Raw genomic sequence first — 71,739 nt, 5'->3', positions numbered from 1 at the left:
AACCTTAATTAAACTAGCAAATTTAAAAGTGGTTGAATTCAAATATGCAAAGCCAAATTAAAGATGACAAATTTAATTGCAGATTTTATATTTTCAAATATTCCAATTTTTTTAGATTTAAATAATATTTTGATTCATATTTCAAAATTATTATTCATTATGAATTTCAAATGGATGGAGATAAATACTTAAATATCTATTCTTTATATTCATGTTGCTTATTCAGATTATAAATGCAGATTCCAATTTAGATATTTGAATCCACTAATTATAGAATGATTATAATTATGTTATCTATATATTAATTAAAAGAAATAACTTTAACTGATTCAAATTCGATATTTTTTTATGAATTTAGATATTCAAAAAGTATTAAAAAATTTGTAATTAATTTTTTTAAGAATTGATATATTTAATGGACAATAATATTTATTTCGGATTTAGATAATGATATTCGGATTTAGATAATGATAATAAAATTTGAAGACATGCATAAAATTCACTAATGTTATGAAATAAATAAATAAACAGAGAGCAAAACAAAAACGTATTTTTATTGATCAACAAAAATGATTTATAATACTTCTCCGAAGTTTATATTTATAGACATAAGAAATATACATGATATAAAACTTTATTTTTAATAATTATTAGAGTTCTAAAGTATATCAAACTTATCTTGATTTTTATGGACATTCACTTAATAGAGTAAACTACTAAAATAGTCACTTTTATTCACATCAGGTTACATTTTAGTCACTTATGTTTGAAATGTTATGTTTTAGTCACTTACGTTATCGCGTTGTAACATTTTAGTCCTAAGCCGTTAATTGCCGTTAACGGTGTAACGATAAGCTGATGTGGCATGTTAAATCATCATTTCAAACAATTTTAGGTTAATTTATACAATCAGTCCCCATATTTTTTTTCGTTTTGAGCAATTTAATATTTTTCTTTTATGTTCTTTTAACTCTTTTTTTTCTTTATTTTCCATTATCTTCTGCTTCTCCCTCTGTTTTCCTCCTTTCTCCATTTCTTTTAACATAGTTTTCTATGTTTTTTATTTGTTAAAACTAGTCCCTATACTTTTACTTTTTTGAACAATTTAATTTTTTTGAGTGAGGTGAGCTTGTGAACTAGTTTTAACAAATGGAAAGCATAGAAAAACTACGTTAAAAGAAATGAAGAAAAGAGGAAAACAGAGGAAGAAGCAAAGAGAATGAATAAAAAAAAGAAAATTAAAAGAACATAAAAGAAAATTTTTAAATTGCTCAAAATGAGAAAAATATAGGGACAAATTATAGAATTTAACCTAAAATTTTCAATTGAAATGATGATTTAACATGTCACGTCAGCTTACCATTACATTGTTAACTGCAATTAACGGCTCAATGACTAAAACGTAACATTTCAAACATAAGTGACTAGAACGTAACTTGAGGCAAACAAAAGTTACTATTTTGATAGTTTATCTCACTTAATAATAACAAGTAATAATTTGTTTAAGTTGCACGTGTAGGATAGCTAAATAATTTTATTAATTTAATAATAATAAATGAGAGATGGAAAATAAAGTGTAAGGTCCATTTTTTTATCTTAATTTATTTAATTAATTTGACTGACTTGTTAGGCAAGCAGTGATGCCAACAGATTCATGGTACATGGTCGGAATTATAGAATTTCCAACATTTAACTTTGTAATAATTGTCAGCCAATTGAGGACCCACTTTTCAGTTTTCCCCAATACATCCAATGTCTAATTTCAAGCCGCCACACAGGTCGTCCGATCACTGTTTGGCCATACAAAAGGAAAATCACCGCATTAAATTCCCCAGAACTTTTGAGTTTTTAATTTTATTTTATATAAATAATTATATGTTTTTTTGTTTAAATTTTGTTTGAATTTAAATATTATCATATATAAGTGTTTATTTTAATTTAGATTTAGATATATTTTGATTTTTAATTTATATATGTATTATTTGTGATTATATTTATAATTTTTTTAAAAATAAGTTTTTTTTTAGTGTTAACTTTTTGGGGATTTTATTTCATGTTAAAGCTACAATATCAAATTTATTTAAAAAAATATTGAGTCTTTTTTCAAAGATATAGATATCCATTTTTTAATGATTTAAATAAAATTATTTTTCTCAACTGAATGTTAGTTTAGGTGATACTTAAAAATATGCAATTAGTAGAAAGGTGTGCCAAGAGATGTGGGTAAATTAATACAAACCTAGAATAAATGAAATTCTGAACATAGGAAGTTGTTAATGCAAGTCGGGCTTAACCTACGCCTACAAGGCTTCACTCGGAGAAGTATTATACTATTGAATTGCATTGTACAAGTAATGATTTAAACTGAATCTAACCTAAAATTTGAATAATTACATCCTTAGCCTTGTATACTTAGTATGTATTCTCCCGCAATAAAAAAGAATAGTTCATATTAAAGGTAGAAAAATAAATCACTCAAATATCAAATAAATGCATATAAAAATATTCTTATAAATGAATCAAATTGTGCACTCTAAGTCCCATGACTATATTTCCCATTTATAGGTTTACAAAACTTCAACTCTCAGTGAGAGCTAAGTGGGATGATAATATGATATAGGTACAAGGGAAAAGGACAGGGACGATCAAGGTGGTGTTGTGGAGGTCGATTCACCTAAAGAGACCGAGAGTCGGAACAAGGACAAGAGGATAAGTAGATTGAGAGAAAAATTGCTTAGATTAACTTTAGGGTGTTGGAAAATCGACCCCTTCTTCATTGATGGTCAAGGTATTTATAGGAGAGGTCCTCTTGTCCTTTAGTGTGACATGACAAATTGCCAAAGAAGATTATCTTCATTCAATGTGTAAAAGACGTGTATAGTGGTGCCCATTTTGTTATTCATTCAATCAGTATGAGGTTGTTACGTTCAATTGGGCCCCTCATAGCCTTGAAGGCATGTTCACACATGAAAAGCATTCATACCTAAAAAGCAGTTGGTTGGCTTTTTGGCGTAGGGAGCAAATGGTCACTAGTATGGCTCCTACGCTTTGCATTGGGTTGATTATTTATTTGTGTACCCTCCCCAACCCGGCTTAGACATTAAACCCGAATTTGAGAGATTACATTGACCACCGAAATGGCCTAGCAGAATTCTTGGAGTTTTAAAAACAATTAATTAAAACATTTGTTTATTGTAGAAGAAAATTTAGTCTCTTTTCAGAAAAAACATAGGAGTTTGAAAAAAATGATTAAGTTTAACATTTTCATCATTACGATGTTTACTGTTGAAAACTTTAGTTGAAAATCTGAATTACTTTCTTAACAAAACACATTTACAATTTAATAGCAGAAAAGTGATATTAACGTAATTTTAATAAAATCCATGTTTCATGTATAGTTAAATAAAAATTCATATTCTAATAGGCTAAATGATTTAAATGTCATGCATGCCTAAGTAAAAACCGTAAACTAAGTACCAATGCCACAACAATAATAATATAGTTTCAAATCACCAGAATTATAAAATATTTAGTCTAAAATACTTTTATATAGAAACCAATATTTCGAGTCGAGCCTTCCGTATGTCGAGCCCGAGTCCTAACCTTGCAGGTTAACTAAAAAGATGAAATTTAAAAGGGGTGAGCTGTGAAGCTCTGTGTGAGTTCAATTACAATAAAACCAACACAAACAGTTGTTAGGAAACATTAAATAATATTGCACATAGTTTTCAAATCAGTTCAAATACGATTTTTTGATGCTACAAATTATTTAAGCATTAGAAATCACAATCACAAATTTCAAGATAATCAAATATTCAAAATTGCCCATATTAATCATACAAGAAATATACACATTTATAAGTATGAAATTGTTCATAAGAACAAAAATTTTATAACATAACTTTTAGACGTGTATGCACATGATGTCGAAGATGCCATACAATTTCGATTTTAACTGAATTTATCCCACCCCCATTTCTACGCTCCATATTTGTGAGTTCCTCTAACTCCCACCACCATCACTCTAATTTGTGGATTAACCACTAACATCTTACAGTTTAATTGCAAGTGAAATCTGTCGATGTCCTTGGAAACAGAAACTACTCACAGATGAAAGCTGTCAGAGGGTTGTGAACACACAGTAAAACGTTGCAGTTGGAATCTGCTACAGTTGTGAGTACACAATGAACATTTAAATGTAAAAATTTTGCTGGTTCTTCCTTCGTGCATATCAACCCACCCCATACAATGTAATCTAATTGATTTAATTTAATCATATATAGAAATATTTAATGTTCTAACACATGACAATCAAGTAGCAAAGTCATGCTTTCCATACATTCGATTTAATAATATTTTAGGCATATCATTCATATGGTCACAACAAATAGATAGATATATATACGATAATTTATATATACTTTTCGAAATTCATGCACACAGTCAAAATCACAAATAAATATCATATTAATTCGATCAGTAATGGTTTCAGCATGCCTCAAATCATCAGGGACCTAATTCATAACTTAATTCACTAAAAATAGTTTGAAACCTATCTAGGGACTAAACTGATCAAAACATAAAATTCTGGGTAAAATTGTAAGATTTAAAAAACATGGCTCATGGTCGTGTGGCCAGACCGTGTGGGTCACATGGTTGTGCGGTCTAGGTTGGGTTTGATTTTGCCTTGATTTTCTCATAAAAGAACACAAACCTAATTTCTGAGATCTCGTATGACAATCCTCACATCCAAATTTGATTCGGGTCACCTACAATGGGTCTTTCGATCGACAAAAACGCAATAATTACTTATTGGTTTTCAAGATTTACCAAATTTTAGCAAGATTTTCGGGAAAACTCGAAAAAGATTCGAAATTGGTTTGAAAGATTGTCAAGAGCAATGCTATTCTAGAATCCTAGGGTTCTATGGAATTAGAAACAAGATTGCTTACTCATCTTGGCTTGTTTAGACACGGATTTGACGATGTTTCTCTAAACCGACACGAAAAACGAATTGAACGGGGTTGAGTTCGAGTTCGGGATTTAAATATAAATTTTAAAGCAAAAGAAGATGAAGTATTATGAAAAATAAAAGAAAAATATGTATTTAAATAAGAGAGAAAAGAAATTATAAATGGGGTTGTAAAAGATAATCAAAATCCTATTATGATTAGGAAAGGGACCAAATGACAATATTAAATAAATTTTAGAGGGTTGTTTTGGCAAATAAAATTTCCTGCCGAAAGTTAAAACAAACGGAAGGGAATTAACGCGAATAGAACTTCAAAATCAAGAGAGAATGAAGTGATGCTTAGCCATTGGGTTATTACCCATTTCTTAACCATTTTTTACCACATTTATTTCTTATACTAACTTGGTTTTCATCCTTAATTGCTGAAAACTAAAGAGGAAAAATGCAAAAAATGATGTTTTAACCTTGGCTCTCTAGGGATTTTATTAAGCACTTAACAAATAATATTAAGACTCAATTCATGATTATTTTATAAATTCTAACCCCCTAATTTTTAGGGTGTTACAATTTGTGTCAAATTATAGGTAAAAATTTGAAGGTTAAATACGTTTTAGTTACCTATATACTTCCTACATTTGGAATTGAGTCACACTACTTTCATTTTGAAGAGTTTAATTATTCTACTTTTTTAATTTAAAAATTTGGTCCACCTGTTACTATAGTTAAAATTCTTTTATTAAATTCATTTGTGTGACTTTTGAAAATTTTTAAAAAAATCACTTCATAGTCATGTAACAATAAAAATAACGTTGAAAATACTGATGTGATTCTTTTCTTACAGATATCCATTCAAACTCGTCATGATAAAAAAAATTGGCATCAACATTTTGATTAAAAAAGTTAACAACATTAACTATTTAGACTAACTGATAACATTATAAAAGTAGAGGAATCAAATTATGTCAAGGTATATATACTAAATCTCAAGTTTTAGCATAGTTTATGGGAGAAAATCGAATTTTGACCATTGTCTTATAATGTTTTTAAAAAAAAAGAGCAAGAGAAGCCCAAAATTAAAGAGAAGCCATGTGTCTTGTTTCTAAAACTCTTAGGGCATTTAAATTATATTTAATCACTTAATATTTTTATCGAAATTTAACGATATTAACTCTTTGACTAATTAATAACATTATAAAAATATAGAGACTAAATTATGTTAGAAACTAAAGTATAAGGATAAAATATCTTTAGATTAACTAATCTCATTGGAAAAGTAAATGATTAAATTACAAATATGATCATAATAAAGGAAGCATAATTGTAATTTGACCATAAAAATGACAAAATATCACACACGTGTCAAGAAATATAATAGATATCAAAACAAAAATATGGTTAAATTAATTTCCACTTATAATCTATGCTACATTTTTAATATATATATATATACACCATATATTATAATAATGTCAATAGTGGAGATCCTAAAACTTCTGAAAATTTCAAACCTAATCATTGGGTGTTAATTTCTTCTAATTCTTAACCGTTTATCTAAGGAAAAATGATTGGCAACTAGATTTTTGCATTATATATATGTGAATGAAAATGATGAACACGTTGCAAAAGTTCATTTGCACTAAAAAGAATTTATAAAAAAAGAGTTCAATTTGTCTTTTTTCTATTACAATGGAGGCTACATAGTTTGGTAATGTGAAAAGGTTGTTGTTATTCGAATCCTATACCACATTCTCACAACAAATTAACTCATTCTATTAATGAGTGGCTTAAACAATTTATTATAACAAGGATTAATTATGTCGAAATACTTTTACCTCGTGAGTTTGTTTAGAGATTTTTTTGTTCTCACGAGATGCATCTTGAGATAAAATAAATAACAAAAAACTAGATCTTATCAACGAGCACCCTAGGACCTCAACCTCGCAAAATCACTACAATGCAAGCATGTACCATAGTGTCACTGTCTTGACAGGGACTACGCACCTATCATCTGTACGTTGCATTTACTTTTTATCTTAATAGGATAATTTATACTTAGGAGAAAAAAAATGACAATAGGTCGATTGAACTCTAGAAAGTACAACACATGACACCTTAGAAAGGAACAACACTATTCTATTATAAAACCTTCAAGTCCAAAGGTTTAGAGTACTTCTCTCTTTCTGTGTACTCCATCTCGTACTTGTTATCCTAGCTACGACTCTCAACCTATCAATTGAACTTTCATCAACCACCATCATTTCAGCTTTATATCAACAATTCTCAACTCATTTTAAAGTCACTTTGGCAAGCTAAAATAGTAAAGAACTTATTGATCTATTAAATTAGTTCATATAATCAACAATAAAAGCAATACTAAATTTTGACTTGTATAAAACAATGATTAATACTTTTATTAGAAACCTGTTTAATATAGATTCAAACCGTGTAATTTTCATCTCTCCCTAATAATCTATAGAAAAAGTAAAAGCAACATTGAATTCAAAAGTTTTCAGTATTACAAATCAATGGGAATTGAATTGTAATATTTATGATGCAATCCCCTTGATAGTAAAAACAAATTAAAAGAGCAACGAACAAATTCAAAGGTATGGTAGTGATTGAAAATATAAATATTTAAAAAGGAATCAAATTACTTTTCCCTATTCCGAAGATGTAATTGGTACATGAATCTACTTCAAAATAAATAACAAAAACATTTTCAATTTATCTCATCATAATCAAGATATGAAAGAATAATAATTCAATGTCACACATCTTTGATTTTATCAAGTTGTCATGATCACTTCATGGGACTCTCAAGCTTTAATTTTCGTTGAATCCTGTTGAGTTCACATTTTAAACATGGTACTAGCAAGGGTTTTGTTTTGCTTTTAATTATTTGTTCTTTCCCTTTAGGCCTAAAACAACGTTATTTTATGTCTTGAACAGAAGAAGCATTTTTGTTCTTGTGGTTAGTCCCAATAATGTAGGCTTTAGATTGATGGATTTGTAACTTCATTGTCATTATTTTTTGCTTTATTCTCAACCATTTACGAAAGATTATGACGATTTCACAGTATTATATAATTTATATAAGTTTGGATTCGAGTTTTGTTGACCAAAAAATCAAAATTTAAAAAGTACTGTGTTTGGATAAAGAATATTAAAATTTTAGAATTCATTAATACTAAGATTTATAATTATTTTCTTTAGATAATTAGCAAGTGATTTAGGAACAAATTATAAAATAATAATAAGATGAGAACAATTATATTTAAAATAAATAATATAAATATTCAATATGGATATTATTATATTTGCAATAATTTATAAATAGTTTTATAAAATAAAACTTAAAGGATTATAGTACACTAATACAATCAAAGGCAGTACTAATTTTGTCACTTTCAAGAACTACTAGAATATCAGTAAGAGCAGATGCCATAACATTAACTCCCTCCATCACTCTAGGCACCATCTTGGCAATCCGATCAGCTGTTGAGTTGGCTTCTCTTAGGATATGTCTGATCTCCCAATGCTTGACACTTCATAGCTTCATTTGGATCAGTCTAACCATTGCTGAGCTTGAACTAGTTGTAAAACTCTTTTTTTTTTGTACGTATATATTTCTATTTTGTTTCTTTAAGTTTCTCCCTTTTTCTTTTTCTTCTTCTTTTTCTTATTTTGGAGTGTTGAGAGGTGTTGTTAAATATTGGTTTTGTAATGTTGTGGGGATGGATGTTCTACAAATGGTATCAAATCTTGGCTGGAGGAGTGAAATTTTAATAATATGCTTTGCGGCTGTACCATTGTTTGATCTTTCACGTCAGAAAAGAAGTTTACATAACTACTTAAATATTATTCTTGGTTGCTTAATTATTGAAATGAAATGGGGCAGTGTGATATTGAAATTATCAATATCAATAATGAAGTACACTTAAGCTGCCACAGGACTACCACATTAATATCATTAAATTTTTAACAGTTCAAACACCTTTTTCATTTAAAACAAAAAAAATTATTAAAATTTAAAAATCAATAACCAAAGTAATTAAAAAAACAACATCAAATTAATAAAAATGTAGAAACATCAAAACTAAATTTCTCTTTACTATAGAATTAAACAATACTCACTATAGCACACCAATAGGAATCAAAATAGCAACGGACAAATTGGTGGATTGGAAATATAGAGATTAAAAAAATGAATCAAATTACTTTCCATCGGTACATGAATCTACTTTAAAACAACAAATTAAAGAAACATTTTCAATTAATCTCATCATGATCAACTTATGTTAATAATAATTTAATGTCACGATCTCATTGGACACCCAAGCTTTAATTTTCGTTAAACCCTATTGAGTTCACAGTGTAAACATGGCACCAGTAAGGGTTTTGTTTTGCTTGTCCTTTCCCATTTTAGCCAAGTACAATGTTATTTCTGTGTCTTGAAAAGAAGCAGCATTTTTGTTATTGTGGTTAGGATCAATGTACCTCTAATGTAGGCTTAGATTGATTGATTTGTACCTTTCTTTCTTTTTTGCTTTATTCTCATCCATTTCCAATATTTGGTTTGAAGACAATGACAACTTCATAATTTTAGGGTTTGATTTTTGGTAATGGTTAAAATAATATGGAAGAGGTTGTTTGAGTCTTAACCGATTAATATTGGTATTGTTGTTAGCATAGGAGGATGTTGGTTCGAGTGCGCTCAAGCGCATTATCCTCCTATTTAAAGGTTGGGGAAGAGCTACGGGTAGTTTTAGGCATTGTATCGAAAAGCATATATGATAAAAACATATAATGAGATTAATGCTAAAAAAAATAATATGGAAGAATTTTGGTTTTTATTTAATGTAGGACATGATTTGATTGTAAATTTAATTGTTACTTATCACACATTAGGAAAAACACGATAAAAATAATATAAATAATATACAAATATTTCAAATTTTATATAACAAAAAAAAGGAATATACAAACAAATTATCATTTATAATTAAATAATAACTATTTAAAACTTTTTTTTTGGGTTAGAAAGTACTTCCAACATTTAACTCAACATTTAATATCAGTATTGGACTATAAAATAATCATATTTTTTTAGTCACTCACATGATTTATTTTTATGAAAAGGAGCACAAAAATTTTTGTTTATATTGAATAAAGTTATTTTTATAAGAATTTTTATTCATCCTTTTAATTGTACATTTAAATATATATTAATTACTTTTTATTTTATTTCTAACTATTTTAAAACATATACCAAATGATATGTACAATTTTTAAGCATCTCGCTAGTGGGATCTCCCCTGGCTTTTGGCCTAACAATTGACAAAAAGAGAAAACGGATTGGAATAAAAGAATATTTATTTATAGTAGATTAACTTTTTAGGGTTTGCGGTGGTTTTTAATATTTGAATCCGAATTTTTTTTAAGAATACAATAAAACATTCAATAAAAATTAATGGTGTTATTAAAATGGTGACCGTTATAATGAGAATTCTTAAAATGAGAATTAAATTATTTTTAATCCTCGGATCAAAATAAATAAATCTAAGTATTTAATCTACCCCACTAAAATAAATAACACTGCATCTAATTTTTTTTTAATGAAAAACCCAACAAGTTAGATAAACAGGCCGGTGCATGAACTTAAAGCCCAATATATATCCTTTTTTTTCTTTTCCCAGGTCTTTTAGGATATCTCAGCCCAAAATTATTTCTAAATTTAACTTTTTTTTATATAAAATATTAGGGGTGGGAGATACTATAGTTCTGTTTAAGTCAAGATATTTTTAGATTTAAATTGCAACTTTTAATTCTAGCATTTGATTTTGAAAACAATTATATTTGTTTCATATATTAATAAAATTAAAATTATATTTTTATTTATATGAATTTAATTCTTAAATATCAAATAAAATAATATGTATCATCTATAGATTTAATTAATCTGAATTTGACATGCATGATTTATGTGAATGGATCATGAAATATTAATTGTGTAAAAATATACGGAAGAGTAGTTTAGTTTTACATCGATATAAGTAAATCCCTCTATATTCATAAATATTTTTCATGAAATAAATAAATTAAACATATTTTATTTAAATTCAATTCGAGTAATAACACAAAATTGATATCTTATTCGTAATAATATATTTAACTTTGATAGACGAAAATAAACAGAAGTATTCACCAACAAGATTATCATGGAGCAATTTACAAATCTTTAGTTGACAATGATTATTAACAGTTAATCATGCATGTTTTTTTTTTCCCTCTAATAAAAACAAAACAAATTGCCTAACACAATATTTGAGATGGGCTTTACAAATCTATAGTTGACAATGATTATTAACAGTTAATCATGCATTTTTTTAAATTTTATTTCCCTCTAATAAAAACAAAAACAAATTGCCTAACACAAAATTTGAGATGGGGCTATCAAAGTTTTTTTTTTTTTTGCTTCATTCGAACTATTCTATTGTAAAAAAAATAAGTAGAACAGCGTTTAAAAGTTTAACATTACAACATTCTAAAAAAAACGCATTCAATCACTAGCAGACCTACGTTTACATCAAAGCAATAGCTCACCACCAAGCTTTAAACATTTCCTCACGATTTATACCTGCAATCGCCAAGGAATATGCCATTTCGTTTCCATTCTTTTCTGCCATCGAAAAAACAACATTTCCTACCTTATCAATGTCTTTTTCAATATCTACGAAAGTTGCTTGAAGAGACCATGGTCTCATCGACTTATTTGCACACCAATAAAACACCACTATTGAACCAAGTTCTATAAATAGAGAATCCTTTAGCTTCCATTTCATAGCTAAAAATACTCCCAATGCTACCATCACCTAGAGGTGATCATGGGCCGGGCCAAGTTCGGGCTGCGCCCAGATGAAATTTTAGGCCCGTTTTATAGGTCCGAGCCCGGCCTGACTCGAAATATGGGCCTAAAAATTTGTCCAACCCGGCTCGAAAGAAAATTGCTAAGCCCGAGCCCGACCCGGCCCATATTTGATTAAAAATAAAAAAAATTTATATTTAATATATAATTCAGATTAAAAGTCCAAAAAATATATATTTAATAAAAAGTATATTTGATTAAAAATAAAATTATATATTTAATATATAATTCGGGCCGGCACGACCCGGCTCAGGCCAAAAAAGTCTTACCCGAGGCCCAGCCTGTTTTCTAAACGGGCCTATTTTTTTCCCAAACCCATATTTCGGGACTATATTTTTACCCGAACCCTTCCATTTTTTGGGCGGGCCGTCGGGCCGAGCCGGGTAGCCCAACCCATAATCACCTCTACCATCATCGCGGCAATCTATGCCAAATCAGTATCATTTGCGTCTACTAGACCTGAAAATAAAGCTCTTGCGACTCCCTCCTTATCTCTCAAGACACCTCCACAGTCTGCTCTATCATCGTCTGCAATTCTACAAACATTGAACTTTAAGCATCCATGCAGAGGAGGGTGCTATATCAATGCAGTTGGTTTGGAATTTAATTAAATCAATCCTACACCTATTCAAACATATCCACCAAAAGTTCTCCTGCAACATTAATTCATCATAAACAAATATAATCCAGATGAAATTTTAGACCCGTTTTATAGGTCCGAGCCCGGCTTGACCCGAAATATGGGCCTAAAAATTTGTCCAAACCCGGCCCGAAAGAAAATTACTAAGCCAGAGCCCGACCCGGCCCATATTTGATTAAAAATAAAAATATATATTTAATATATAATTCAGATTGAAAGTCCAAAAATATATATTTAATAAAAAGTATATTTGATTAAAAATAAATATATATTTAATATATAATTCAAGCCGGCACGGCCCGGCTCAGGCCAAAAAAGTCTTACCCGAGGCCCAGCTTGTTTTTTAAACAGGCCTCGTTTTTTTCCCAAACCCATATTTCGGGCCTATATTTTTACTCGAACCCTCCCATTTTTTGGGCGGGCCGTCGGCCGGGCCAGGTAGCCTAACCCATGATCACCTCTACCATCACCGCGCCACTCTCTGCCAAATCAATATCATTTGCTGCTACTGGACCTGAAAATAAAGCTCTTGCGACTCCCTCCTTATCTTTCAAGACACCTCCACAGCCTGCTCTATCCTCATTTGCAATCCCACAAACATTGAACTTTAAGCATCCATGCGGAGGAGGGTGTCATACCAATGCAGCTAGTTTGGAATTTAATTAAATCAATCCTACACCTATTCAGACATATCCACCAAAATTTCTCCTACAACATTAATTCATCATAAACAAATATAATCCAGATGAAATTTTAGGCCCATTTTATAGGTCTGAGTCCGGCCTGACCTGAAATATGGGCCTAAAAATTTATCCAAGCCCGGCCCAAAAGAAAATTGCTAAGCTCGAGCCAGACCCGGCCCGGCCCGGCCCATATTTGATTAAAAATAAAAAATATATATTTAATATATAATTCAGATTAAAAGTCTAAAAAATATATATTTAATAAAAAGTATATTTGATTAAAAATAAAAATATATATTTAATATATAATTCGGGCCGGCACGGCCCAGCTCAGGCCAAAAAAGTCTTACCCGAGGCCCAGCTTGTTTTCTAAACGGGCCTCATTTTTTCCCAAACCCATATTTCGAGCCTATATTTTTACTTGAACCCTCTCATTTTTTGGGCGGGCCGGGTAGCCCAACTCATGATCACCTCTAACATCACCGCGCCAATCTCTGCCAAATCAATATCATTTGCTGCTACTGGACCTAAAAATAAAGCTCTTGCGACTCCCTCATTATCTCTCAAGACACCTCCACAGCCTGCTCTATCCTCGATTGCAATCCCACAAACATTGAACTTTAAGCATCCATGCGGAGGAGGGTGCCATATCAATGCAGCTGGTTTGGAATTTAATTAAATCAATCCTACACCTATTCAGACATATCCACCAAAAGTTCTCTTGCAACATTAATTCATCATAAACAAATATAATCCACAACAGTGTCCTCATCTTTGATTGAAAAATCAAATTTTCCATAGTCATCATCCTTCTTTCAAAGACCATACCATTTCTTGCTAACCATATTGTCCAGCAAGCTGCCGAAATTGAAATCAACCAAAAACTTTTCCTAATTTCAGTCATTTTCATGTATTACACAATGAGTAGAAATCCTCAAAACCATCTACCTCTTTCCAGCAAACCTCCCATTAATTGAATATTTTAACCCAAAAACCTTCAATAAATTTTCATTTGAAGAATAGATGGTTTGCACTCTCCGGAACTGTTTTGCACCATGGATAACTAATCGAGATGTTTTGAAGATTCACCCCTCTTTTAACAAGAAATTCCTTTGTAGCAATTCTGTCAATAGCGAGCATCCATAGAAAACTTCGCACTCTTGGTGGTACCTTAAGTTTCCATATTTTATCAAAAGCGAAATTTATATCCTCCCCTGCATCCATTATCAATAATTCAGAACATTTTTTTACCCAAAATTCCCCGTTTATATCATGTGCCCAACAAAAGTTATCCTCCACATCCGGAACTAACACTGTGCTCCTCACCCTCTCTAACAATTTGCTAAGCATCACCTCCTCTCTTTCTAATAACAATCTTGTAAAGAGTCTCATAAAATCAGCTACCGTTCTTTCCTTTTGTCCTGCAAGGCGAAATAGCCTTGGAAATTCCTATTTTAATGGATGATTACCACACCATATATCCATCCAAAACATCGCCGTCCTACCCATTGCAGCAGTATCTCGAATTCCTCTTCCCTCTGCCTTTGATAACTATCTATTGCTGCCCTTCAAACCTCATTATCTCTTCGATAACTATCTCCTCATCGCCTTGCACACTAAACCCCAATCTTTTCCCCACCACCCACGTCTTCTTCGCTTCTTTTAGAATGACTTTTCTTCTGTTACTGATGTTCGAGTCCGATAACAAAAGGTTTGCTACATTTTTGTCGTTCCTGGAATCCCCCTTTCCCTTCAATTTTCTCGTTCCCCTATCCCTCTTCAGCTTCTCTTTCATTGTGAGCACTATGTCCTGTACCTCTCGCATAGATCTGATTCTCTTATTCAACACTTTCTTATTTCTTTTGTTTTGTCTTATTTGGAAAAATTCCTCTTCAATTTCTAATGCTGCAACCGATCCCTTGGTCTCTCTATTTCTGATAAAAATGTTAAATTTTGATTTGACTTTGGGCTCCCTTCATTGACTGAAATCTACATTTCTTTCTCATTTAAGTCCATTTCATTGCCCTCAATTATTTGTGTTTCAAGCCCTTTATTTTGATCCAATACCAATACCAACCCCATATTATTTAAATCATCTTGACCCCGATTTGTTAAGACTTCAATAGCCTCCCCTTCTTCAGGTAAACTCATTTCATGACTTAAAGAATTATTCTCCACATTAAATGCTTCAGTCGACAGTCTCTACTCCCCTTTTTCATTTCCTTCATTCTCGAGGCATGGTACAATAACTCCTTCATCCCCACCGTTTCGTCTTCCCTCCGGTGACAGCTCCATCTCTAATTTGTTTACCAATCCCACTTCCGATGATGCGCCTTCTTCTCTCACCATTTGCTCCCTACTTTTTTTTATTTTTCATTTGTTTCTTCCACCAAACCTCTTTCTTTTATTCTGATTGGAAATATATCATTGCCAACCTTCAGCATTATTACTTCTTCGAGTTTATATGCTTGCTTTATTAATATCAAAATATCCATCTTCTCAAAGTTGTTTACCATTGTCAGATTGTCTCCCATTACTATTATCTCTCCCCATAATCCTGCCACTCTCTTAAACGTTTGGTACTTCCAGTAATGAAGTGGAACCCCTGAAACTTCTATCCAAGCTGCCCTTTCCGTTACTTTAAATTTCTCTGACCAGGGCTCTATATTAATGAAAAATTCTTTCAGATATGCCCAGTCTTTTTACTTTAATATCTCCAATAGCTCATCATCAGGAACTTCAATTAGAAAGTATCTATCCTGAATTTTCTTGACTGTTAATTCTCCAAGGCCTATTCTAGCTATTCTTTCAGACAAGCTAGTTGTGTTACAAAAAGACGTAGTTTCCCCCACAAAGCAACGTTGTAGGTTCCAGAGTTGTTCATTCTCTATATGGTCTTCAACAACTTTAATTTTGTTCATCCATGTTCTTTCCACTTCCACTGACTTTAACCTCCCATTTAGTACATTGACATTTGATTTTTCCCTTTCCTCTTCCTGATACTCCATCCCTCTCGACTGCATCTCCTCCTTTTGGCTTAAATCTTTCTTTGCCTGAACTTTTTTCCATATTTTCCTTTTACCACTGAATCTGGCCATTTTCACCCAAATTGTTTTTCCCCAAATCACAAACCCATCAAGCCTTAAAATTTCCCTTTAAGCATCCACCAGTTTTGCAAACCTTACAAATCCAAACCTCTTACCCTTCATACTTCTCTTGGCTAGAATAAAAGCATCTAATACATTCCATGAAATCGAAATAACGTCCATAATCCTTTCCAATGCATGCCATCGGAGATATTGTACACGAATACCGTTCTCGGATTATCTTTCACTTTTCGGTCACCCATTCTCAAGTTGTGCTCATTGAGGGTAAAAAATATTTTGAGGTTAGATTCATGGTACAAATCTATCTTCATAACTCTTAAATATAAACTCAATCAAAGATTCATGGTACAAATCTATCTTCATATAAACTCTTAAATATCAAATATTATTTCAAATTCGAACTCCAAATCTCATTATAATCATTCAGACGATATTGCTTCAAATTAATTGGCTTTTTTCTTTTTACACATTTTGGTGAAGCCATTACCATCAATGGTGATAAGATTACAAAGTAGTGGTTTCATATAATCATTAAGAGATTTAAATTATTTCGGTTAATCAAATAAAAAGAGAACTTAAACAAAAATTCAACAAAAACAAGCTTAAGTTTTAAATCCCCAAACTTTCAATTAAACACCATTGTAATGCTTCAGTACTGGATGCTGCATGTAATACTTATGGCATATGTAATATCCTATGCCTGACCTAAACATTATGGCCGAATCTTGAGTAAAATAACTATTTGAAAATCTAAAATTTGAAATCGAGTTTGAGTAGTAATATAGTGCTATCCTTGATAATTCTTTTTCCAGTTTTAAGGTAAATTTTTGTTAAAACCATTTACTTTAATACGGAAAAAAACATTAAAGTGAACACCTCATTTTGCAGTGAAATTTTTTAAGTTATAGAGTTGTGAAAAACCGTGATTTATCTTGTAAAAAACTGGATAGTTTTGCAGTTTTAAAATAAATGGTTACTGAATCCATCCAAAAACATATCAAAGAGAAAATAAAGTCTGAAAAAAATTATAGTCCCCAAAAAGTCTGTTTAAACACAAAGTCTTTTAGTAACCGTCATACTAATGAGAAACTAGTCGAGTTCTTGCACGTTGTCTGGTCCAAGGTTTGTTGATTACTGAAAGGATAAATACAGAAGGGTGAGCTAGCGAGCTCAATGTGTAACTTAGCCCAACCAACAGATAACAAACAAATACAAAGCCAAATTTAGTTACAGATACATGCAGATTCAGAAATAGATATAAATCCTACTCCCATCCGCTACACACTATCTTTATCCATCCCTACACACCAATTAGGGTAACAAATACTCATCCAACCTCACACACCTATAAGTGAGTGTATATCACTTTTCAAATATATGCAGACAAGCTGCCATATGTAATGCAGTAAACATCAAATTCAAATATATGTGATCAAGCTACCAGAACAGATATATTTTATTTTTACCACCAGATAAGGCAGATTATTAAACTGCCAACACTTCCTCCATCAATCATATTCCCACCCCAATGCTCATGCACATATTAATAGATATCGAATGCACTTATGTCATACATGCTTTTCACATTAGAACATGCTAACAGAATTATTAGATTACTGATCAAATACGAATGTCACATTTTGACATGCTAGCAATTAATACTTATATACATTACCCATATCACACACAATAGCAAAATATCAGATTTCATGTTTCAAAGTCTTATTCATACAATATGGACCCTACAGATAGGCTAAATATGAATTGTACAACAATACGACCTTAGGTAAAATTTTCAGAAAATGCGCCCACACACATGTGTGGCCCGCATGACCTAGCTGATCCAGTTTGTGTGGTGTCAACAATCTACTTTTTGACCTTAAGCCACTCGCTTTTTTCGGGTTTTTCGTTACACACTTGGTCAATTTTTTATGCAAATCCAACAGTGAGAATTCCAATACCCTAGAAAAGGCAGTGGCTTAGAACAACACCTAAATCACCGAAGAACCGTTGCACGCCTCACGTTCTTCTCCTGCCGAAAACCAAAACGCTCAATTCTCACTTTAGCAACTAACCTAAAAAGTTTATTTCTCCATACGAACTGAGGAAATAATTACACTAATTAAACAATAACAACAACCACTTACCAACATGAGCACAACAATCGACTGTGCTGAAAAGATGGAAATCAAAATTGAGACAAAAACAAAGAAAGAAATGGCAACAATGAGCAAGCGCGAATAAAGAAAACACGGAGAATGAATGAGAAATTTTTGAGCAAAAAAGAAGTCAAAGAATTTTCTTTGGCAGTAACAATGAGCAAAACCGAAAAGAAGGTAGATGAAGGGAATGCGAGCGTGAAACGGCAGAATGAGGGAAGTGGGAGAGAGAAAAACTGTCAGAGAGTTTTGGAGAGAAAAATTAGGGAAGTATCTCTCCACTCCCACTAAATCCTACCTTGTTATCATCAAATTTGATTGTTTAGAATTCAAATTTTACCCAAACACTACCATATGGCTGGGATAGACAGGGGAATTTTTAATTGAACACCGAATCAACAGACTCATTCTGTTATTAATTGAACAAAAATAATTTTTAAGCTTAATATTCATAAATAGGGGTTAGAGCAAAAAAATATCAAAGCTTCAAAGAAAAGGATTCAAACCTAGAACCTCACACAGACAAGCACAATGCTTAACCATGAAACCAGATTAACCCACTTTTTTTTATTCTAACAATTCAAAAACACGAATTTTAAGACGTTACAGCATAAGTTTTCAGATAATCCATATTTTTTAATTCATTTCTTCTGAAAGTTATAACAATTATAGCAAAAGGAATTAAACAATGATAGTCCATATGTTATCTGGATTTGCAAGTGAATGTAGACAATGACATGACATTAAATTTTAGAGTCTAATTAAAATTTTAATTAAAAATTAAAAGTTTAAAAAAATTTAATTAAAAAATTAAAAGAAAATTTGAAGTTTAACGAGAATTTCAAAATAAAACTACAATCTTAAATACGGCTACACCCGTAATGAATGAGCCAAATGTTAGTCTTCATTAATATATATATGCTCATAATATAAAACAAAACTAATGTTAAATTATTCAGAAGGGGGGAGTTGGATAAAGGGAAGACAACATATAATTTCAAGTTAAAGAAATGACATGAGGTGTAATAATCCACATTATAGCTATTGTCTTCTACATTAGTATGTGCGCATATATATAAATTTTTTTAAAAGAACAAAGGGGAAAAAAGGAAACGAGCTTCATGATTAATGGAGTTGACGTAAAGCTATTATCGTTGCTGAAAATGAGTGCTTTAATCAGTTGTGGAGAAGCAAAAATTCAAGATAGTTGACAAGTCAAACCAAGAAGCCAAACAACACTCTTCTTCCTCTTGCCCCATCAACTCACTTTTTTTCCTTGTTTTTCTCTTCATTTTCAAGAAGCTCTTCAAGCAACTTATCATCCAAATACTCAATTTCAAACACTTGTTTCCCTCTTTGATCCATCGACGACGACGAAGAAGAAGAAGAAGAAGCGGCGGAAGACGAGCCACGGTAAGCGGTAGCTCCGCCGCTACCCATTGGATACTCCTGCGGGAAATTAAGAATAGCCAAGTGACCTCTCATTGAATAAGCTGCTCTATCGTAAGCTCGAGCTGCTTCCTCCGCGGTGTTAAAAGTCCCCAGCCAAACACGAGCACCGTGCCTATTCGAATCGCGTATCTCAGCCGCGAACTTCCCCCACGGCCGCCTTCGTACGCCTCGGTATCGAATCGTCTCGCCCCCTTCTTCCTTTCCCTTAGAACTACTACCCTCCATAACATATATAATAAAAATGTGTGTTTGTATTATCTGCATGGCTTATATTTGTTTGGGAAACAGCATTTTATATGGATAAATTAATTGATTTATGGAATTAAAAGCAGTACTGTAGGGTCCTACAAAATTAAGACAAACATGAAGGAATTTTAATGGCTGAGAAATGTTTCCGCGTGGTTATCAGAAAGTTTGTTTTGTCCAATGTATCTGGATGGTCAATGTGATGGCTATGGAGTTTTCAGAATCCCTTTTTCTTTTCCTCTCTTTTATGGTGTCACTTCTTAGTAGGTTCGATTCTAAAATTTCGATCAAAAAAGGAAGAGAATGAAAGTGTTCACATTTAAAATAGGATTATTAATCCATTATTACAGACCATAATCGATTGAAAAGAAAAGAGCTTATACGTGGCTACATTTTGTCACATTTACGATATTGATAAACGATTTATAAAAATATTTTAATTATTTTATTTAAAATTTATATAAAAATATAAAAATACCCTTACAATAATACTAATTACTCTTTAAAGCAAGTGTATTTTAGTAATTTCGTAACTGAGTTAATATCGAATTGGCTTGTGATACTAACTCAATTAAACATTTTACTTGAATCAAAATAAAACTTGGATTAAGAATTCACGTATAATTTACATAAAGTCATGATATTGGAATCTGAATCTCAAAATTCACAAAACCTTAACATTGTGATTAAATTAAGGCTTCATTAGCAAAAAAAAAAAGAGCTTGGTTTGGATTGTATATGACAGGATTGAAAACTCTATTTTGTTATTAATATTTAGAATAATTATTCTATACTATAGTTTAGCATGTTGCTATTTTATTCTTAAAAAATAATTATTATATTTTATAGTTTTTTTTATAAGATTATATATTATAGTTAAATTCAAGTTGAATAATTTGAATGGAAATTACAAAACATGTTCAAATTTGGGTTTCCTTCAAAACAGTAAAGAATTGGGTGAAGCTGCTAGTGGACAAAGGGGTGAATTTGTTGGCTTAATAGACGACACCAAAATTTGTCAACTTCATGGCACGTGAGCTATATTTTCAATGAGGTGAAGCACGTTACGTTTCTATTTTTTAATCTACTTCGAAGTTTGCTTTTATTAGCTTTTGTGATGAAGAGACTAGTTTGACAGAATCTTGTTCAAAAACTTTTTAATTTCTTTTTCAACAAAAATAGTAGGATTAACCAAATCTATACTTTATTTATAATTCCTAAACTCAAACTATCAATTAAATTAAATCTATAATTGCTCTAACTTTGATTATTTCTCCGTATATATTTGGTATGAATTTGTACAGGTTGTAAAAATAAGTAATAAAGCAAATACGAAAAGGAAATTTAATATAAGTTTACGTTTTCAAGGTCTTATTTAAATATGAATCCATTATTAAAATACAATAATCAATCACTTAAATGTTGTAGCTTCGTTATCACACTTCTAATGTGAATCCATTCTTTCAGATAATTGCTTCAACTGTAAAACACTCATCCAGATTATAAGTAATTCAACTATTTTTGCACTAACAAAATGTTCATAAAAATAACAATATTATGCTAACTTAAAACTAGAATAAGAAATTTAGCTTCGCTTAGTTGATTACTCCAGCTTCCATGAAATGGGGATAAGATTGTTGATTTATCTTTAATCGAAGCATTCAATCTTTGTAGCTTTAATCATCTCTTGATTTAGAAGTCGTTTGCATAGCTTGGACTCTTATTTTTCTTGTTTCCTACTTTCAACTATTTATCTCATATTTTGTTGCAATATTATTTTTCATAATTACATATCAAAATTTGCCAAGTCGTGAAAAATCAATTTGATCTTGTTGTTGAACTTCTTGTGTCATCACGTTGCAACAAACGATGCAATAACTATTTGCATTAACATTTTCTCCCTTTGTTATTTTCTGCTAAAACCCTGTAGCAAAATAAATTCTTCCATAGTAAGCAACACAATCATAAGAAACAAGATATATCGAAGTAGCATAAAAACATATTTCTTTAACCAATTCAACCAAAAATTAAGTAATAAATATCCAACCAAATACCATGCAGCATGAAGTCACTACACGCCAACAGTGAAAGGAAAAAATAAAGTCATCAGTTATAAAGAAACAACAGTGCCAACAAATAAGAACTCTACAAGCTCCAGCAAAATACAACTTTAATTGGTCAGTGATCTCCTACTGACTCAAACTATCCCATTGTCTCAATCAATCCCAGCTTCAGCTCTCACTCCCAATTTGCTTTCCTTACCTGATCTCCCTTTTTCTTTTTACAAAAAGAATCAAAGGAAGAAAAACGAAACTGATGTTCTTTTCATATTTGCAGTGTATTGAAAGACCATATTCCTCCTTTTGTTGATAAAATTGATTTGTGATTTGAAAAAAATGAGCTTAGCCTCTAGATGTTCAAGTGTGTGAGCCCTTTAAGCAACATCCAATGTTTAGTGATTGGAAATTTGCCTTTGTTTTTACTACATCCACTAGTAGGCCCAAACTACAGTGAACTTGAATTTTAAAAATTTTCTTAAAAACTATTCTAAATGGTAAAATCAAGGGATAATAGCTTGACAAAATGAAGTTATAGTGATTAGACCCCGATTGCTTACCTCCACTACTGTAATTTTTCACCACTAAGGATTTCTCAATTCACTACTAGAATTGATGGCTTTTAGGAGAAGTCATAACCTTTACAACATTATCTTTTCCTTAAGGCTTAGATAAAACCTTTCCTCCTAACTTTTATGGCTAAACTAGAATATTTTTTAGTTTTTATGGCTCAACTAAAACCCTCCCAAGTTACAATTGGTGAAATAAAAAATGAACAATTCAACTACAAAGATATATGAATGATAAAAGATTTGACACTAAGATTTTAGAGAATATTTATAAGAGAAATGAAATAAAGAAGATTTGTAGACTTTTCTCTTAATCTTTAAGCTTTATTGTTGCTCTATTATGTCTTGAAGTGTTCATGAAGATTATTTATACAAAAGAACAAGTTTGCAAATGCTTATGGCAATTGGGGGTGAAATAGAGTCGTTGGAAGCATTTATTTCGAGCAAAACAAAAAAGTGTCCCTGCAATTTATGTATCAAAACTTGCCAATATATCATGAGACTTGGCTGAAAAATAGTCATTAAGGCTATGTCTTGAGACATGCATGCCATGTTCCAAGACATACAGTAAATCCCATGCAGTTTACTATTACGTCTCTAGACATGTAGTCTATGTCTCAAAACTTTGCACCCCCCTAGAGCAAAGTTTGGCTACTAACTTACTTGTCTTGAGACTTAGAGTCCTATGTCTCGAGATTTAACTACTAAAGTTCTTTAAAACATTTTAAACACCTTAAAACATTTTGATAATGACTCAAAAATATTTGAATAAATTAAAACATGTTTAAAAGATGCTTTTAAGCATATCGCAAGTCTTTGAAAATGTTAATAAAGTTTTCAACCATATTTTCCCCAAATGAGTTAGAAAATAAATAATTAAAATTTATCATAAATATTTTTTTACCAAAAGCTTAAGACAGCAAAGCTAACACCCACCAGCATTACTTTTGGTCTTCTTGAAAAACTTTTTAAATGATCTATTGAATTTTTCTTGCTGGGGTTTTTGACCTGCTCGTTCCATGTTCTGCTAGAATGAGAATGAATTTTCTACTTGGGTCGTGGGTCGTTTTGGCCCCATGGGTGTTGGAATTTTTTTTGGCCTATTAAAGAGTGTCATGTTTGACAAAACAACAGTTGGTTTTCACTTAGGACTCTTCAGCTCTTTAACTAGTCATATTGAGAAAGTTTAAAGTGAAGACAATATTTATCCTTATCTTTATCTCTTGAGAGAGTTTTGGAGCAGTTGGAAAATTGATTTATGAATACTTTTATTTGATAAATACTCGGGATAATTAATGGGGCAATTTCAGCTTTTCAATAGGAGTTTAAAGCTTATCAAAACTCTATTGGATGGACTCATGTATAAGCTTATAAATAGGTTGCTTGTGGTGTCACATAGAGAGTAGTTTTTTAGTGTCTTTGTCGACAGCTTTGTTGTGGTTATTTTGTGACACTCTTTTAGGCATTCTTTGGAGAGCTTATTGATTTAATTGTGAAGTATTTGGGTGAGTGATTTGTGACAATTGAGGTCGGTATTAAGGTTGCAATTACTTCTTTGTGTAAAGATAGATTGGGCTTAAGCCAATAGGTGATCTGGACGATTATTGAATAAAATCATTCACTAGGCGAGGCTCCACAGACGTAGGGCCGTTGTGTTTGAACTACGTTAACAAATATATTTATTATCTCTCCTCAGTTTTCTCCTTGTGTTACTTTGCATTTAACATTTTTCAACGTTAACAAATATTGTATGTTATCTCTCCTTGTGGTTATTTTGCTTTGTTCCTACACACTCAAGTAGCCTATTAACCCTAGGCCCGAATTGGCCTAATGGGTCATTGAAACACCTAAAAATGCTTATTTTACCAAAATTAAACATTGAAGACTAAAATGTAAAACTAATCAAAATAACACTAATTTATGCCAAAAATAAGCTCATTAAGTGCTAGAAAGAACTTAATTTGCTATCACGAATTGTGGTAGAACAACAATTAAAGTCATGGCAATAGAGGAGGCCAATGATATTATCGCTCTCAAGTTGGACGAGTGAATAGGCTTATTGGCAATCATCCGTATTTATGGAAAGTCAAATATATGGTTATCAAATAATGGAAAATCAAATATATAGGTATCAAATATTGGAAAATCAAATATATAGGTATCGAGATATTGGCATAAGAAATCTGAGATATTTGCAATATTTGGTCCCTAATTGCAAAGTGACTTTGCAAGTTGATCCCTGAACCTCAACTATAAATAGGCATAACCATCTCTCATTCTGTATCTCATATTTGTCATTCTCTACTTAAGGCATTGTTCTCTCTCTCTCTCTTTGTAAATTCTCACTTGTATTTTGGAGTGAAATATATTTGGTAGTGCCCGAGGACGTAGGCAAAATTTACTGAACCTCGTTAAATTCTTGTGTTCTTTATTGTATTATTCTGCATAAATTGTGATTGTGATTGTAGTGATTTATTATGCTATTAAATTACGATTGAGGGATATTCTGGCTAAGAAAGACCTAGTACTTAAGCGATCTTTGTGATCCACCTCTCTTTCTTGAGAATTGAACTTAGTGTGATTTTTTAGTACAATAATTTTACTCTTTTACACGCTTCCGCACAATAATTGGTATCAGAGCTAGATTCGTACTTGGGGAATACGATCGTTCACGGTACTGTTCACTTACAGTAGTTGGGATTGAGGAGAAAAATGGAAAAGATATCGTCATCAGCAAAGACTACTGTGACCAATGCAAAATTTGAAGTAGAGAAATTTGATGGTACCAATAATTTTAGTATGTGGCAATGTGAGATCTTGGATGTCTTATGTCAGCAAGAGCTGGATATAGCCCTTGAAGAAAAACCTGACAAGATGGATGACAAGGAGTGGGCTAAGATCAATAGACAGGCATGTGGAACAATTCGCCTATGTTTGGCCAAAGAGCAGAAGTATTCTGTCATGAGGGAGACATCAGCGAAGAAGTTGTGGGATACATTGGAAGAAAAGTTTCTAACAAAAAGTCTTGAAAATAGGCTTTATATGAAAAAGAAACTTTATCGATTCACGTATGCACCCGGTATGTCGATGAATGACCATGTGAACTCATTCAATAAAATTTTAGCAGACTTGCTAAATTTGGATGAGAAATTTGAAGATGAAGACAAGGCATTACTGTTGTTAAATTCTCTTCCTGATGAATATGATCATCTTACCACCACATTGCTTCATGAGAAGGATACGATCACATTTGATGCAGTCTGTAGTGCGTTGTATAGATCTAAGACTCGAAAGAAAGATAAAAAAGATCACAGAGATACAACTACAGAAATCTTAACAGTAAGAGGTCGTTCGCATAGTAACAATTCTAGTAGGAGTAAGTCCAAAGGGAGACCTACCAAAGATAAATGTGCTTTTTTTCGTGAGAAAGAGCATTGGAAAAAGAATTGTCCTAAGTTACAAAAGGGTAAGGCTATTTCTGATGCATGTGTAGTGAAGCATGATGAGGAGTCAAACTTTAGCTTGGTTGGCATGGCAATGGCATGTCATACAGATGAGTGGATTTTGGATTCGGGATGTACTTACCATATGTGTCCTAATAAAGACTGGTTTTCTAGTCTTAAAGAACTAGAAGGTGGAGTTGTTTTTATGGGCAATGACAGCGCTTGTAAGACAATGGGAGTAGGTACAATCCAATTGAAGAATCACGACGGCTCAATTCAAGTCTTGACAGATGTTCGCTACATACCTAGCTTGAAGAAAAATATCATCTCATTAGAGGTTCTAGAATCTAAAGGGCTCACAATCACTTTAAGAGATAGATTACTAAAGGTAGTAGCTGGGATATTGACGGTGATGAAAGGTACAAAAAGGAATAATCTATACTATTTAAATGAAAGTACAGTTATTGGATCAACATCAACAACTTCTGCGAAAGATGCAGATTCAGAGGCTACCAGGTTATGGCATATGCGATTGGGACATGCTGGTGAAAAAGCTTTGCAGAGTTTGGTGAAGCAAAGCTTGTTGAAAGGTGCAAATTCTTGCAAATTAGAATTCTGTGAACATTGTGTTCTGGGCAAGCAGACGAGGATAAAATTTGGTTCAGCAATTCACAATACAAAAGGAATTCTAGACTACGTTCACAGTGATGTATGGGGACCTATTAAAGTGGCTTCTTTGGGAGGTATGCACTATTTTGTTACTTTTGTTGAAAATTATTAAAGAAAAGTATGGGTGTATCTAATAAAAAGAAAAAATAAAGTTTTGGATGCATTTCTGAAATAGAAGAAGATGGTGGAGACCCAGGCTGGTTGAAAGGTCAAACGACTTCGATCAGACAATGGTACTGAGTATAAGAATGATCCATTTCTACAAGTATGTCAAGATGAAGGCATTGTGCGACACTTCACTGTTCGAGATACACTACAACAGAATGGGGTGGTAGAACGTATGAATCAGACTATACTAGAAAAAGTTCGATGTATGTTGTCCAATGCTGGATTGGGCAAGGAATTTTGGGCTGAGGTAATTACATATGTGTGCCATCTAATTAACCGGTTGCCATCAACTGCAATAAATGGAAAAACTTCTATGGAGAGGTGGGCTGGCAAACCTACTACTGATTATGATTCTTTACATGTTGTTGGTTCCACTGCATATTATCATGTAAAAGAATCTAAGTTAGACCCAAGAGCAAAGAAAGCATTATTCATGGGTATAATTGGTGGAGTAAAAGGATATTGTCTCTATTGTCCAGATACAAGGAAGATTATTTTCAGTAGAAATGTGACTTTTGATGAATCAACCATGATGAAGTGTCATGGGCCAAAGTGCAAAGCCCGTGACCATAGCACAAGAAGCGCCTCATAGAGGTCTATCGATTAGATAGGGAACATTTAGCCCACAAAAACTGGCCCGATTTAGAGAACTATTGAAGAAGCCTGTCAGATTGAAGCCTGGTTGGCCCGATGATAAAGATATGGTAACTTAGGCTAATTTTGGTAACTAATCTTAGAAGATAGAGAGAATCATATCTTGTAAAGATTAGATTAGATTTGATATGGCAAATCTTATAAATCCCTAAAATCAAGGGATATAGTGAATCTCGTCCGTTGATGTAAATGTATCTTGACCGTCAGTTTTGGGGGAGCTCAACTATAAATAGAGAGCCTCCCCCTCATTTGTACTCATCCATTGTAAGGTGAATTCTTAAGATTAATAGAATTCCTTCAGCATTTACTCAAACACTTTGTGTGCATTCTTTCTTTGGTTTTCTGTTGTTCTTTTGTGGCTTCTTTTGGCACAATCGCTTCCGCTATGCAAATTGGTGCCTTGGAGGAGTTCTAAGGAATCCTCACTTTTGGGCGTAAAGGCTGACTCAGGTGAGTTTAGAGCAAACGAATCACCTAAGGCCGCACGGTTTGCGAGGCGAAAGGTCTAACCCCATGACAAGTGGTATCAGAGCCAGGTTTGAACCAAGTAATATTGGAGTTGGTTCGAAGGCACCGTTGGGATGTCAAAAGAAGTCGTTGGTCAGAGTGAGCCAATGGAGACCCGTGGGAGGGCTAGAAAATCCAGTCGCTCGAGGGAAATGCTGACAGCTTTGGAAAATCGAGTGGTTAATCTCGAGGAATCCGTAGGAAACGTGAAAGATACGCTTGAATTGGTCGAGGGACGCACGATTGGATTTGACTCGATGGAAGAGCAACTCAGAGATTTTGTGTTGGATTCTCTCGATGCAAATAGGGAAAAGATAAAGGAATTATTCGAGCCCGCTGAGGAAAAGCTGGTAGAGAGGGATGAGTATCTCAAGGATATGGTGTTAGCCATGAAGAAAGAAATAGAGGAGCTCAATGGGGAGTTCACGATTTACAAAGTCACTTTGAGTAATGAGATGTTGTCTTCAAGGCCGAAGCAACAAGCAATGGATGTTCCCAAACCGGAGAAGTTCAAGGGTGCACGATCCGCAAGGGATGTGGACAACTTCTTGTGGGAAATAGAGCAATACTTCCGAGCGATGGGCATCAAGGATGATGCCATTAAGGTAAATACTACTTCAATCTATTTTACTGTTGTGGCTCTCTTGTGGTGGCGTCGTAGGTCCACGGATGAGAAATGTGGTGAGAACGCAATTGGGACTTGGGAGGAGTTCCAAAGAGAGTTGAAGAAGCAGTTTTACCCTCAGTTTGCCGAGAAGGGGGCTCGAGCAAAGTTTCATCGTCTTATGCAATAAGGCACGGTTCGGGAGTATGTTCAGGCATTTAGCGAGTTGCGAAGGCAAGGAATCACCGAACTTACTGTAGCCATGGTCTAAGCAAAGTCCTTTGTTGAGCTTGATCCAGCGGGAGACAAGCTTGAGGCATCTAAGCCCAATGGAAAGAGCAATGGTGAGAGAAACCGTGAAAAAGATGAAGAGTGACATAGCGATGATGGCAACAGTACCGATAGCGCAAGTGGTAATGAGAAACCACGAGATGCGAAGCGGGGATTAGACAACCCAAGGGACAAGAGGAAGAAGATAAAATGCTTCATTTTTGTCAAGGACCACACATGGCGCGAAAATGTTCGAATAAAGTGATGATTTCGGCAATCAAAAAGAAGGATGAGCCGAAGGAAGAGGCGAAGCCTATCGAGGTAAAGACATCGAAAGTCAATTCGATGGTGCTCATTCCTGGGAAGAGGAATGGTGAAAATGGGTTGATGTTTGTAGACATCAACATTGCGGGTCAGAAGCGGAGTGCTTTTATTGATAAGGGAGCATCGGACTTGTTCATGTCGGAAAAGGCTACAAAGAAGCTTGGTCTAGCGATTAGAAAATCGAATAAGAAGATCAATGTAGCAACTTCTGAGAAAGCCCCAACTGTGGGAGTAGTTCGTGACGTGGAACTACAAATCGACGAATGGAAGAGGAAGGAAGAATTCGAGGTAATCCGATTAGATGATTACGATTTTGTGCTTGGCTTAAACTTCCTTGTCAGGATTCAGGCAACTCTGCAACCATAGGCCGATCAAATCCATATTGTCACTGGTCCGTCAACAAAAATGGTTGTGCCGGTGCATCGAGATATGAAGGTTGGGACCAAGGTGTTATCGTCAATCTAATTAGTCGAAGATGTTTCGTATGGGAGAAACATTAAATCGTCAAAACGGAATGCTACGAAAGCCCCTTCGGAAGTGTTAGTGGCGCAAGGGACCGATATGAAGCCTGCGGGATCGACTGTGGAGCCTACACCTTTGGGAAAGGTGGGTTGTGCATCAAGCTTCGAGGGGAAAGGAGCGATGCAAAGACAGTCGAGACGAGTAAATGCTGCGAGTAAGGTACATTGCAAACACTCTGATAGTGTTTTGAATTCTGACTTGTTGGCTTGGCAAAGTCGTAGGGACCTTTTCAAATTTCATAAACAATGAGGCCAAGGAACTGTGGGTGGGACGAAGCCGAGATGTGAGAATCCAGGGGATTCCAGTGGAAACAAGTCAAAATTGGGACAAGTTAAAACGGAGACTTCTTGCCAACAGGATGTACCAACGAGTGCAACGGTTCAAGATAAGAGGCGATGGAAGCCGAGGCATAGGTTTTGCAGGAAGGGACAACCCGTTTGCAAGACAAGTCTGGAAAAAGCCGAGGCAACGAGAAAGTTCCAAAGTGAATCAAGTCAGTGTCATCCAGAAGTCGCAACGAGAGCGTTGTGAGAATGGGTGGGGGGAATGTCACGGGCCAAAGTGCAAAGCCCATGACCATGGCACAAGAAGCACCCCATAGAGGTCTATCGATTAGATGGAGAACATTTAGCCCACAAGAACTGGCCCGATTCAGAGAACTACTGAAGAAGCCTGTCAGATTGAAGCCTAGTTAGCCCGATGATAAAGATATGGCAACTTAGGCTAATTTTGGTAACTAATCTTAAAAGATAGAGAGAATCTTATCTTATAAAGATTAGATTAGATTTGATATGGCAAATCTTGTAAATTCCTAAAATCAAGGGATGTAGTGAATCTCATCCGTCGATGTAAATGTATCTTGACCGTCGGTTTTGGGGGAGCTCAACTATAAATAGAGAGCCTCCCCCTCATTTGTACTCATCCATTGTAAGGTGAATTCTTAAGAGTAATAGAATTCCTTCAGCATTTACTCAAACACTTTGTGTGCATTCTTTCTTTGGTTTTCTGTTATTCTTTTATGGCTTCTTTTGGTACAATCGCTTCCGCTATACAAATTGGTGCCTTGGAGGAGTTCTAAGAAATTCTCACTTTTGGGCGTAAAGGCTGACTTAGGCGAGTTTGGAGCAAACGGATCGCCTAAGGCCGCACGGTTTGCGAGACGAAAGGTCTAACCCCGTGACAAAAGAACAAGGATTCACAAAAGGATAACAAAACCAGTGGCACTTTACAGCAGGTGGAGCTTGAAAAGAACGTGAATAGGAGAGAGTGAGGGAAAAGTGAGAGAAAATTTTAGGATTTTCCTTTTTTATTTTTTATTCAAAAATTAAAATAAGATAAAATAAAACTAACTTTTCTAAAATTATCATTTTCTTATAACAGAATTAAAATTAAAAAAAATAACTTCCTCTAAACTCCCACAAAGACTTGAATACGAGACTTACAAGCAAACTAACAAGCATTGTACCACTAAACCAACAAGCTCATTTTATATTTAAAACACGAAAACATATTTAAAAGTCTCATCACACCCAATGACTCATCCTACAAACCCTGTCTCTTCTAACCCCAAATTCAAGGAGTCGCAAGAGAAGTGATATACATGAAATTTTGCTACTTGAAATAAGATATTATAATGAATTATTTGATTAAAGTGTTTATATGGTGAAAAATAAATTACATGGTAATAGAGACTAAATTGAAAATTGTACAAAATTTTAAGTGTGAAACAAGTTAATATGTGAATAAGGAAATCATGATAAAACTTTAATGAATGTGTTATGAGATGATGAAATATGCATAAAGTGTTGTAAAAGTAAAATTATGGAAAAATATGGAATTTTTATAATGACAAGGACTAAATTGTTAAACTTGAGAAAATATGTGGATGAAATAATAAAAGCGAAATACATAGAAATTTGATATGTGAAACAAGATATTGAGATAAATTATGTGATTAAAGTGTAACAAGAAAGAGAATTTATTTTAATATGATTAATTAGTGAATATTGAACTTTTATGACAAAAGAGACTAAATTGAAAAATTATGAAATTTTATAAAAAAAATATTTGATAAGTGAAGAATATAGTAGAGAATGTAACATCTTGGTGCTTTGACCTGATGTTCGGGTCAGGTATAGGGATGTTATAGTGAATAGAACCTTATCAGTTTAGAAAATGGCTTACGAAAAAACATTTGGTAAGATATTTTACGAGAATAAAAAAATAATTTTACATTGACCATCTTATTTTACATGAAAATTTCTAAGTTGAAATAAATAGTTTTAATATTTTATTTTTTTATCGTAAAATAATATTTAAATTTTCAGTACGTGGGGTTGAAGTAAACCTGTCCAATAAAAAGATTTGGAGAAAAGAAAATTGAAATTGAGCTGATTTTAGACCAAAATATTTAAATTCAATCAATTATGAAATGTGAATCCCTCCTACACACGAAAGCCTACCCCTTTCTATCTCCTCCAAAAAGATCAGATTCTTCTTGGAAAGTAAAATCTGCCTAGTCACTAAGCTTCAAATTTTTCCCTCAACTTTTTAATTAAATCTGACTTTAACATTCCATTTGACCGACTTATGTCAAATCATTTAACAGAAAATTCGTACAATAATTAAGTGGGGACGATAATACAATTTGGGTTTACTGTTATTTGATTTTGAACCCAATTTCTTGTCAAACTTAATATTTTCTATACTCTAAATGCGATATCCATTTAAACATTATTTTATGGAATAAATAGTGATATTTAAGGAAGAAATATTGGATGTTTCAGGATTTGAGGTTCATCATGTGTAATACTAGTGTATCGGTTTTCATCTTATCATATACATATGTTATGGGTAGATTTTATCCAATTCTTGTTCTATTGAATTCGAGGTTTTTTTTGTTCATTATCTTTTGTGCTTTGTATTAATTTAATTTTACAATTAATTGAATATTATTACGTATTATATTTATAATAATAAAATTCTAAAAAAATTAAAATGATTAGCCTTTATGAATGTAGTTCAATTCAAATTTTGCAGGTTAGTTTTTTTATTTTTATTCCACAGTTAATTATTTTATTTTCTAAGCTCAAATTTCTTGGTTGGTAGGCTATAATTGTTATGACATAACAAAATAAATAATATGAAAATATGGTGAGAGTTAATATGAAATCCAAACCTACCTTTGTTTACCACTGACCCCATATTAATTAAATATTACCTATGCACAAACCCAATTCCAATTTCTCCTTCTTTTTTGTTAATTTATTCAGGTAAATTTTATTGTGTAATCATTAATCTTCTGGTATCTTAATTAATTTATGATTTTATGCACAAACAAACTAAGTCATGATTTAACAAAATTAAGAGTTGTTGATAAATCGATGCATAAAAAAGGTTTCGATGAACACAACTTACACGAGAAAGAAGTGTAAATAATCATTAAAAATCAAAACCCAATTCTATTTACTCATGTATAAATTAGTGATAATGACTTAAAATATTCTCGATTTCCCTTTTAATTTTGAATTTTAACCATTCTTGATTCAACAAACAATTTTTTTTTTTTGAAGATTTGCGTAATTCATATCTAAATATTTTAAGAAATTAACTTTTTTAGGTTCAAAAACGAGGGAACAAAAATTAATTTTGAAATATTTTTAACAAATTAACTTCTTTTAATAATGTTTAATTTTTATCTCTGATATTTTTGTTTTATTTTTCATAATTTTATTCAAAGTTTTTTTTTTGTATTTGGTTATTTAACTTAGTTATTTTTTTTATATTTATGTGATTTCTAATTTTTCTTTTTGCATCTTTTAGATATAAATTGCACCCTAAAAAAATAATTTAGGGGTAACTCAAGTTCGAATCATAAAAATGATCTTATTAAAAACGGTAGTCACAAAATTTTAAAAAATTTAGTCTGCATACCCAAAAAATTGTGCTTGTGTATATAATATATATTTTATTAGAACTTCTAAAAAATGAGTTATAGATATATATAATATTAATAAGTTATAGATACTGAATTCCTTTTATATCTAATGTAAAAAAAAATATCATAATGAAGCATTTGGGGTTTCATACGGAATGGATTGTTCTTATTATGCGTTGTGTTTGTTCTGTCTCATACTCGGTTTGTCTTAATGGTGCTCAAGGTGAGTGGTTTTCTCCCTCGAGGGGGTTAAGACAGGGAGACCCTCTCAGCCCCTTTTTATTTTTGATCTGTGCAGAGGGATTTTCAGTGCTTATTGATGATGCGAGAAACGAAGGACGGTTGATGGGCGCAACTGTTGGAAGAGAGAGATTTGCTGTGAATCATTTATTTTTTGCGAATGATTGTATTATTTTTGGAGATGCCTCTTCTGAGGGAGCGGGGGTTGTCCGGGAGATTGTTAGTGAGTATGAGAAAGCGTCAGGGCAGCGGATGAATTTTGATAAGTCACCAATCTACTTTGGAGCAAATGTGCAAGCAGAGGTGAAGGATGATATTGTTAATCAGCTCGGTGTCCGGTTGGCTTCTAATCCAGAAAAGTATCTAGGTTTACCTATGATGGTGGGCAAGAATAAAAAGTGGGCTTTCGCAACTTATGTGGACAAATTCAGGAAAAGAGTTGAAGGGTGGAGTCTGCGCTACCTGTCGATGGGGGGGAAGGAGGTGTTCATTAAATTGGTCCTACAAGCTACGTCAATTTATGCGATGCAATGTTTCCTATTACCAAAGTCTTTATTTGAGAAGCTTGAAGGTATTATGAATAGGTTTTGGTGGACTAATAATAGAACGTCAAAAGGTATTCATTGGAGTTCGTGGGAAAAGCTTTGCAAACCGAAAAACTTTGGGGAAATGGGATTTAAAAATTTGTTTCTCTTTAATAAAGCGTTGTTAGCAAAGCAGGTCTGGCGCATTTTGACCCGACCTAGCTGTCTTTTAGCTAAAGTGTTTAAAGCCCGTTACTTCCCTCTTATTCAGATATTTTATCAGCTAAAGTCGACTCTTACCCATCATTTACCTGGAGAAGTATCTGCAGTGCTCGTGAGGTGATCCAAGATGGGATGGTGTGGCGGGTGGGGGATGGTGCGTGTATTAATCTATGGAATGATCCCTGGTTACCTAGCAAGGAAAATAATAGAGTTCAATGTTATGACATTAGTACTGAATGGACAACAGTTAATCAACTTATTGTAGGTAATACCTGGAACAGGGAGGTTTTGCACAAGCTGTTCGATGATGAAACCGTTAAAAGAATCTTCTCTATACCTATTTCCGTGAGTAAGCCGAAAGACGTGAGGGTTTATAAGTATGAGGGTTCGGGTGAATACTCGGTCAAGAGCGGATACAAGGCCCTTTCTACAGAATCATTACAAAATAGAGCTAACCTATCCTCTATACCGAAGATCTACAAAAAATTCTTTACAGGGCTGTGGAATTTGAATATTCCAGGAAAAATTAAAATACACGTTTGGCGGTTGTTTCATAACTTGGTGCCTCACTACGAAAATTTGGCGCGTTGAACACTATGCGAAGCTGGGGTATGTCCATTGTGTAAGACTGAGTCGGAGAATTCTGAGCACCTCTTGTGGAGTTGTGATATTTTGCAGGATATTTGGCGCTCGTTATTGGTGCAGGTTCCCTCTTTTGAAAGCTCACTGGAGCATAGAGAGCGTTTTGTTAGAATGTTTTTGAAAGCGAATGAACGTCATAAAAAGTTCATCATTATATCGATTTGGAGCCTCTGGTACCGTAGAAATAAGCTAGTGCATGAAGGAATCCAATTTTCGAAGCAGGAAATACTGGGTTTTGTTAGAGGTTTTGAGCAAGAACTATGCATTAGCAGGGAGAATATCAGCCATGGTCTGGGACTCGATGGTAAGGTAATTTGGAGACCACCGAATGATGGATTTGTCAAGATTAATTTCGATGCATCATTTTTGCAAGATCTAAGATTGGTCGTAACAGCAGTCATGGCTAGAAATTATAAAGGTGAAATTGTTGGAGTGGAGACTTACCTTTTTGATGATGTTGCTGACCCTTTTGTGGCAGAGGCTCGGGCTTGCGAGAGAGCGTTGATTTTTGCGCATACGATGGGTCTCCAACGGCTGGTGGTGGAAGGGGATGCCTTATCGGTCATAAAATCCATTAAAAACAGAGAGGTGGGTAAATTGATTATTAGATCGATTGTTTATCATATCCAACAGCTAGATAGGAGGTTTGAAGAGGTTACTTACGCATTTGTGCCTCGGGAGGGAAATGAAGCGGCGCATGCTCTTGCCATCGAAGGACGGAGGAGAGGGGCCTGTCGGAATTGGGATACTGATGTTCCAAGTCTGGTTCTGAAGGCGATGAGGAAGGACTGGATTGCGTGGGTACGGAAGTCTCAAGGTTGTTGTTGAGTTAGCTTTGAACTTTGGAGAAGCTTCGGTTGAATCTCCAAGAAGCTGTTCATAGCTCCGGTGTTTCCTTTCTGTGGGCTCGATGAAGATACTGTGGGGAGCACTTTGGCTGATTTGGGGTAGAGGATGAGTCACTGCTAATATTCGTTTGGTGTTTCACTTTCTAAAGTGAACCTCCTGCTTTGTTTCTGTTCGGTTTTGTTTTTCTTTAATTTCGTTGATATTTTCTATGCTTGTGTTGATTGCGGGATAGCTGTGTTTGTCTGTTTGTCAATTAGGGTGCGTTTGGTTCGGTGTATTGGATTAGAGGTGTATTGGATTAGAGGTGTATTGGGATTAGAGGTGTATTGGATTAGAGGTGTAATAGCTAATCCACTGTTTGGTTGAATGTAATGGAATAGAGGCGTAATAGTAATCTTGTGTTTGGTTGAATGGAATAGAGGTGTAATAGCATAATGGAAAAAACTAAAATGACTAGAATACCCTTAGCATAAAATTGTTTTGGTAAATGATTATTGTTATTGTTATTTAAATTGTTTGGTAAATGATTATTATTATCAGTAATAAATAATTTAATCATATTTTAACATAATTATTATTAAATATATTTTAATTAAAATATATAATTTATAATAAAATTCTTAATAATCAATATTCTTATATGAATTTACTCAAATCATAATATATGATACTATAAAATATAATTTGAAATAATTAATATTAAATATATTTTAATTAAAATATATGATTTAATAAAACTCTTAATATTAAATATTCTTATATGAATTTTCTAAAATCATAATATATAATACTATAAAATATAATTTAACATAATTATTATTAAATATAAATTAATAAAAATATATAATTTATCATCATACTATAGATAAATATTGAAATTTGTCACTGTACTTTATTTTTATTTATATTTGCCGTTATTTTTTAAAAAATGAGTAAATTTGTAACTTAATTTTTATGTTATTGAATTTTACCACTAAAATTTAAATTTTATTAATTTTTGCCACTAACTCTTATTTTTTAGTTAAACTCTTATTTTAAATTTATATTGAATTTTTATTTTTTTAAATTACAAATATCTTCATTTAACTTAACGAGTAAATATAATTCTTGACTTTCCTTTCTCATCATCTAAACAAAAGCACAATAAACAAATTGTCAAAAAGAAACCCAAATCCAATAGTTGGGAGATTCAAAAGCTTTCTCCAATAATGTGTTTCTTCTATAAGAAACAATGCTTATAAGCAGCTTGTCAAAGCTCAAAATCTATTTAGTCCTATGTCATACATCCAATGTCATTTGTATATATGCTCCCTCACATCAGCACAAAACACAAGACTCAATATGAAGCATACATGAGAAGAAAACAGTTGGATTGAGTTAATGAAGTACATGCATCTTATGTGTTTTTCTTTCTCAGGGAAAACTTTTCGAGAAAAAAGAAAGTAGAAAAGGAATTAAAAAAATGTTGGTGAAACATTTGAGGAACATGCAAACAAGGTATCCTACAGCTAGTAGTGGTGATGAAATACTCTGCAACAAAATCAGCGCATCTTATAGAATTGAACTCTCGAAACCACACATAATGGCATGCAAACAAGGTTGAGAAGGAAATCAGCCTTGATTTGAATTAAGGAAGAATTATTAAAGTAATCCTGTTGATGTGGTTTCTGGCAATGGTGTTTCATCAAGTTCAGAACAAGATGTATGGTCTGCTGTACAAGAAAGAGCACTGATTCAGGCCTGGCAACAAGCATGTGTTTCAGCTTATTATGTCGCTTATGCTGAGAACCCTCAAAGCCTCCAGTTCGATGCAACGATCCCAGTTCGCATTCAAGAGCTTCTTCAAAGATATAATGTTTAGTGGTTAATTGGAAGCCATAGAAAGAGCAGCTGAGAAATTAATCAAAGGAATTCATTGTTCAGAATACAGAAAGTACACTGCTGAAAATACCAACATATGAGAAAACTTACAATTTTGGCGAGCCTGTCTGGTTTTGAGAATTCCGCTTCTCTGCAAATTATACGCATTACTGTTGTATATTTGTAGCATCATTTAAGATGAACTAAATTTCAAATAAAATATCTTTCTCGTTTGTTTGCTTCAGCAAAAGATCATTTTCAATACAGTTCCAAAACAATCAACAAACCAGAGGGATTTTAAAATGAAGGCAAATGCCATTAGAAATTGCAGGAGTCAAATACATCAATTTAATGTAAAAGAATTACACAGCTAGAAACAAAATGAAATTACAATGTGTAAATGCTACATATAGAAGGCTGCCAACCACAAGTTACTTGGGTCCTCGATGACCACGGCCACCACATTCTGAGCACATGACATTGCCGGTTCCTCCACAACCTGAACTGTATAAACAAAAACTTAGAACACACAAATCTTTTAAGTTAAGAAAACTTACGAGGCCCTCAATGGCAGAAAATATAGTAGCAATGACAAAACCTTAAAATTCTATGAATGTCCATGGTGATCAGACAAAATGACAAGGGCCTTAATGTTTATGGGTAGAGTAGTCAAGTCAATCCACGTGTATCAACTAAAATCAAGGTCATTTTGGCAATGAAAGCACACAATGCAGCAAAGTCGATTCCTATTTCACAATGTTTAAAGCAAAGGATGCACAAGCCTTACAGCAAAAAATACCCTATAATGACGTTTGACGCATCAATGTAAAACCTTACTTTAATCACTTCAAGACTTCTCCACAGAACAGACCCGTTTTAAGGATACTAGTTAGAATTTTATCCATCTGTTACGCAGAACCAAACTTTTGGAATCGAATATAGTTTGCCTTCTATAACAATATGAAATAGAAACATAACAAATGTAGAGCATGACTGCATAAACATCCATGACACCTATTTACAAATTAAAGAAGAGAAAATTTTCACACCTAGGCAGCGGACTTTGACAATGATACCCTGAGTCTCCAATATCGAGTCCACATATAATCCAGAACCAGCACAAGTGGTACAAAGGACGACACCTTTGGCCTGACAAGCACTACACTGGGGATTATCTCCAACTATTTTTTTCAGCCAAAGATACCCCAACTGATTCTTCAATTCATTCCTCGGGGATAGGCTTATCATAACAAAATAGAGATTCTAGACGACTTCTTCGTCCCTACGCATCTCCCAGTGCCCTTGACTCAGCCTGTACATCAGAATTTACCATTTCAGTTAAACTCAACGATAACCGACTTGTTTCCAAGGCGTATTAGCATCACAAACAGAAATTCCAAAAGTTTTCAAAGTGAACATCCTCAAAAGTAAAATCTAACACCGATTCTAACATACACCTTAAATGCATCACCAAAATTGTATGTTTCTCGAAATTCTTAACTGCTTAAAAACTTTATTTGCTTTTGAATCCAATTTGAAAAAATAGAAGTGAATTGAATGCAAGATCCAAAGTGTAAAGTTTAGCTGCTAGTTATACTAAAATTGCCAAAATAAGTGTTCTCTAAGGTGACTGAAGATTAAATACGAAACAGAGCACCAATTAACATTTAAAGCTTAATGCATATAAATGTACAAACTTGAAATTCAACAATTCATCAAAGTTGAATTTCAGGCAAATCAAAAGAAACCCAAAAAAGGAAATATGAATTTCACATAAATTAACATATAGTAGCATTTTCTACAGGAGGAAATATCATATTTAATTCAACAAACAACAAACTGACTGAAATTAGAATAAAATGAGCTTCTTTTTCATTCTATAATTTGTCGATTAAGAAATTTCTAAAGAGTTGAATAGGAATATACATACAAAATATGAAAAAAGAGGAAGAAATGGAACTAACCCCATGAGAAGCAGAGCCATTTGAGAAAATGTCGCTGATTTTGGATATGGAGTAGCTTCCATTGGATACAGCGGACCAATACAAAACTTTGTTATATTCATGTAATTTTGGTGTTGAATTTATAGGAAACGTTATTGAAGACAAAATTTTCATGGTAGATTCCATTTTATTTATGAAAACCTGGGAATTAAGAAACGGGCTTTGAAGTAAATTGAGAACATTAAAAGAGCCCAGAGCTTTGAAGAAATCGAAGAATTAATCGAAGTTTGAGAAGGCCAAGCGTCGATTCTATTGTAATCTTCAGCAAAAGAAAGACAGAAGGAAGAAACAGAAGACGGAAAGGGGAAGCAGGAGGGTAAAACAGGGTCTAAAACTCAAGCAGCACCTAATCTGAGAGAGAGGAACGTAATAGAAATCGGTGGATTTTGGAGATTAGGGGTGTAATGTAATAGACGGGTATTAGCCAATACCCTGAACCAAACAGAGGATTGAAGTGGGATTAAATGGGGCCCACCGATTAGGGGTGTATTGGATAGCCAATACACCCAACCAAACATGGTGTTAGTGTCTCTAAGCAGTGAATTATATATAAATCAGCCTATTTTTCAAAAAAAAAATATCATAAAAATTAGGGTAAATTACACCTAAGCTCATTAAACTATTAGTAAATTTATGTTTTGGTCACCTAACTTCAAAAGGTTACAAAATAACTATTAAACTATTCAAAAGTTTTCACTAATTAAGCCACTGACTATACAATAGATCAATACCCATTGACGAGTAGAAGAACATAACTTAGATCCAAGTTGATCTAATAGTCAATGTCGAAGATCGGAGAAGAAAGTTGTTTTAGATTTTAAATTCGTGACATTCAAAGTTGATTCATAAAAAAAAATTGAATTGTATAAGAGAAAGAAAATAAAAGGTTTTGATTGGTGCAAACAGAGAAAGTCATACAATAACGATTTTAAGAACCTGGTGGCTTAAACGAAAACTTAAATAATTAATTCAGTGACTATTTTATAACTTTTTAAATTGAATAACAAAAACATAAACTTACTAATAAACTCCTACAATGTTTTCTACTACTATATATAAAATATAGCACCAAAAAAATATTTTAATAAACAAAAGTATGAAAAGAATCAGGTTGGACTAAGCTTAAAATAAAATAAACATCATGAATTTGTCAATACCCTACTCCCCCACAAGGACAACGCCATGAACAGAAAAAGAGTTCAAAAGCCAACATCTCAAACAGAAGCCAAAAACAACAGCAGATCAACAACACTAGTCTTGAAGGAAACCAAAAACAAAATTATTTTAAAAGTATAAAAAAATATTTTTTTTTTAAAAATAATTAATTGTTGATACAAAGTTAGCAAATGTTAACTTATCAATCCACTTTAAAGTGATTTGACAAATAATTTAAGTTCAAGTGCTAAAAAATGAGAAAATTTAAATGAACGGCTAATATGAATCTTTTTTTTATAAAGTTCGAAGATCAAATAAGTTACCACATCTATTTTAATTGGGTCTAATTTTTTCCTCAAACTCATTTTTTGTACTTAATATTTTTTCCCTAAATTCTTCCAAATTTCTTATAGAATTTTATAATTGAACGAATAAACTTACTTTTACTAACCATATTTTTACATCACTAATTAAAGTAGCTTAACTTGTAAATTGTTTTACATGAAGGGTTTTTTATATAAATGTTATACTAGTTTTGATGGTGTTGGTTTCTCTTTTAGTTAAGCAATAAAACTATATTTGATTTTGCAAAACAAGTTAGTAATGCAATTTGAACCTTTCACTATAATTTTTTTTAATTTAGTTACCTCACAATTTTATAATTTTATTTCCATCATTCCAATATAAAAATTTTAAATAAAATGGATAGATCTATTTACACTTAATAATTTACCGAATCAAATTTGTAGTTTGCAAGTACCTGTGTCTCATTTACACCTTTAGGCAATGGAAAATTTTAACTGCACAAGCAGGATTGGAATTTTATCATGTATCCTTAAATTGTATTTAAAAAAATTTAAAAATAAATAAATAAGATCTATGACAAAATTTCAACCTTACTTAAATTATAAACTTTTCACCGTCTCTTTACCAAGTAATTACCCTGAAAAATAAGGGGAAATTGCATATGGTTAAAGAGTGAAATTAATTAATGTGTAGTCCCAAAGCAGGCCCAATGCAAAATCCATGGCAACATGGATTGAAAAGTAGGAACAAAGCCTTAGCTGTTTTGGATTTGATTGTGGGATGGGTTGCATTGGGCTATCAATTCTGAATTTCACAATGAACCCCAAAAATTAATTGTTTTTAATTATTCTTTTATTTTAAAAATATATATTTCTATTATTTTTTATTTAAAATGTAATAATTTTAATATTTTTAAAAAATATTTACATTATTTTTCATTTATTAAAATTATATATATAGGTAACCTATCATTTTTCTAATGTTTACATTATAGTATTATATATTATTATGAATTTATTATTTTTTGTCTTGTAAATCAAATTATATTATATATTAAAAAAATTAGAAAACGGGTCGACTTGGGTCAGGCTTAGTCTTTGAATGTACAAGTCTGATCCTCGCCTATTTTTTAAATGCATCTATTTTTTTTTCTAAGTCCATTTTTAGAACATAATATTATTCTTTTAGTAAACCCTTCTAAGTTTTAGGCAGGCCATCAAGCTTGAATGAGTCAATCATTAATTATGTTTGTTTATAGTGATATTGATTTATTCGATTTCGCATTACTTTCAAAATAAATAATATAAAATAATATGTTCTTAGTGATTTAAAGAATAAACTAAGTGTAAGTCCAATGATTATTTTATGTAAAGATATAATATTTAGTAAAAGAAATAATTTTATAAAAGAATACAACTGTTAGAAGTAACTTTACATTGTCTATAAAAAAGACTCCTACGTTTAAATGCACAAGAGGATATTCAACATTTAATGTCAAGTTACTTGCAGCTCCTGGTGCTCTATTCAGTCTTCTGCCCAAGTCCCCTCTCTACTGGAGGTAATGGGGGGGGGGATTGGCTTGTTGTAGATCTCTCTTCCAAAGTTCGGGTCATTAAACCTTGAATCTCTTGGAATGTCATTTTTGCTTTCATCTTGTGGGAGACTTGGCTTATTCAAAACGTGTTGATTTTCAGAAATGACCACCTTAAGGAGCATCTTTTTGATAGAGTTTTCTTTACGGCTAGAAAGTTTTTTGTCCTTTCTCTTGCAGTGAGTTGGAGAGAGCTACCTTCTTTTGTTCCAATCTTTTAGAAATCACCTACAATGGATTAGTTTAAACTTAATATTGATGGTTTGTCCTTGGGTAATCCTGGGAGAGCCGAGGCTAGAGCTCTCATTAGAAATCATTCTGGTGACTAGATAATTGAAGTCAATTGACATGTTCTAAGAGACACTGGTGTTGAGGCAGAACTCTGGGTCTTGAGAGAATGGCTAGTGCTAGAGATTTGAATATAAACAATCTTGAAATAGAAGTGGATGCCGCTTCTATTATTCTTGTCGATAGTCTTTAACATCATCTTATCCCATTGACGAGTGTAGGATGTTCTTTTCCAATAGGACTTTTAATTTGCTCAAACATGGCTCGTTTTTTATATTTTTGCATTTTAGGCAAAACAATTAAATGGAGTTTTAGATTCTTTAAAAGTTGAAGAAAAATTCTTTTAGGTCCCTTAAAAGTTGGTAAAAAAAATTTTAGGCCTTTAAAAGTTAAATTTTTTTAAGGCCCTTAAAAGTTGGTAATTTTTTTTGGACTTTTAAAAGTTAAAAAAAAAATTTGGACCCCTTTCGGCCTTAGGCCTTGGACAACTGCACCTCCAAACGAACCCCAAGCTGGGCCTGTGAAACATTATTTTCAAGAAAGTGACAAATGTGATGCTTTAGCTCGACTTGGAAGTAATTTTCAACCCGACTCATCTCTAATTGATGTTATTTCGATTCAATGTTAATGTTTATTTTATTTATGTATGAATCCTCCTAGCTGTTTAAACAATCCCTTTTAACTATTGATATGCAGGAAGGTGTTATGTATTGAACAATGTTTTAAGTTATTTCAACAATATGTAGTTCCTTTATGATAAACCTTTAAACTTAACTATGTGTGTGTCATATATAAATTTATTTTGATTTAGGCTTAAATATATTTTAATTATTAATTCAATAGTATTTTATAATATTTAAGTCTAATAATAATTATTTAAATATGTATTATTTATATATTTGTGATTAAAATCGTACATGTATTTAATATTTTCTTTTTAAAAATTCTATGTAGACCTATTGTACCATTTAGCTATAGATGTGAGATTATGAAATTAATTTAATTTAAGGACAGACCTTTTCAATAAAAATGTTGACCCTATATGAGATTAACATTAGTTTATTATAAGAAAGAATATCTCAATCAAAATATGATAGCAAAACATATTATTTCTCCTAGATTAAATTCAATCTTTTTAGTGTTAGAATGCCGACGTTGACGTTCCGTCAGTGGTGGTGTTTGAGGATAATACATTTTAACATACTCGAATCCACATATTTATATATTAATAATAATATTCATACCAATTAAATTAAAATTTAATATGTAGCATCTTTTTTTTATCTTAACAAAATGGGTAACATTTTTAACTTGATTATTTTTATGATAACATTTTTTTATAGGAAAAATAATTTAAGGATCCAAAAAATGGTCCATTCTCAGCTTTTGACTGGCTTGACCCAAAGAAGCTGCTTGAAAATGAAAGTGGCAATAGTCGGTTCTAGAAGCACGTGACAGCACGTGATAGTCCTTATGTAGTCAATGTTTAAAACGTATTTCTTTCTTTGTAGTATTTATTTTATTTTATTTGTTTTTGTTGAAAAAGAAAATGGTGAAAGTTGTTTACATTTCTTTTTGATTCCCAGCTCAGAACCTCACGTGATTTCATAATCCAACGTGAGCTCTCACGTGATCTGATACATCAAAATTTGGCCCTTTCTTGTACACATGTCACTTTGTGATTTGCTGTTTCCTAGATGTCTTGCCATAAGCATCAATTTCGTTAAATACCTATTTTGGTAATTTACATGCTTAATAACAAATTTGACTTTAAAAATACTATTTTTACCTATTTTTACCTTACAAGGATTGAGTTGTCCATTTTTAACAGAATAACTAAAATGCGATATGAGATATAACATAAAGATTATTATGATACTTTTACTTTTAAACTTGCCCTTAAAAACATTATCTATTAAGCCGATTGAGTTTTAATTTGATTGATATCTGTATTGTTACGAATGCAGGAGGATTGGGTTTGAGTGTGCTGAAGTGTATTATCGTCCTATTTAAAAATTGAAGAGGAGTTATGGATAGTTTTAGACATTGTATAAAAAAGAACAGATATTATAAGAACATATAATCAAATTAATGTTTAAAAAAATACATCATCTATCAACATCTAAATTTGCAATATATCTAAGTTAAAAAATTAATAAAAATTTTCAATCTTTTTTATTTTTTTATTTTAAAGTTTAAATTCGAATTTTTAAAAATAGAAATTATAGAATATTTTTTAGTTTTATTTATCAAAATTTCGCATTTGAAACCATTTTATATTACTATTAAATGTCGAAAATTTATTCTCTGTAAGTATTTATTTACTTTTTCTTTTGAAAATTTTGATTTATTTTTAGAATAATTTTAAATAAAATATTTTTTCAAGAAAGAGCTGAGAGGCATAGTCAGGGTTTTACAAGGCCCTAGCCCTCTTTAAAATGGAAAGTTTTTTTATTTAGGTTCTTTTAAAATTTATAAAAATTTAAATTAGCAAAGGTAAAATTATACTTTGACCTCCTAAAAATAGTAAAAAAATTAATTTAATCCTTTAAAATTATAAAGATATAGATATTAAAATAGTGAAATAGTATTTTTACTATCATAAAAATATACAATTTTCTTGATAAAATTCCAATAATGAAATTACGAGGACTATAAAATGATCTTGTATGAAATTCAATTTTCTTAATATTATTCCAATCATGAAAGTACGAGGACTATAAAAGAAAATAATAAATAAATGTATCCAAGTAATAAACATGATAGGCACTATATCCTTAAATATGTCAGGTTAATGATTATTCAATTATTATATCAAAATACCTCAAATTTTTTTATAAAAAATATTAAATTTAAAAATATAATCATTAATCCTAAACGTAATAGCAATGAGCGTTAACAACAATACCGAAATCAACAACAAAAAAAAAAAACATACGAGCAACTCTATCATAGGAAGGATATCAGCCTCCACCAATCACGAGTAATAAAGGATTAAACATTCCTATTAGATTTAAAATTTTGAGCTTAGCGTCGTTTTTCATTTAATTTAAATATTAGAGAGTGATTCAAAATTTAAATTCCGACAACTCAAAATCACCTCAATCGATATACTTGCAAAAGTGACTGAAACGAAGTAATTACCATTTTCATGTGGAAGATGATGGTCAACTTAAACTGAAAAAATATATAATTACAAATCCTACAAGAGAGTCAAATGACATAAACAACAAAACCCAAACAAGCAAACAATTTTAATTTAAAAAAAAGGAAATTTTGTTTTAAAAAAAAAACAGTAAATCGAAAATTGATTTTTTTAAATAATAATAATAATATCCAGACTGACAAGCAGGTAAAACAGCTTCTCTCATCAACAGCTGTTGCATGTGCAAATTTTCTTTTCCCTTTTAATTTTAAAAATTGAAATTCATATTTAATTGTTTTCTTAATAATATTTTTGTTGGTGAAGCGATTATTATATGCTTTTGGATGTGGTTGATTCCCAATTTGATCAGCCAATTACAACCATCGGATTGGCCTAGTATTTATAAAGTTAGTTATAGCTAATTTTATGTTATCACTTCGTAGGAAATTATTAAATATTAGTTTAGTGTGAAGCTTAAATTATAGTTTAAAATTTGTTACAAGTGACTTAAAATAGGATTTTTTTTTATTTTAATATCTCATCATATGGGTTATAAAGGGTTAAAAATAATTTATTTTAAAAAAAATTAAAGTTAGGACTAAATTATGTAAATATTGAGGAAAATATTATTAATCTTTTTAGAACTAGAACTCAAATGACAAATTTTGTAAATATTGAGGGTTAAATTTGTTGCAATTTTTTATATTTAGGATCAAATTGATAGAATGTATAAACGTTAGAGGGTTAATTTTGTTACTAGACCAATAAAAAAATGCCCACATCAGCTCATAGCGATTATAATATTTAATTTCAAAAATTTTAATGACTAAATAAAAAAATTAATAATTGAGTGATCAAAATAAAACAAAAGGCATAATTACGTGATATTTTTATATTTTATCCAAAAAAAAATTTAACATTTTTTACGGAAGAATCATTTTACACGTTTTAAAATGTATTCTTAAAAGAATGACGGGAATACAATCTATTCTTAAATACTGGCTCCCTTCGTACTTTGAGGATTGAATGAGTCCCAATTAAAGAGGAAACAAAGCATATGCTATACGATTTGTAGTTTATGTTGGGTGGAGAATCAACTACCATGATCTTAGTCAAAGTTCAAAATAGTGGGTTAGTAATAATGCAAGTAAATGGAAGAATGAAGTGAATTAATTGGCAAAGACATGTTTAGCTTATTTTCACAAAACATTTAGGATTATTCATAAATGTTGATATAATTACACAATAAGATATAATTTTAATACGATTATAAAAATATAAATAGGGATGTTGCGAAATGGTGAAGCATTGAAATGTAGAAAAGAATAAATAAGATTATCCAAGAAAAGATCAAAACTTATGGATGTGTAAAAGTTAGGTGAATAGTAATGTATTGTAGGTTCCCATGGCTAAGAAATCTAGACTTACATGTCATCTACTCTACAATTATTGCCAAAATGGAAGTGGGGTCATCCAATATATACATAGTAGAGAATAACAGTTTGTATATCCATAATTTTTTATAGGCTGGTAAGTAATAAAAATAAGAAGAGAACTTTAGAGGAACCCTACACTAAATTTTAGCAAACAAAATTTTCAATATAGAATTTTATAGAAATTATGGATTTTTGTAATTAATTAAAATTAAAAGTGGTAATTGGGTAAATAAGTTTGGGTTTCGCAACTTTGAAGTAATTTTTGTTTTTTATTACATGATCGTAATCAAGGTATTCACCATCAATAATGAGATCGATTTTTTGGTCACATGATTAAGGTTTAGTTTAACATTGCTTCTCAAAAGTGTTTTGGGGCTAAAAAAAATACTTTTGAGCAAAAATTAAAAATTTATATGCTTCTCTGCTTTTGGTTAAAGAAAATGCTTCTGTAAAGTATTTTTTGTAAAAGCAGTTTTAAAAAGCTCAACAACATCTTGTTTAGTAATATTTTTGTCCCAAAAGTGCTTCAACAATGCTAAATTGGCCCTAAAGGATGAGGTGAGCAACCATCACACCACACCTCACCTCATGATTTAAGTAGTTTTTAAGTGTTCTTCGAATCAAATTATATTGATTTGTTTGGTAGAATTAATGAATTTTCGATGTTCATTTTATAGTTCATGAAAATTATTTTTTGGGGGTTCATGATTGTCTCTCAATAATATCATTTCCAATAATCTTACATTGATATTTTGAATTTGATTATTTCAAATTGAATTCTTTAACATCAAACTGTAAAATTTTAAATTTGTGTTAGGTTTATTTGAATTATTAATTTTTTTCTCATATTCAAATTCAAATGAATTTTGAAATTTAGTTCAATCTTTATTAGGGCATGTAATTAAAAGCTTCACCTCTTGCCTTTGGAACAAAAATAGGGACTTGAAATTTGAATAAAATTTTTTTATACATATTTTTATAGTTATATGTATTTTTATTTGTTTTATGGTCAGATATTAATCTTATTCGAACTGAAATGGTATTCATATAAAACTCTTTTAATAGCGATTACTTTAAGATTTGAACTTGTTATACCCCTCACCTTGGCAACGAGATGAAGCAAGACATGAAGCAACCTACAAGCGACCATTTACTGGAAGCAGCCTGCATAGAACCCTTCACTAGAAACTATTTGTAGCAACCCTTCGCTTAGGACAACCCACAAGTGACCTCCCATGCACCCTACCTGAACTAGATTGGAGACGGCTCACTATGCACCATTGTGCAAACCACTAAGGGACCACCAAGGCATAACAATCTCGTACAACCTTCAGGACGAGAATGTCAAAGCAAGACCACACAATACCCTATATGGTGACAACTGACTTGTAACGACCCTAGCACCTGACTAGCACAGACAACCTTAAAGGACATTGCATTGTTGGTTATGCAACACTACAAGGCAATGGGTGATCCCTAGTGAACGAGGGACCAAGGATCAACCTTTTCTCCCCTGAAAAACCCTACACACCAACCTTAGCTCTCTCTTATTCTCCTTTTGCTCATTAATTCCTAGCTCTAGCTCTCTGCTTGTCAAAGGTGAACTGACACTCCCCTCTACCACCACCTTCTCCTCCATGTTAGTTACTCATATCAACAGAACTCAATTCAAATGATTGAGAAAGAAGTTTCACTTCTTTCAACCACATATTGGTCATACATTTTATGGAGAGTGAAGACAAGATGCCAATAGCAAAATTTGAACGTTGATCCTTGAGGTGCCGAGAAAAAAACTTTAATTGCTTGCTCTTTTAAGCTGTTGGCAGATGGCATTAAACCATGATCTATCAAAATCAAAGGGTAAAGCCAAAAAACTTCTCTGAGATCGAGATCGAGTTATATATTTTTATGAAAGTTAAAATTAATGCAATTTCATCATTATATTGAGATCTATGTTTATAGTTTTTAAAATAACTAAATTAAAATTTTATCATCTTACAGGACAAAACTATAAGTTTATTATTTATTAACATAAAATTTTATAATTTTCTATTTTAAGGAGATTTGGTCCTACTTACCCAACTCCCTTTGCCCCTTATTAAAATAATCATTTTCTCCAAAACATTACTAGAAAAAAAGAAATAAATTAACATGAATCAACATTGGGTTCTATTCTAGCTAAGCTAGTTTAACAATCCACACCCACCCTTCAACTGCCTTTACTTATTTAGTAATTAATATGGAGAAAAGAAATTCTTTCCTTGAGCAAATTAAAGAAGGTTTTAAACCCTTTAAAGGTTCACTAAGAATTAATTACAAATTCTATGACAACGATGTGAACCAAAAAAGTCATTGCAGATTAGAATTTTTTTTTGTTGTAATAGAAGAAGTTTCTTTTGTAAAAGAGCACACCACCTTTGACTAAAATAAATGGAAATGCCCATTTTCAAAATATACAGAGACTGTTTTTCTTACCTAAGAAAAGGGCTTGTCTTTGTATAAGCTTTGTCAACATGACAAATATGGAGAGTGTCGGTTTTTTCAAAATAATAAATAAAATTTGTGGACCTTTCTTCTGCCTTGGGTTTGGAGCGTTGTTATACAAATTTGACTTTATTAGTTAAAAGATATAGCTTTTTGGGAGTGATGAAGATCAAGGATCCACTTCAAAATATTATGTCTCATATTTCATCAAATTACCCATAAATGTGGTTTCTTTTAAAAATTGGATTCTAAACCCCTTTTTGTAGTTTGTAATGAAATAATTAAGGTTAAACCAACCCCATCAATCTGATAGTTAAGATGTTTATTGTCTTAGGTGTAACCTGGATTCCAGTTGTACTAATTGTGTTTATTGTTCGGGCTTTACCTTATTATTATAATTCACTAAAAAAGATCTAAGGGTTAACAAATTAAGTACATTCTTCATTAATAATTAGACTTAAACTTGGAATCCGTAAACTTTGAAATAAAAATAGATTAAATAAATTGGACGAAGTGTAAATGGATTTAACAAGAAAAAGAGAAAAGCAGATGTGAAAGGTAATCAATAAATTAGTAAACAAAATTAAAAAGAAAAATGATGGTTGCATGTGACTTTGAGACCTTTTATTTTGCTTTATGATTGATGATGATTGGGAAAAGAAAAGGAAGGCAAGCAATTGAAATGAGCCAACCTTAATTACATTGATTCCAATTAATTGTTTGTACTTTAGATTAGGTTTAGAATTTATATAATTGATTGTAGGTAGTTTCATATTGAAAGGTATATTTATCTAAACAATATATATATATATACATGTGGGTTCCAAAAATATATGGTAAATTAAAAATTATAAAATTGTAAGTTAAGTGATAAATTTATTTTTTAGATTTTTCTAGCTTTTCCATGTTTTTTTTGCAATTTACAATCTGGTAGGAGAAAAGAATGTTTAAATCAATTTAAAGCATGATTTGTTTAAATTTAAAGAAAGATTGTTAAATCAATTTTCCCAACCAACTAAGGTAATTTGAAATAATATGCATATGTTAAGGCTTAGTGTGTCGTCTTTTTCACTTAATTGGCACTTTTAAAAGGTGTTTTTTCGTTGATTGAATTTTAGTTCGATTGACATTAGCATTATTATCAATGCAGTAGAACTTCGAATGTGTTGAAGCGCATTATCTCCAATTTATGAGTTGAAGAAGAGTTATAAATGATTTTACGCATTGTGTAAAAAAGAACAAATATATTATTTAAAATTGTACTATTAATTAACACTATTTACCACATTTTTTAAGTTTAAACTTCAAATCGTCAAATATGAACATCAAAGGCTTGGTGTCCCCACACTTCTTCATTCCTACGTTTATTTGAAGCCACCCCTATCATTCATTATGCTGAGCCAACCCATTCAACCCCCCCTACCCAATTTTTTATACCTTTATTTAATTAATAAAATCGTGTTTATATATATATACATAAAGGCACAATAATGGGGATACTGAAGTCTGCAAATATTTTTTTTAATATTAGCAGCCAAATTGCTGGTGGAAAATCTGAAAGAAAAAAACTCACCAAATTATGTACAACTACAAATAAAGATTTCCCCTTTTTTTTTCACTTTATAAATTGATATCATATTCATAGCCTTTTTCCTTTGAATCCCCCTAATTTTGACATCTCCTTCATTTATAGTCCCCCTACCTGTGGTTTTTTTCCTCCATTTTTCTTTGATTCTTTCTTCATTTCATCAAATACCCATTTCTAGTTTCTGCAAAACAGTACCGGGTTTTTAATCTTTCATGGATCTTGTAAGGAAAAGCTCACAAGCACTTTCACCAAATATCACATCTGGTCCTCCTCCTCATTTACATTCATCAGAACCAAGTTTCCCCATTATAGCTATAGCTGTAATAGGGATTTTAGCCACTGGTTTCTTGTTAGTAAGCTACTACATCTTCGTCATCAAATGCTGTCTCAATTGGCACAGGATTGACCTTCTAAGACGATTTTCATTATCTAGAAGACGACCCGAAGACCCAATAACGCCTTACTCTCCAGCAATGGAACATAGAGGGTTAGATGAATCGTTGATAAGATCAATCCCAATATTCCAATTCAAGAAAAACAATGGGAACATCGATGAAAAGACCCTTTGTGAATGTGCTGTTTGTTTGAATGAGTTTCAAGAAGATGAGAAGCTAAGGATGATACCAAATTGCAACCATGTTTTTCATATAGATTGCATTGACGTTTGGCTTCAAAACAATGCGAATTGCCCGCTTTGCAGAACGAGAATTTCGAGTAGTACCATCAATGCACCAAGCTTAGCTCCACAAGATCCAATCATTAATGGTGGTGATGAAGGTTATGTGGTGATTGAATTAGGTGATAATAATAACCATAGTTCAAGCGATGAGTCAATTAGTGGTTCACCTATGGAGCTCAAGGATGTGGAGAAACGAGGAAGGAAGTTGCATAAAGGGACAAGCATGGGGGATGAATGGATTGATAGTAGAAACAAAGGTGCAGAGTTTGGGATTCAACCAATAAGGAGGTCGATTTCAATGGATTCATCAGCAGATCGGCAGCTATATCTAGCTGTTCAAGAAGCTATAAGACAGAAAAGGGAAGTGAATGAGGGTATTAGCCCCATTGAAGGTTGCAGTAGCAGAGTGATGAGAAGGTCTTTCTTCTCTTTTAGTCATGGTAGAGGGTCTAAAAATGCAATTTTACCTGTTTATTTGGAGACATAAAAACTACAGCTTTAGTTTTTTTTTTTAAACAATTTTGAGATTTTTTTTCATGTATTACTAGATGAGTAAATTTGTGACATAGAATTGAAATTGGAAAAAAAATTAATTGTGAATTTTTATTTTATTTTATGAGAATTGAAAAATTAGTTTATTTATTTTAATTTATTAGAAATTATTCCCTACTTATCTTATTGTTTGACTTATGCTTATTCATTACATATAAATTGCTGAATGAGTAATTTTCAGATTAGTAATTTAATGGCAATGTTTAATGATTTAAAAAAACAAATTAAAGAATGGAATTCAAAAATAGAAAAAGAAAATGATGACTTTATTTGGATTTGTTTCTGGGGTTTATAAATTATAATGACTTGGTCCATTATGTTCTCAAATGACTCAAAGCCATGATTATGGGCATCATTACTTATTGCTTAAACAAGTAGCTGATTAAAGATTATGTAATTATTATCTAAAAACACACTTCATTAATTATAGTTTTATGTTCCTTTTATCATCACTTTAATCAATATTATTAGACAGTGATGAACATTTGCCTCCTCCTTTTGTTAATTTTTTAATCTTTTTTGCTTGATTGGATCCATTATTTGTCTCATATTTGCTTTGAGATAAGAGACAAAAGACTAAAAAAGAAGAGGAAGAGGTAGAAGGAAGGAGAGAGGTCCCATTCAATTGATTTTGGTGGGGTGTTTTCCAATTGAGAGAATAAAAGAAAAAGTTTATCAACTTCTAGTGTCAATAATGTTGTGGTTGTTGAAGAAAGAATATAGGGTTTGGCCTTGGTTGGGTATTTGGTAATGGTCCTATTTCTTCTTTGCCTACACTCAAATTTTGGGTCTCTAAAATCTACCTCTTAGAATTTGATCAATTATATGAACAAAACTTGTTATGTTGGAGGGATCAGTCCTCAAAGAATATTCACCAAATCCAAGCAAGCACTTAACCTAAAAGGAGAAAATGTCATAATAACTGGTTGTCACATGATGGGTAATTTAATAAATCTCTATCAAAGAATACCTGCCAATGATCAAGCGGCATGAGCAGCTCGACTAGAAAGGACATTAAACTCCACCAATCATGAGCAAAGAACAGTTAAGCCTCAAGTTTTCACGTACTCTCATGCAGCCTAGAGTACCAAGACACCTTTTATTTTGCAAGCCCTTGACTGTCTTCAGCACAAAACCTCTTTAGCCCATCTTCCTCTCCAAGGGATTGAAACATAACTAAATCTTATTTAATCATATATATATATTTTTACAATATAGAAATAAATCTTTTATTCCTAGATTGGTTTAGTTTCTTAAAAAATCATAATAGTGGTAGTACCCTAAAATGGAAATTTTAACTTTTGGCTTTTTACAATATTCTATAAAATTTTAGTTTAATATAACATTTGGTATCTGAATTAACACTTTTTTTTTCTAATTTGATACCTAAATTTTTTTCGGTCTAATTTGGTACCCAAACTTGACATGTTTTCCTAATGTGGTACCTAAACTTGACACTTTTTCTTAAGTTGGTACTTAAAACTTTTTGGGAGTCCAATTTGGTACATGAACTTCACTCTTTTTCCTAATTTGGTACCTAATCTTTTTTTTTTATGTTCTATTTGGTACTTGTCAGATGTTTTACAAATTACTCCAATATACTACCAATGTTATTTTTTATTGGATAACAAAAATAATCAATGTACGACTGAAATGTGACAGATGATATAATATTTTTTTTGTATTTTATATGTTCGATTACTTTTAGTGTTATTTATTTAATTAATTATTTTATTAATTGAAAATTATGAATTTCTTTTAAATCAAACCTAGATTGACTTGTAAAGCCCATTTTCACTATTTTGATTGATATTAAAATATAAAAATTATAAATAAAATATATTTTATTATTAAATTAGAAACTTGCATAAGCTAAAACAACCTAAATTTAAAGCTCGATCCAAGCACATTAAGCCGAGTATTCTGGATGAGTAGTCTGACCCTTTCGAGTTGCGAGGTACAATTGTAATTAACAGAACAAGCCTAATGGACTAGACCCATGTAGGCCCAATAAATGGTCCCATATCAAATTGTCTTCAACAAAAAATTATGGATTTTTTTCTTGGTTAAATGCTTAAATTAAGGCCTAATTTCTTGCAAAAGTACTTGAATAAAAGTTTTCTTTTTATACATTTTAGTCCATTTTGTAGTAAAAATTAGGTAAATGTTAATATGTTTAGAATAAAAATATATAACAGCTGAATCGGATATTGTTTCAAAAGAAAATAATTTAAAATTTAATATATAATACTTGAAAAGTCCTTATTTAAATATTTTCGAAAAAGTTTAACTCTTATTTAATCATATTTTGAATTCTGAAAATTCAACCATTGGTTAATGGATAGTTGGGTGATAGTAAATGATTCCATTGAATTCTGTGTCTGTAATGGCTATTGCCGGGAATCTGAACATTAATGGTAACTTTTGCTTCATAATATTGAACTTTGAGCCTGGAACTTTCTTATCTGAAGAGAATTTTCAGTGCTGGGGGTATCCAAATTCATGCTAATTGTCCAAAAATGTTAGTCAACAGTTTGTGTTAGTTTTGTACACTGGCTATTAAAACAATGGTAGATTTTCATATTTCAACCAGAAAAGAAACATAGATGAAGCAGGCAGGCTCCAATTTAGAACATTAATTTACAGATATGCATTTAAAACTATCTAAGATCCATAAATGTACTTGTTTCCTCTAAGCTTTTTCTATCCCCTTTTTTGCTCTCATCTTCTCCCATTTTTTTATATAATTTCTGGGATATTTTTTTAGTTATCAAAATATGCTGGTCTTCAAGGTTCGGATGGCGGTGCTTCCCTTTCAACTGAAAGGATTTTATGTGCTTTAGTATCGTTTTTGTGGTCATAAGCCAAGTAAGGCAGCTCTGCCGTGCCAATTTGAGCTTCCTGGTCACGATCTTTGCCCCACAGCACCAAATACAGTCCAATTATCACAATAGCTCCCCCTAATATGCTGCCCATATAAAGCCTTTCACCAAGGACGAAATACCCAAGAAGTGCCACCAATAACGTTGAAAGTGGATTGAACATGGTCACAAAAACAGGCCCTTTCACTTCGGTGCACCACAGTTGAATAAAGATAATCAGACCAGAACACACCACTCCCTGTCATGCATGATTCAATGTTAGAACTTTACATTAAAAAAAGAAAAACATGACCCTTTTTTGGATTCTTACAGCATATAAAGTAGCCCAGAAGTCAATATTGAACCCCATTTTCCAAGAAGCTGGTTTATGGTTCACAATGACAGTGAAAACAGCTGATTGTGCTGCTCCAACAAAGCTCATCCATGTCGTTAATGACAGTGGTGCTGGATATCGTTTCAGTGTAAAAGCCTACAAATTATTTTAGAACATCATAAGCATAGTGATTTAGTATATGTATGTTTTAATCTGGGGTTTTAAGTTTTATTTTTATTTTTACCTGCATGATGTATAATATAGACCAAGTTAAGCAGCTTGCAACAATGAGAATTGAACCCTTCAACCAATTCTCATGAATGGGGGATTTGCCTTGAATTTGAACAAGAGGAGGCCCTAGGATTTTTACTGCAGGACCCTTGTATAATGTCATCGTTGTTACACCGACCAAGGAGACAAAAGTTCCGATTACTTTGGCTATTCCTCGTGGATTCCGAAGATTAACGACCTCCAATCTGTAATAAAAGTTGAATATTCATGGAAGGTTTTGCTAATTTATGGATGGAATTCGAAATCGATATCTAACCTGAAAACAACTGCGATTATGAACGTCAATGAAGCTATGGTATTCACCAGTGCTGCAAGGAATGTTGGTGAAGTGTATCTTAAGCTCACGAAATACATGTTGAGGGTCAAACTCACCCTGTCGTAATCCAACAAAACACAAGTTTAGGTTGTTTTCATGTTAGTCGAACATCTCTACTTAAAAAGAAAAATGAAAAATACGTACCCTAAGATGGAGAGAACAAATATCTCTAGAAAAAGGGCAAAAGTCAGCTTTGGCCTCTTTTTTCTGCACCAAAAGAAAAAAAAAACAGACCTGAATATTCCAAACACTTTTATAAAAGATTAGTGCAGAGTATGGCTGACCCGTCGCGTTTTATTAGAACAACGTAAAATAGTAACTTACCTTTCGAGAAAATAGGCGAAGGGGAACATGACGATGCCGGCTACAACATGTCGGTACGTAATGTGGACATGAGGGTTCATTCCATGATTAAAGCAAGCTTCAGTGAAAATATATAGGAAAGTGTAACCAAACTGGCTAAGCACCATAAGTATATGAGGCTTGAACCTCCGGTACATGTCCGAATACGAGGAACCGGATTTGTCTGCCATTGTTTTGTCGTCGCCGGTGTTTTGTTTCTTTTCCCTCTGTTTCAACTTTCTTAACAAACTGAAGAAGCAAAACTGAGTATATAAGTACACGCATGAAAAAAGTGATGATGTGCATTGTTCTTTTAATCTCCATTACTGTTGCCATGTTGTTGTCAGTATCATGTTCTTGTTGATTCCCTTCATGAATGTCTTTTTAAAAAAAAAATCAAAGAATAATTTCCCATATTCTTTATGAAAATCCTTTTGTTTCGAATAATTCATGACAAGTGATTTAATACCAAGCATTGGAAATAAATTTAAAAAAAAAAACACATAAACTGATGGTTGGTTTTCAAAAAATTCTTACATCAATTTGCTTCATGTTCTAATCAAGATATGCCTGATTCTTTGATTCATTATGCTAGATTTATGAACTTGTTGTCAATATCTGCTTCAATTTGCGTAGGCATGCAAGCTTATCAAACCCTATGTTTATTCGAGTTCGAAGGGGAATATTAAATATACGTATACGTCAGTTTTTTCATATATTTGAATGTTTGTAACATCATAAATGTTCGGATAATATAGCATGAACGTGACATTGCTGGTTTTTACAGAGTTTTCTGTCATTTACCCAAAAATTATCAGTCCAAATAAAATCAGAATTGAATCCTTTTACGATCTCGATTTTATTCTTATTCTTAACCTTTAAATATATATATATAGATAATATTTGATTAAAAATTCTTCAGTAAGTAAGTAAATAAACAGTTGCATGCATGCATGTTCTGACTCTTATAATTTACCTTCTTTTCAGTTTCCAAATTCATAAGTAAAACGATAGTAAAACAGACCTGATCAATCTGGTTTTTGGCTTTGAATGATCCAACTATGATCAACCTTGAAAATTCAAGTTTTTTTTTCCGGGGAAACAAACAGAAACTAAACCCAGAGTTTGTAAGTGTTTTTCAATGAGGCAGTTCTATACAATGTAATGAGATCTTATAATTAAGAAAATATATCTAAATTAGATGATGTTTATTGCCTGTAAGGTACAAATTGCGGAAAAAGGGAAGAAAATTAACATTGAACTTTGTTGGTTGGCAGCAACTCTTATTACTGTTCACTGTTTTCTTTTAAATTTTTTTTTAAAAACAACTGTTTAAAATCGATTTATTGTTTGAAAGAATTGGATTCGAGTAATCCTTCTGCAATTTTAAAGAAAAAAACATTTCAACCATGAATAATGAGATACTCCTCAATTAGAAGAATATTCAAAAGGATAAAATTTCGTTGATGGTGGAGCAAACCACTAACAATAAAAATCATAATTCCTTTTCAACTCATAAATACGAAGATAATGCGTTTTAACACACTTAAATTCATATTTTCTTATATCGACAACAATACTTATACCAATCAAATTAAAATTTAATTGATACGTGATTTTTAATTGTTATATAAAAGTATGAAAAAAAATATAATATTAGCTATCATCTTAAAGAGAGAAATTGGGATGAGAGTTTTATAGTAAATATAGCTAATTCATTTAAATTTAATTAATATATATTAATTGCAGCCTCGACTCTACCAAGCCTAATTCAAGATTCATTTGGATAGAGACTTGGAAAATTTCCTCCCTATTGTAAAAAAACATATAATCATGTAATTGGTTAGGTTATTAATTTATGATTCAATTAGTTTAACAATAATTAAATAAAAAAATTAATGAAAAGAATTAAAACAGGTTGAATCACCAAAATTTTGTCATAATTTCTATTTTTTTTACGAACTTACAAGGATTTGCTTTATTTTCAATTATATACTACCAGTTAAACTCAACTGATCATCGATTTTCGATTCGATTAGACAATTTGATCTGATTCTAATAATATTAGTTCTTTTTATTTGAAGAAGGTATTGATTGAAACCTAACTCTCTTAGTTATTCAGTACCAAAACTAGCAAGTTATGGCCAGAGATGGAGAAAGAAAAAATAAAGCAATTGAAGCATGTCATGCAAAATTTTAGATGGAAAACAGTATATATTTAGAAGTTTGTTTAAGGTTCACGTCTACCCCTATTTAAGGATGGGTTATTTTACTGAGTTTGATTGGTTGGTTAGGTTCGGATTTTGAATATGTTTTATACTTTAAATTGGTTCAATTCGACCGGAATTACAATTATTAAAAATTGTTTGAATTCCCTATCTAGCTGGTCTACTCATTCCCCTGGCTTTATATATTATGGCTAGAATGTGCCTAAAATTGCATATATTCCCAGTAGGCTGACTCGACAATAACTTTGGCTTGATTGTCATTATGTCATATTTCCATCTCCAACCAGAAATTCATGGATGCTATAACACCAATTAAAGTGGGGAATATTTGTCTAAAACAGCAATTTTTACAAACTTGTCCGTCTGTTTAGACGTCAAAAGATCACGAAAAAATGATAATCCATGGCTTTATTATCGCTTTAAGACGTACGTACCTTAATAATCCTCTCCACCTTGTACTACCAAAAGAAAATTTTTAAATAAATCGAGCAAATTCTATAAACATCCTTATGATAATTTTGAGGGTACCAACACTTTTTCAAAATTTTGGGTTTAAATTTAGAAATAAATAATTGATGAGTTGCCTTTGATGTAATATAGATATATTGATATACTAGCGTGGGAGTATAATCTTGAATATATTTATATCGTGTTCATACTCATGTAGAAAACACTTGTTTTTGAAGCAAGATAGGCTGTGTTGTCTAAATCACACAAAAGTGATAAAATGGTGTTATCCTACTCCAATTTAAGCGGTTGAGCCTTTTCCACTTATTATCGAGTTTTATGTTGCATGTTTAACATGATAGCTGAGTGTAGTTCATATTGTCATGATGTGCTGTTTATATTTATTTAGCGAGTTTTTACCTATTACCAAGTGTGTAATTTATGTTGTTTTGATGTGTGTTTGAGACTTTTCACCTATTACCGAATTTTATGTTGCATGTTTAGCATATGATTAAATTACACATGAGAGATATTATCTCTTATCTAGCGATGGCAACAAGGCAGGACGGGGAGGTTTTTTGCTCGTTTCGACCTTGATTCAATTTTTATACCACCCGCCTAACCCATCATGAACTCGATTTTATTTAAAAAATTCATCCCAACCCTAAAATATCCCATCTCAACCTGTTCCGAAATTTTAAATAATATTTTATAATATATTAAAATTTACAAAATTAAACCATGTATTATAAAACCTTATAAAAATAATAAAATTTATAAAATTACAATATATGTTAGAAATGATTATAAAATTATGAAATTATAATTAAAAACATGAAAATAGTTATAAAATTAAAAGATATGTATTTTGCAAATATATCTTAACAAGCAAGATGAATTTTTTCCTAAACTTGATCTCAATGGGACCTCGAAAATTTTAATAATAAACTGATCCATTTCATCTTATCTTAGAACTTGATTTTCAAAATAATAAAAAAAACTATTTCTATGGAATACATGTTCGAGATTTAAGTTTTTTTTATCATCCTTACTCTTATCAATTAAATTCTAAATTACGTGTGATGCTGTAAGAAAACAAAACAAAGGTAAAAATAAAAGGAGGAGACGGTAACCTTGACCTTCTAAAAAATGAATTTACCCCTTTAATTTTTTTAAAATTTATAAAATTATAAATAAATATAATGATAAAATTATACCATAATCTCGTAAAAAAAATTATATTTTAAACTTGGGACTTAAACAATATTCTAGCTTCCCCTATTGTAAAGGATGGTTGAGGATGAATGGTGTATGGTTGTGGGGTAGAGCATTAAATCCAAATATATCTTGTACTAAGGTTTGACATTGCATTTACTCTTAGAAATGATGATACACTAACACAATGAAAGGGCAACTAACAAGCACTTAAATGATATATAAATTAAATATTAAAAGATTATAAAATCTATTTAATATATTATATAAAATTAAAAACAAATATAGCTAAGTTGTTTGATAAATCTAAATTTTAAAATTTTAAAGGATAATATAATGTTAAATAAAATTAATTGAAAAAATATATATAGTTAGTTTGATAAATGTAAATTTTAAAAATTTTAAACGCGAAATCTTTAAAGGATAATATACTCTGAAATAAAATTAACTAAATAAATTACATTAAGTAATTATTTTTTTTATTTTTTTATAGAAAACTTTTTATTAGAATTATCTTGTTTAAAAAAATTAAAATTTTAATTGATTTATTTTGGTATAATGATAAATTTAATCCTCAACGTTTATGCCTTTTGTCAATTTAGCTTTTATTCTTTTTAGTCAAATTTTAACTTTTTAAAAAAGTCAAATTGTTTTCTTTTAATGGAAATAAGGAATAAAACATTAATTTTTTAATGAGATTGGCATGTCAACCCGCGGGTTAGTTTGCATGTACTTCATGTAGGCATGACACTATTTGTCTTATATTCACATCCATAAATAATTTAAAGATATTAAAAAAATTATAAATAAAAAAAGCATGAAATACATGTGAATTGTCATGCAGGCTGTTATGTTTAAAAAATAACAAATTGACTCTTTTTGAAATATTGATGATCAAATTTGATTATTTTTAAAAAGTTGAGAGCCAAATTTAGCTAAAAAAAAGTAATGACCATATTAGTAAAAAAATGTAAATATTAAGGACGAAATTTGTCATTGTGCAATTTTTTTTTTCAGCAAGTTATCGAAAAGGGTAATGGTAACTTTTCATGCCTTGCATTCTAAGCATGTTGGCAAGAGCATGACTGGGCAACCAATTCACCACTAAATTTCACATGATATGCACAAATATGATAATGTTCTCCCTTATCCCATCTCCAATTACAGAAGAATAAATATGATGAAGATGTGACATTTTTATATCGTGTCATATTATCACTTAAAAAAATTATAAAGAATTAGACGATAATATGATAGTCTCAAAGCATCGTGTCATTACAAAAATCGAATTTAAGAAAAAAAAAATACTGATTTTAAAGATTAAATGTTGCTTAATCTGTATTATAAAAGAGGTTGTGATACGGGAATTGAGAAAAAGGACTGCAGATACTAAAACCCGAACCTTAAACCTATATTAGTGATTGCATGAATCAACTAAATTGAACCCAGAATTCAGAACAGTTAGTTCTTCAGGTAACTCAACTTGGTTGCATGTAAAGGAGGAAACTTCCCCTATCTATTTACTTTCCAAATCCACAAATTTGATGTTTTCATTTACCAGACCAGAAACAAAAAATGATACCAATAAGGGAATAAAATAATGCTGCTTGAGTATAACTACAATCAACCCCTTTTCTTTTTCTATGGACGGTATAAACAATCAAAATTTCTAAGACTAACAGTTTCTTGGAGCGTGGAAGAAGACCGAGAGCCTGTACAACAACCGGTTTAACCTGCCGCAAATAGCCATAGCATGATTAAGAATGATATCGAAACTGCTACCCAACCAAGGAAAGCTAAGGCAACTGCCAATTGATATTTTTGGCACTCTTCTCCGAGTCCACAACTTCCCAAGTCATTGAAATATAATACGGCAATGCCGCCCGAGGAAGATGCGGCAGCCAAAGACAACAACGCGGTCACCTGTGTAAAATTTGATAAAAGTTGAGTTTTCATTGGCAGTAAAAAATATCAAGAGGGTTTGAAGGTTTGAAAAGTGGTTGACCCAATCTCCGACAACGTAAAGGCTGACTAAAACTGGATTATGGAGGACCTTCTTTTTCACCAAGGCAATTCCGTCTAATATTGCAAGTGCAAAGCTCCACACAACTTGCAATCCCATTGAAGCAATAAGGTAGCTGCACAAGCAAACCGTTAAAGAGTTATCCAATTATAAACTCGTTGTATTGAGGATATCAGTACAGAGATATAACCCTCCAAAAGACCCTTCAAATACATTAGAAAAGCTTATAAATAATTGAAAAGCCATTATATCTGACACTCACACTCGAGTCTAAGTAATGGATTTGAACTTCTTTACAAATGAGTAAAGCGGGGAAATATAGGAATGGACCATGAAGACTCGATGAACCACAAATATGCAGCTAAGATTCAATATCTTTGTTCACAAGGATTAGTAAAACAAACAAAACTTTCAGCACTAGAATTTGATACATTAAAAAATGTAGAATTCATTGCATGAACTATTTACATATCTGGTAACTAACTTGTTTAAGCCATAAAACAAGATCGGCATCAGACCGATATCGTGACAATGAGAAGTCTTAGCATTAATATGTCCCTGCTATGGTTCCAAAAGATGATGAAGATTTCGTCATCATAAACTTAAACCTTACTATATTCTAACTCAGCTCGTAACTTCACAAAGGATAATCCTGTTGTCATATACTTGATCCTAATACCGTCCCTGGCAGATACAAAGGATACATGAAGAAGATCTAAACTAAAGCATAAGCAGATATATCATCCCTTATCTAGCCTAACATTCTAGAATCTGCCACAATGAATAAGTAATTTCTGTCTTCCCTTTCTTTTCTCTAATCCATGTCTACCTTAAATAAAACCCGAATTCCATAATTGTCCTAATACAAAATTACTTGAATCTGGAAAGTTATACATATGATTTGCAGTCTGCCTTCTCTTTTTTTCATAAATTAAACAGTTTGATAAGAATGCATTCGCTATGTAACCCGAACCCTTCGGTTTCCCCAAAACTGCCCGACACAAATTCGGATTCAGATATGGCTATTGAAGTATGATTCTCTAAATGCATGGAAAAACTTGGATAAAACAAGTGTACACATTCGATATTCGCCTCAAGTCCGAGTAAAATAGTATCATATTCATCAAAATTTTCCTATTTTTTCAGTTAGATTATACTGATTTACAGAAAAATGCAACTCATTTCTGAACAAAATAATTCAACTCACTGTTACCATAAACAGCAAGAAAAGCATATATTTTCAACCTCACAAATTAATATAAACAAACAAACATATACATACATACACACACACACACATATATATATAGCACTGCCTTTATTAGTCAACCTCAAGGAGAGAATCCATCCATTAAATCAGATCTTTAGTACAGCATCAAAACAAAAGTTAAATACAGCCGGCCAGTTCAAATATGCCTAACCAAATTTTGCAAAATGAACAAAAACTATGAAAAGGATTCTCACACCTAACATGATCTTCAACTTCACAACACAAAATAGAAATTAAAAAGCAAAAGCAAAGGAGCATAGCCCCAGAAAAATCATACCCAAAATGGAAGAACAGGAAAAGAGGTAAAGGGAAAATACCAGAAAGCAGTGAAATTGAAGAAGTTTGAAGTTGTAGACATGGAAGCAATTGAACCAGCTGCAAAAACACACTGCATAATCCTCAAAAATAGGCTAGTCAAAGTCCCTGGACTTCCAGGAATTGCTCTCATGTTTTACTTTTACCTCCAAATCCAAAGAACAATTTTCACTAAATCTCCATAGCTCACAAAAAAAAAGAAGAAGTTTTTAAGAGAAATAAAAAAGACCCAGAAACTGAAATCGGCAGATTAGATGATAAAATTTTTTAAATTAAGAATTTTGAAGAAACCCAGAAAATAATAATAATAATAATAATAATAATAATAATAAACAGGTTTTGTTGACAATAATGGTAATGGTAATGATAAAATACCGACCAAAAAAATTGTCACTTTCCATTTTCAATTTCAAGGTTTCAACAGTTTCAACTACCAACTCCCCCTGAGCTCAACTCTCAATTTTAATGGGCTAAGTAACTTTATATGATGTCTCACCCGACTCTGTTCTTACGTGTTAATAACGCTTTTAAGGTTTTTATTGTTGGTTAACTTCTTCTTTAGTCCCTCTAATTTTCAAGCTTTGAAATTTTAGTCTTGACCCAAACACTAGCAATTGGTTCCGTTAGGTTAAAATTACTAGTCTTGTATTATGTATACAGTTGAAGCTTTAGTCCATATTCTTCAATTAGATCATTTTGAGTCCCTATACTTTTCTGAATTTGAAATTTCAATCTTGACATAAATTACAACCATTGATCCGGTAACTACATTTTTAGTAAGTAATATGTGGAAATAACATGCTATCATACTATTACACATATGATAATATCATGTTAGTTGCATCAAATTTTGGAAATGGTAGAACTTAATGAATTATTTTAAAATTTGAAAAGTATAAGGACTAAATATGACTAAATTAAAGTACAAAGATTAAATTCAAAAGTTTTATAAAGTACAAGGACTAATAGCATAATTTACCCTTTATTGTTTGAATTATATTTTAAGTTTTTTAATATTTTATTTTTATTTGTACTTTGATAAAAATTTTATTTTAGATTGAAAAATTGATCTATGTTCTTTTATTTTATAATTAAATATTAAAAATTTATTCAGATTTTAATTAAAATTTAATGGTTTTTTAAGAGATACTTTGAAATTTTATTTGAATGAAATAAATATTAATGATCTTTTTTTGCATTGATTGACAATATTCTTTTTTCTCTTCTTTTTTTTTTGTAATTTTAAAGCAACAGATTAGTGCTTAAATTAGATTATGAATTTCGGATAAGCTTTTCACTTCGTTAATTATTCCATTTTCAAACTTTTTTTTTCTTAATGGTAATCAAGAAATTCAAATTTAAATACAACCTCTTTTCTATCTTTAGACATCTTTTTTATTAAGAAAAACCCGAATTATATTTTAATGCTTTGAGATGTATGAGCATATATAGGGATGATAAATCCACCACCGCTCCATAATTAGTATGCTTTGCTCCACCATCTGTTCTACTCCACTTGTATAATCTTCAATTACTGAAAAGAGCGAAATAGGTCAATCAATTATTTAAACTGCTCCATAACCACTGTTTAAAAAGAAAGTCTACCCTTGCCACCCTATATCCAAAACAAATCAATTCAAAATTTATCATAATTTAAATTTTGCCATCCATATTTATCCTACATCATAGAGTAATGAAACTAAATTTAGTTCAATCCATAATTATCTAAGGTTACATCTTACTTCATCAAATTATAAACTAAAATTTAAAATATTCCAATTAAATCATCAAATTTTATGTATTAAATTAGTTCAAGCACCATTTTTGTCGGGTTCTTTTTGTTCCTTTAACTAAAGCAGCCCCATGAGAATACCAAATAGGAAATTTTATTTACCAGAGGAGTGGATGGAGATCAGCCACGTCAAGAAACGATAATAGCTGCAATGATATATGTAAACAAATTTACTCTAAAAGTAAATAAGAACACCATGTCTTCTGCAACTCACAAGTTTAGGGTGCAAATTGCAATGATCATATGTAGACTAATGTTTACAGCTTGAAATGTAGGCGAAAATGTTTTCAGAGCCTAAAGAGATGAAGGGGAGAAGTTCCATCAAGACCATGTTGATAAATGTAGGAAACATAGTCTTTAACTGTGGTTTGCCTGTAAAGTGGAGGATTGTGTTGAGAGAGCAGCTCTTTAATGGGTCCATAAACTCTTGAAGATGGTAATAAGCCTGTGGTGAAAAAGCTTGCCACTGATACTCTTGGTCCTTCACGGTTTGCCAAAACTCTGTGCTCCACGCTTTTGAACTTGTCATTTGTTATAAGCTATTAAACCACAAACAAATAAAGTTAATGCAGACCAACTCGGAGTTTAATTCAATTGTTTCATGTGATTTATCAAATGAAATAACATATACTAAATCTCTAACTTTATAGATACAAATATGTGAACTATCTTTTTGGTCTAATACCTTTTGGTATCTGATAAGCACATTAAATCCCGATTTATTTTGAATTGCATCGAGTTGATCCTCAAAAGAAGAGAAAGCTTTCTTAAGGTCATTCTTCATTCACAAGACTCAAAACTAATATTTTGTTTTAGTGGCACCAAGTTCCTTCCTACTTGACTCAATAGAGGTTAGTATTACTTTATTTTCTTCATTGAATTATGTAATAAGTATATTTATAAAAAAAATTAATATAATTAGTAAATCATACTTTGTTTGAATGGTAAAAGGTAAATGTTGAAAACTATAGACTTAGACTCAAATTTTATTATGTGTATTTATATTTGTATTTTTTTTATATAAGAGATATGAAATGACAAAAATACTCCTAGACTAATATAATTTAAGGTAAATTACAATAAAAGTACCCAACTATAGTTTTTTTTCTTTTTTTTTTCACTCAACTATGAAAAATTATAAAATAGTCACACAACTATGTAATTTTATCTTTTTTGATCACCCAACTATATTGGATTTTTGGGTGTTTCCATTTCTACATTAGCCAGCTGGTAACCAAAAAAGATAAAATTGAATAGTTAGACCATTTTGTAACTTTTTATAGTTGTGTGACTAAAAAAGAAAGAAAATCATAGTTGGCTTACCTCCATTATAATTTACCCTATAATTTATTTTATAAAGTAAGAGTTACCCAATTGAATTGATGTTATTAAATCGTGACCCCAAAATCATTAAAGGATTTAATATTCGTAGAGATAAAAATTTACTATAAATATAAAAATGATGACATCCAAGTGTGGGGGAAACTAGAATAATTAGAAAGTGAGACTTGCCTGTAAAAGATCTCCAACATTAATCACCAAGGCACCAGGCACCGGAGGAACATCGAGCCATTGATCTTCATAAAGCACTTGCAAGCCCCCAATTTGGTCTTGTAAAAGCACCGTTAGGAAGTCAGTGTCGGAGTGCTTGCTCGTGCCGAAGGTCAGTTCGGGTTCGGGACATGGCGGATAGTAATGGCTTAGGACTGCAAGTCCCTCGGCACATCCCATCTCCTCCAGGTGATTTGAGCGTAGTCCAAGAGCTTCGGACAATACTCTAAATAAACAACTCCCCAATCTCATTACTTCCTTCGTGTATTTCACTAGAATATCTCTGCAATCCAAGGGTTAGTTTAATAATAAAAGCTTTAAAATATAAAATTAATCAAGTCCTTTACTTAGGTTAAATTATAGTTTTGGTCCTTCTACTACATCAAATTTAAGATTTAATCTATGTACTTTAATTTTACAGATTCTTTTACTTTTATAATATTATTAGTTAATTCAAATAACTAACATTGTTAACTATAGTCAATTAAAATGTTAAATTAAAATATAAAAACTAAAATCTAAATTTAACCATAATAGAGGGACCAAAATCAAAATCAGAATTTAACTTTTTATTTAAAAGTATGCTTTTCTGTTCAATATAATTCTATGTGTAATTTGAAGGAATTTGGGGTAATTACATTAGTAGTTAATATTATCTACGAAAACTTACAAAATGTTTACTCATCTATTTAATTTTATCTTTTTTTATCACCACCTAAAAGGAAATTTCTAATAGTTAAGTGATTATTAATGTAGTTTACCCAAAAATTAATATCCGAAAGAATTAATAAGCTTACCTCAACACCTCAGGCAATTCTTGAGGCTGGGGAGGATCAGGAGCCATCATGCAGAAACAGGTATCTCTCCAGTTCGCAAATGGAGCTGTATACAAGTCAAAGTTGCTCTGATATCTAAACCTGCTTCCCGATTCTCTTGCGTAATACTTTTTCTTCACTTCAGTATCTTGCTCGAAAAATCTTCGAACCCCATCTTTCATCTCTTCAAGAACACTTACAGTTATCCCATGGTTGACAATCTGGAAGAAGCCCCATGTCTCTGATGCATGCCTGACTTGGTCACTGATCTCTTTATGCCGCCGTGGATCATCTTCGATCCCTTGTAGATCAATAACTGGAATTTTGTATTGGGTTTTCTTGGTTGTCTCTAAAGTGTTCGATGAAATGTCTGAACGGATGAACATACGAGGAACCTTAGTGATTCCAGCATCTACCAGACCTTTGACACCGGCTTTTGAATTGTCGAATGCTTTCAGTTCCTTTTCTCTGTCGTAGTTGTTGGAATCATCATGAACTCCAGCTCCACTGGTGACCACCATTTTTTCAGTGTGCTTTGTTCCTATCGTTTTAATGTAACAAAAGCATTTGAAATTTTCTGAGAATGACAAATGAGGTTAAGAAAGCATGGAAATTTGTTTATCAGTAATGCGGATGGTAATCAGCCACGTCGACAGCGATAGGACCGATGTAGCTGCTTGGTCCCATGTAGAGCTGCTCATGGGCCGGGCCGGGCCCAGAAAAAATTTTGGCCCATGTCCTAGGCCCGGCCCGGCCCGAAATATGGGCCTAGAATTTTTCCCATGCCCGGACCAGCCCGGCCTGGCCCGTTTTTAAATAAATACCAAAAATTTATTTTAAAATTAAAAAAAAATAAAAATGTATTTTAAAAATATTTTAAAATTAAAAAAATTTAAAAAAAAGTAATTTAAAAGTATTTTAAATTTAAAAAATAAAAAAATTTATTATATTCGGGCCGGGCCGGGCCTGAGCCAAAAAAGTGGTGCTCAAGGCCCGGCCCGTTTTTAAATCGGGCCTCATTTTTTTGCCCAAGCCCATATTTCGGGCCTATATTTTTACCCAAACCCTCCCATATTTCGGGCCATGACCACCTCTAGTCCCATGCTCCGAAATTTTAAATAATATTTTATAAATTAAACCATGCATTATAAAACCTTAAAAAATTAATAATATTTATAAAATTACAATATATATTAGTCATATTATAAAATTAAGAAATTATAATTATAAACAGGAAAATAGTTACAAAATTAAAAGAGATGTATTTTGTAAATATATAATAAGAGAGCAAGATAATTTTTCTTAAACTTGATCCCGACCCGACCTCAAAAATTTTAATGATAAACTAATTTGTTCCATCTCATCTCAAAATTCGATTTTTAAAATTTTAAAAAAATATGTTTCTATTAAATTCATGTTTGGGGTTTAAGGTTTATTTAAAATTTTTTATTTAAATTGACCTAAATAAAATAATTAATTACGAAAATAATTTAAGACCAAAATATTGTACGAGAATAATTTGTTTTCTACAATGCACGTTGATGTCGTTATACCCATTGCTGGCACCACCCCATCATCATCATCAGGCAATCGTCGCTTTTTTTTTAAATATATATATTTTTGGGTGCTGTCATTATGTCCAGTGGCATTAATATTTATTTATTTTCTACATACCCGTAAAAAATACGAGTATTTTAGAAGGAAAAAGAAAAAAGAAAAAAAATTAATTGGTGTCATTGACCTCTCTTGCGACACCAGAGGTTTTTTTTAAATATTTTTTTATGGGTGGCCGGCCTCTATGGCTACACCGGATAACTTTTTTTAAATAATTTGTGTTTTGTCGGTCTATCATGTGGCACTGGAATTTTTTTAAAAAATAATTTTATCATCTATTCTCTAAAATGAAGACCTGGATCCGATGCAGTAAAAAAAGAATAGACACTTTCATTGTAGAGTGAAGAAGCATGAGGACAAAGAAGGAAAAACGTCTGTCACCATTACTAAAATCTCATAATAAGGCTCCTCTCTTTTTCTTCTTTATCTTCTCCAAAACATCCCTTCCTCCATAATAAAGCTGATAAATGGTTAATTTAATTTAAAAGAAAAAAGTGATTGTCATAAAGAAAAATGTGATTATTAAAAAGTTGCTAAATAAAAAGATCAATTGAATTGATTGATGTATAGAGGTTTAGAAAAAATAAATAAATTTAAAATATTTTCTTTTAATTGTAATTAAGGCACTTTCAACCTTGAAATAAAGTTGTATACATTTTGAAAAGTATATTTTTTAATAGTTGTAATAATAACTTTTTTGGCCACCCTTTTTAAAAAAATATTTTTTAATAGTTGTAACAGACACATTTTTTTCCACCGAATGATTATGTACATTAAGTGTGGTTCTCATGATTTTTTCCACCAACAAACTAGACCCCCCAATCGTAGTCAGTTCAATTTGTCGTGAAGTGTT

At 31.6% G+C, this 71,739-nt stretch overlaps 7 protein-coding genes across 22 annotated transcripts; 1 reads left to right on the top strand and 6 right to left on the bottom strand.

The window, feature by feature from the left end:
- Positions 1–19,408: 19,408 nt before the first annotated feature.
- Positions 19,409–20,214, bottom strand: LOC107936239 (ethylene-responsive transcription factor ERF096). Its single transcript, XM_016868929.2, has one exon. The coding sequence runs from the start codon at positions 20,200–20,202 to the stop codon at positions 19,750–19,752; it is 453 nt and encodes a 150-aa protein (XP_016724418.2). The 5' UTR covers positions 20,203–20,214; the 3' UTR covers positions 19,409–19,749.
- Positions 20,215–33,832: 13,618 nt separating this feature from the next.
- Positions 33,833–36,565, bottom strand: LOC107936224 (uncharacterized). Of its 2 annotated transcripts, none has more exons than XR_005910080.1 (3): positions 35,981–36,565; positions 35,167–35,620; positions 33,833–35,084 (listed from the first exon to the last, which is right to left on the bottom strand). XR_005910080.1 is itself a non-coding variant. In XM_016868915.2 (3 exons), the coding sequence occupies exons 1-3, from the start codon at positions 36,244–36,246 to the stop codon at positions 35,421–35,423; spliced, it is 357 nt and encodes a 118-aa protein (XP_016724404.1). In that variant the 5' UTR covers positions 36,247–36,564; the 3' UTR covers positions 35,211–35,420. The 2 variants fall into 2 exon arrangements, 1 of the variants encoding a protein (XP_016724404.1); XM_016868915.2 differs by lacking the exon at positions 33,833–35,084 and having other exon boundaries at positions 35,211–35,620; positions 35,981–36,090; positions 36,200–36,564.
- A 972-nt stretch (positions 36,566–37,537) lies between these two features.
- Positions 37,538–40,748, bottom strand: LOC107944774 (uncharacterized). Of its 15 annotated transcripts, none has more exons than XR_005910073.1 (5): positions 40,210–40,743; positions 39,295–39,557; positions 38,637–38,749; positions 38,357–38,396; positions 37,538–38,275 (listed from the first exon to the last, which is right to left on the bottom strand). XR_005910073.1 is itself a non-coding variant. In XM_041088155.1 (3 exons), the coding sequence occupies exons 1-3, from the start codon at positions 38,708–38,710 to the stop codon at positions 37,927–37,929; spliced, it is 429 nt and encodes a 142-aa protein (XP_040944089.1). In that variant the 5' UTR covers positions 38,711–39,288; the 3' UTR covers positions 37,538–37,926. The 15 variants fall into 15 exon arrangements, 1 of the variants encoding a protein (XP_040944089.1); XR_005910076.1 differs by having other exon boundaries at positions 37,538–38,222; XR_005910075.1 differs by having other exon boundaries at positions 37,538–38,225; positions 40,210–40,742.
- An 11,391-nt stretch (positions 40,749–52,139) lies between these two features.
- On the top strand, positions 52,140–53,562 carry LOC107936227 (RING-H2 finger protein ATL16). Its single transcript, XM_016868919.2, has one exon. It carries the CDS (start codon positions 52,454–52,456, stop codon positions 53,405–53,407), a length of 954 nt encoding a protein of 317 aa, XP_016724408.1. The 5' UTR covers positions 52,140–52,453; the 3' UTR covers positions 53,408–53,562.
- A 2,469-nt stretch (positions 53,563–56,031) lies between these two features.
- Positions 56,032–58,765, bottom strand: LOC107936225 (WAT1-related protein At4g08300). Its single transcript, XM_016868916.2, has 7 exons — positions 58,641–58,765; positions 57,599–57,865; positions 57,419–57,481; positions 57,215–57,331; positions 56,912–57,143; positions 56,665–56,823; positions 56,032–56,592 (listed from the first exon to the last, which is right to left on the bottom strand). Exons 2-7 carry the CDS (start codon positions 57,805–57,807, stop codon positions 56,260–56,262), a joined length of 1,113 nt encoding a protein of 370 aa, XP_016724405.2. The 5' UTR covers positions 57,808–57,865; positions 58,641–58,765; the 3' UTR covers positions 56,032–56,259.
- A 4,228-nt stretch (positions 58,766–62,993) lies between these two features.
- Positions 62,994–65,607, bottom strand: LOC107936226 (CASP-like protein 5B3). The gene is made up of 3 exons (XM_016868918.2): positions 65,117–65,607; positions 63,512–63,644; positions 62,994–63,429 (listed from the first exon to the last, which is right to left on the bottom strand). The coding sequence occupies exons 1-3, from the start codon at positions 65,245–65,247 to the stop codon at positions 63,235–63,237; spliced, it is 459 nt and encodes a 152-aa protein (XP_016724407.1). The 5' UTR covers positions 65,248–65,607; the 3' UTR covers positions 62,994–63,234.
- Positions 65,608–66,984: 1,377 nt separating this feature from the next.
- Positions 66,985–69,924, bottom strand: LOC107936217 (1-aminocyclopropane-1-carboxylate oxidase homolog 1). Its single transcript, XM_016868910.2, has 3 exons — positions 69,255–69,924; positions 68,419–68,740; positions 66,985–67,445 (listed from the first exon to the last, which is right to left on the bottom strand). Exons 1-3 carry the CDS (start codon positions 69,791–69,793, stop codon positions 67,194–67,196), a joined length of 1,113 nt encoding a protein of 370 aa, XP_016724399.2. The 5' UTR covers positions 69,794–69,924; the 3' UTR covers positions 66,985–67,193.
- Between the last annotated feature and the right edge of the window lie 1,815 nt (positions 69,925–71,739).

Source organism: Gossypium hirsutum, chromosome D02 (genome assembly GCF_007990345.1).
Source record: "Gossypium hirsutum isolate 1008001.06 chromosome D02, Gossypium_hirsutum_v2.1, whole genome shotgun sequence".
NCBI classification, from domain to species: domain Eukaryota; kingdom Viridiplantae; phylum Streptophyta; class Magnoliopsida; order Malvales; family Malvaceae; genus Gossypium; species Gossypium hirsutum.
Note: the sequence above shows the minus strand (reverse complement) of the source record. Positions and strands in the feature narration are given on the sequence as shown.

Bases quoted from the DNA above. Each gene is read 5' to 3' on its own strand.
- LOC107936224 (XM_016868915.2), bottom strand. From the start codon at position 36,246: ATGGCAAGAGCATGCGCCGCTTCATTTCCCTCCCGAGGCACAAATGC. The intron at 36,091-36,199 runs GTAAGTAACCTC...ATGACCGATAAG, and splicing joins CCCTCCCGAGGCACAAATGC to GCATCCCCTTCCACCACCAG. The intron at 35,621-35,980 runs GTAAGTCTCCAC...TCTATGCTCCAG, and splicing joins TCAGCAACATCATCAAAAAG to TGAGCTTTCAAAAGAGGGAA.
- LOC107936227 (XM_016868919.2), top strand. From the start codon at position 52,454: ATGGATCTTGTAAGGAAAAGCTCACAAGCACTTTCACCAAATATCACA.
- LOC107944774 (XM_041088155.1), bottom strand. From the start codon at position 38,710: ATGTGGTGGCCGTGGTCATCGAGGACCCAAGTAACTTGTG. The intron at 38,397-38,670 runs GTTGGCAGCCTT...TATAATTTGCAG, and splicing joins GAGGACCCAAGTAACTTGTG to AGAAGCGGAATTCTCAAAAC. The intron at 38,276-38,356 runs GTAAGTTTTCTC...TTAATTTCTCAG, and splicing joins CAGACAGGCTCGCCAAAATT to CTGCTCTTTCTATGGCTTCC.
- LOC107936225 (XM_016868916.2), bottom strand. From the start codon at position 57,807: ATGGCAGACAAATCCGGTTCCTCGTATTCGGACATGTACCGGAGGTTC. The intron at 57,332-57,418 runs GTACGTATTTTT...GGATTACGACAG, and splicing joins TTTGTTCTCTCCATCTTAGG to GGTGAGTTTGACCCTCAACA. The intron at 56,824-56,911 runs GTAAAAATAAAA...AATAATTTGTAG, and splicing joins CTATATTATACATCATGCAG to GCTTTTACACTGAAACGATA.
- LOC107936226 (XM_016868918.2), bottom strand. From the start codon at position 65,247: ATGAGAGCAATTCCTGGAAGTCCAGGGACTTTGACTAGCCTATTTTTG. The intron at 63,645-65,116 runs GTATTTTCCCTT...TTGCTTGTGCAG, and splicing joins TTCAATTTCACTGCTTTCTG to CTACCTTATTGCTTCAATGG. The intron at 63,430-63,511 runs GTCAACCACTTT...AATTTTACACAG, and splicing joins TTTACGTTGTCGGAGATTGG to GTGACCGCGTTGTTGTCTTT.
- LOC107936239 (XM_016868929.2), bottom strand. From the start codon at position 20,202: ATGCAGATAATACAAACACACATTTTTATTATATATGTTATGGAGGGT.
- LOC107936217 (XM_016868910.2), bottom strand. From the start codon at position 69,793: ATGGTGGTCACCAGTGGAGCTGGAGTTCATGATGATTCCAACAACTAC. The intron at 68,741-69,254 runs GTAAGCTTATTA...CTTGGATTGCAG, and splicing joins GAATTGCCTGAGGTGTTGAG to AGATATTCTAGTGAAATACA. The intron at 67,446-68,418 runs GCAAGTCTCACT...GTGGTTTAATAG, and splicing joins ATGTTGGAGATCTTTTACAG to CTTATAACAAATGACAAGTT.